General features: G+C 60.3%; 1 protein-coding gene and 1 long non-coding RNA gene across 3 annotated transcripts; one reads left to right on the top strand and one right to left on the bottom strand.

Annotated features, from left to right (window-relative positions):
• Positions 1-30,383: 30,383 nt before the first annotated feature.
• Positions 30,384-33,069, bottom strand: LOC137762113 (uncharacterized). Of its 2 annotated transcripts, none has more exons than XR_011073495.1 (3): positions 33,050-33,069; positions 31,718-31,889; positions 30,384-30,654 (listed from the first exon to the last, which is right to left on the bottom strand). It is a non-coding gene; the product is annotated as an uncharacterized lncRNA (long non-coding RNA). The 2 variants fall into 2 exon arrangements; XR_011073494.1 differs by lacking the exon at positions 33,050-33,069 and adding an exon at positions 32,362-32,452.
• A 664-nt stretch (positions 33,070-33,733) lies between these two features.
• CEP170B (centrosomal protein 170B) lies at positions 33,734-59,878 on the top strand. The gene is made up of 19 exons (XM_068539537.1): positions 33,734-33,803; positions 36,663-36,794; positions 43,892-43,981; positions 45,456-45,536; positions 46,377-46,433; positions 47,588-47,726; positions 48,345-48,449; positions 48,599-49,081; positions 49,324-50,048; positions 50,131-50,301; positions 50,767-50,857; positions 51,009-52,724; positions 53,972-54,215; positions 56,347-56,506; positions 56,752-56,895; positions 57,010-57,098; positions 57,537-57,630; positions 57,774-57,825; positions 58,032-59,878. Exons 2-19 carry the CDS (start codon positions 36,690-36,692, stop codon positions 58,265-58,267), a joined length of 4,782 nt encoding a protein of 1,593 aa, XP_068395638.1. The 5' UTR covers positions 33,734-33,803; positions 36,663-36,689; the 3' UTR covers positions 58,268-59,878.
• The last annotated feature ends 4,807 nt before the right edge of the window (positions 59,879-64,685 follow it).

The following is a 64,685-nucleotide window of genomic DNA, read 5'->3' as shown; positions in this document are numbered from 1 at the left end:
GTCACAGCCCAGGCCCAGGTCCCAACCGTGCTGGGTGCTTTCCTGCCAGGCTGGGGTTTTCTCTGGCGGGGATGGCTGTCCTAGCAGCAGCTCACGGGGTGGCCGCGGAGGGGGCTGGGGTCCGCGGTCTGGGATCCAGGGTCCGAGGACTGGGATTCGGGACCCGGGGCCTGGGGTCCAGGGTCTGGGATCCGGGGTCCGGGGGCTGGGGCCTGGGGTTCGAGGGCCCGCGGGCCACGCTCCTTCTCGCCCCCCAGGTCCCACGTTACCCGCCGCCTCCTCACTATTACGAACGACCTGCCTGTCCCCTGATGCCACCTGCGGAGGTTCGAGAGGGGACAACTCGCCACGCCCCCCTCCCCGAGTTGACCCTGCAGCCAGACGGGTGGCGACGAAAGGCGGGCATCTGGAGAAGCCGCCCTGACACGTCCAAATGAAAACAGCAGGGCGCAGCTGGGGCGGGCGGGGCGGGCAGGGGGCCTGGCGGGCCCCGGGAGGCCCCGGGAGGCAGCGACCCGGCGCCCCCGCCCGCAGCCCGCCCGGAAGTGACCGGCGCAGGCCGCGCATGCTCGCTCCCTCCCACTGCGCGCTCGCGCGTCACGGGGGACGGCGCGCGGGTCGCACCGGGAAGTTCCCCCGGAAACGCGAGCCGCTGGGCGGCGGGTTCCGGCCGGCGGCGGTGGGCGGTGGGTCACGTGTCGTTCATGGCTCGTCCACGGTGCAGTGTGCCGCGGTGTGTGGTCTGAGCGCCACCGTCCGCCGGGCTCCCGCCGTGCCCCACACGTCCTGCAAGCTAAGTGTGGGCGACTGCAGGAGTGAAGGCTCAGTCGTTCGCTGGCCGACTGACCGGGCGGTGGCCGGCCTTGTCCGGTCTGCCCATCCGTGTCCGGCACGGTCGCTTCATGTTGGAGGCGTGAATAAGGGGGCATGGTAGATGGGCCATCCCTACGCACGCTGCGGCCACCCCATGGGACAGCAGGACAGAAAGGGACAGGCCAATGCCTGTCCTGGGTGACTGGAGGAGAGACCGGAAGCCTACCCACGGGTGGGGTCTGCTGAGTCTAGGGCTTTGTTCAGGCCTCGCACCCCCTGTTGAGCCGTCCTGCTTCCCGTGTGCAGCTCCAACCCTACAGATGAGTAGCGACCCTATGGTCCTGCTGGTCCTTGCTCAACCCTGGGGCACAGGGACAGGGCAGCTCTGTCCTGACCCTCAGCAAGGCCGTCTGCATTTCTTACTTCCAAGTCCAAGTCTGTAAATGGGAATCCTTCCACGGCCTGACTGGGCCCGGCTTTGGGGAGACACCTTGGTTTTGTCCCCAGCTGGGCTCACCGAGAGCTCACCAGGGGGGATGGGTGATGGAACCAGCTTGCAGGAAGCTGCGGTGGAGCGTGGATTTCTCTCCAAGGGGCAGAAGAATGTTAGAGGCCTCAATGGGATGGAGGGGAATTCTGACCCATCTCCAAAGCCTGAGATAAGTGAGCTCTAGGAGAAAAACCTCCACTACTTTAGAGGGCTATAGTGCAAGTGGTATCCCCATTGGAAAGCTTGGTTTTGTACAAATCTAGGAATTCTTCAAAACTTTCCATTTCCCTAATCTTACTTCTAACAGTAAACAACTTGCTACAGAGGCCTTCCCTGGCATGAACTCCTACTCCATGCCCACTTCTAACTTCCGGTTGGTTTCTATGCCTCCTGTCTCCTCCAAGTCTCTCAAGTAAATTTAAGCAGATGTCCCTTATTCCTTAAAACCACTGTTAACTCTAGGTGGATGGATGGATGGTTGGCTATGTTAATCAAAACCAATAAAGTAGCCAGTTATCTTTACCAGCAAAACAAGTTTATTGTGGAGCAGTAAAGAGTTGAAATTCAGGACTTGCAACTATGGCAAACCACACGAAAGTCTGGCAAGGCAAAGGAGAGGACACTCTCTTCTAGAGAAGGGGACGTTGGGAAGGGCTACTAGAAAAAAAAAAAAAGTCTGTTGGAGGAAATTGGGAGATCAGAGTATAGTGGGTTTTCACTGGCCAAATTGTGACTGTCTCTCATTGGCTGAGCTGTTGCCAGGCAAGTAGAAAATCTTCCTTCCTCTGCTGGTGGTGAAGCAGTGTCACTTCCTGCTGAGGATGAAGGTACCGCTCTTCCTGTCCCAATCTGTGTTGATGTGGTACATGTATTGAGTGGTACATGTGTGTGAGCTCCTCTTTCTGGCCTCCTGATGCCATTTGAGTGAGGCTTCCCATTATTAATTTTCACAGATACATAGATGGATTGTGGGATGAGTGGATGGCTAGTATATCAGTTAGAAGCACCTTTAGCTTCAAGTAGCAGAGATTATGACAAGTGCAGTGGTTTGAACCAATAGGGATTTATTTTTCTCCCATAACAAGAATCCTGGAGACAGGCAAGTCTGCGTTAGTTCAGCAGCCCGGTCATGTCAGACCAGCATCTCTGCAATCATACCAGGCTTCCCTTGTGCTCACAGGGGGTTGCCACAGCTCCAGACACCGCATCCATGTCCCAGGCTGGACAAAGAGGGGAAAGGATAGTGAAAGCGATGTCTATCTCTTTTATCATGGAAACAAAATTCCGCTTCCGGCGGTGACATCTCACTGGCCAGAACTGTGTCACATGACCAGCGCTACTGCAGCACAGCTTGGGGAGTGGGCACTAAGCTTTTCCGGTGTCTACAGTGGAAGAGAGAAGGGGAGAAGAGCGTGGAGTTATGACTGTGGCGGATGTCTGGCACTGCGACCGCCCAGCATCTTTTGAATATCCTCTCTGAAATTTGGTAGTTCCCACATCGTGAATTCTTTCTCTCCCGCTTAGAATCCAGAAGGATTACGTTGGTCAGCCTCCCCTCACCACTAGGGGCAGATGTCTGACTTGACCTGGGAGAGGGCGGCTGCACCAGGACCCCAGTGGGCTGCTGGGGCGACCGTTTTGCTGGACTGGTCCCAGCAAAGGCAGCTTATTTCTGGGGCCGGGGGTGGTGTCAGCTTCTTGCTGCTGCCGACACAGCAGCTCTGGGTGTGGTGGGGGCAGCAGAGCCTGAACCCAGACCAGTCCTGGCAGGGGTTTTGGGTACTGTTCCTGGAAGCTTAGCTAGATCCTCGAGCCCTCTCACAGCCCCTTATAAATCCATATCTGCTTAAACAAGCTAGAGTGGATTCCTTTATACACAACTGTTAGGGGTTGGATTGTGTCTCCCCAAACGCTATGCTGAAGTCCTAATCCCCGGTACCTGCGAATGGGACCTTATTTGGAAATAGGGTCTTTACAGATGTAGTCAAGTTACAAAGACGTTATTAGGGTGGACCTCAATCCGATATGCTGGTGTCCTTATAAGAAGAGGGAAATTTGGACACAGACCCCCAGGGGAGAAGGCCGTGTGACTGCAGAGGCAGACATGGAGGGGCTGCAGCTTCGAGCCCTGGAAGGCCAGGCTGACAGCTGCCCCAGAAGCTGGAGGAGGCGGGGAGGACCCTCCCCTAGAGCCTTCAGAGGGAGCACGGCGCTGCCCACACCTTGATGTTGGACTTCTGGCCTCCAGAGTGTGAGAGAATAAACTTCTGTTAAGCCCCCCGATTTGTGGTGCTTTGTTACTGCAGCCCCAGGACACGCATACAGCAGGTAAGGACCCCAGCCCATCGTCCGAGCAGCAGTGACCGGGTGAGTGGAGCGGGGCCAGCGGATGGACGTGTAACCAGGTATGAGTGGTGGGGTCTGCTGTGCGTGGGGAGGCCCCCGCACCCTGAGGACAGCTGGAGCAGCTGGCCCAGACTCCCCTCCCTGTGCTTTCAAAGCAAGTTCTGTTGAGAGCTGCCAGCCAGGGCAGCCGGCCTCCTGCCACGCCCCCACCCCTGACCTGTCCTGCCTGAGCCCGGAGGGGACTTGGGGGAGCCGCGCAGCGTTCAGGCAGAGGCAGTGCCCCTGCATCCCATCACCCCTGGAGCAAGGCGAGGGCTCCACAGTCCAAAATGCCTGCACGACAGAGACGGGCATCTCGCTCCAGTGGCAGAGTCCACCGGCACCCACCCCGTCGGAGCAGAGCCAGCCGCAGGGGCTGGGTTTACCCTCCCTGAAGGCGGGCCGCACTCCGGGACACGGTGCCCACTCCCCGGGGTATTTCTGAGAGCGGGAGGCCCCTTAGAGCAGCGGGCACCCAACGGGTGGGAGGTGGGCCTGGCCACGGGGCGCCCCGGGGGCCGCAGAAAGCAGCCCACTCTGCAGGTTCAGACGCAGAGGCGGCCGTCGGGGTGCTGTTCATAGAGGTGCAGGGAAGGGTGGGGGGCGCCTCTGTGGAGGGGCCGGGGGAGCTGGGCTGCTGTGCTCTGAGGGCAGTGGGCTTCCAGCCTCAGGGGCCTCACCCCCACCAGCCCTTCCACGGCTTTGGGAGGGACCCCAGAAATGCATTCTCATAGTCACATGTATTTGAAAATTTGTAAAAGCTGTATAAAAGATGAATATAAGTATATATGAAAGATATATATGTGTGTGTATATATACATATAGATATATACATTATATATTATGTATATATATGTGCGCTTGGGCTGCCAAAACAAAGTGCCACAGACTAGGTGGTTTAAACAACAGAAATCCATTGTCTCCCTGTTCCAGAGGCTGGAAGTCTGAGCTCAAGGTGTCAGCAGGCATGGCGTCTCCTGAGGCCTCTCTCCATGGCATGTAGACGGCCGTCTCCTCCCTGTGTCCTCACGTGGTCGTCCCTCTGTGTGTGTCTGTGTCCTCATCTCCTCCTCCTATAAGGACACCAGTCTTGGGACTTCCCTGGCCGTCCACTGGTTAGGACTCCGCGTTTTCACTGCTGAGGGCCCAGGTTCCATCCCTGGTTGGGAAACTAAGACCCCACAAGGCACGTGGTGTGGCCAAAAAAAAAAAAATAAAGGACACCAGTCAGACTGGAGTAGGGCCCACCTTAGTGACCCCATTTTAACTTGATTACCTGTGTAAAGACCCTATTTCCAAATGCAGTCACATTCAGAGGTGCTCAGAGTTAGGGCTCCAGCAATGAATTTTTAAATTTGGGGGACACACAATTCAGCCCATAGCTATAACTGTATCTTTATATATTCTTTATATATATATTAAAAAGATTTTTTTTCTTAAAGAAGAGCTCGGAAACGTGTGCTCGTCAGGCCCACTGGCCACACCCGCAGGAATCCAGCGGCCAGGGAGCCAGGCGGGCAGCAGGCAGCACGCGGCGGTCGGGGGGCGGCAGGGAGGGACAGAGCCCCAGCAAGGCCCAGCCCTGTGTGGCCATTCCCGCCCCTTGCCGGGCTGAAGTCCCCCCACTGAACAGGAGGAAGCGAAGTCACCAGACGAGGCCAGCGAGGCCACACGCGCAACTGAGTCCTCAGCTGAGTGCTGGCCTCCACTGCCTGCTCCTTGGGAAGTGGGGGGAAAGAGGGCGTCAAAAGAAACAGCAGATTAACCTTAAAGCCTGCGTCCCGCCAGGCTCAGCCCTAAGGTTTGCTGAGTTCAGGACCAGGCACAGATGGGAGGTCCCACTGCGTGTACCCTCGCCTTGTCCCAACCTGCACCCTGAGGTCCCCCAAGAAGAGTGTCAGCACCCCAGCCTGTCACCGCCTGCACACACCAGAGCACCCCCCGCCCTGGGCCGGACCCCAAGAAGGGCCTGGCAACCGGGGGAGCAGCTCGGGCCGTCTGGGCCGGAGTTCTGGGGCCCAGGTACCAGTGCCTGGTCGGGCAGCAAGGGGGATGGGCTGTGAGGGACACATCCCCCGGCTGCAGGCAACTCTGGTGAGCGGCCCCGGACGGGCCGCAGCTTCTGGGCCCAAGGGCTGCACTGTCCACTGCTGTCCACCCGTCAGAAGCTGGTCGTGAGGCCACCGTTGGCCACAGGCTCTGTGTTGGGTCGCTAGGCCTGTCGTAACAAAGTGCCATACACTGGGTGGCTTACAGCTTCGGTTTTTTCTCTCGTGGTCCCGGAGGCCAGAAGTTTGAGGTCAGGCTGTCGGCAGGGCTGGTTCCTTCTGAGGCTGCGTGGGAGACTCTGTCCCGTGCGTCCCTCTGACCTTCTGGTGGTTGTGGCATCTTTGGTTTTCCTTGGCTTGTAGAAGCACCACCCTGGTCTCTGCCTCAGTCTTCACGTGGCTTCTCCCTGTGCGTGTCTTTGTCTGATGTCCCCTTTTGTAAGGACACAGTCATGTGGGATGAGGGCCGCCCGCTCCAGTAGGACCTTGTCTTAACCGATCTCATCTGCAGGGACCCTATTCCCAAGCAAGGCAACATGCCGAGGTGCCGGGGTCAGCACTGCAGCCTATGAATTGGGGGCACAATTCACCCCATCACAGCCTCTTTCCTCTCCCCCAGGTGCCACACGCTTCTCTCTCTCTGCCAGCACTTAGCCGGCTGGGGTTTTTACCAGATGGTGGGACCCGAACCCTCATTCGTGAAGCTCCGAGCCCTCAGTGGTTCATCTCTGCGTCCCACAGTTTTCTACGGCCCTTTACCACCATCCGGGAGGCTGTCATGTGGCCCCCGAGTCCCTGGGTCCCTGACGTGGGGCTCTCTCCCACCCCACGTCCCCCTAGCGATGAGGACCGACCCCCTGGCTGGCACACTAGCCCCCTTCTCCAGCCGTTGGTCCGGCAGCAGGAGGAGCCCAGCGGCCAAGGGCAGTCTCTGCTTCACGTGCAGGAACAGTCCACGTTCCCTGGACGACTGGGGACCGGGACCTCCCGTCCTGTGGATCCCGCGTGGCCAGGATGGAAGGAAGGGATCCTCTGCTAGATTATGAGACGTCACAGTAAGTGGTCGTGCTGCCTCTACCCCGTGGTTCCCAGACACGTCGTGCATTGGTCCCGGGTGTGAGACTGTACCCCGTCCTGCTGGACGCACCTCAGCGTCACTGGGCCCCCAGGAGGCCAGGCCACCTGCGTCTGGGTGAGGGGCGTGGGACGAGCCCAGAGAAGCTCGTGGACACGAGGCCACTGCCACACGTCCTTCCTCTGAAATGAATCCCTTGATTAGAGGTGCCGTGTGTAGAATGCAAGTGTCTTAGTCCATTTGGGCTGCTGTAACAAAATGCCATAGACTGCGTGGCTTACGGAGAACAGGAATTGATGTCTCGCCGTTCAAGGCTGGAAGTCCCACATCAAGGCGCTGGCGGGGGAGAACCTGCCTCCTGGTTCACGACTTCTTGTTGTGTCTTCTTGCTGTGCCCTCGAGTGGTGGGGGGAGCCAGGGAGCCCTGCAGGGGCTCTTTTATGAGGGCACTAATCCCACTCCCGGGGGCTCCACCCCCCAGACCTAATCACCTCTCTAATGCATCACCTCGGGGGCTGAGGTTTCAACATCTGGGTGTGGGGGACACAGATGTTCAGTCCTCCTCACCAGGAGAGCGAATGAGGCACCCTGCACGTCCGCGATGGCAGCGCTGGCGGGAGCCGTCCAGGCAGGAAACGCACAATCCTGGGGCACAGCCAGCCCTGACCCCTCCCCGATGGGAGGGCCCGCGGCACTCTCCCTGCTTCCAGGAAGCTAGGCGGTCCCTGGGGATGGAGCCACAGCAGTGGCTGAGAACCTGTCTCTGCTGGTGAGACGGGCACCTGGCAGTGAGGGCCGCTGCAGGGGTATGGCGCGGGCCGGCCGGGTGCCTGCTGTGTGTACCGGGCTGCTGCCCTGAGCCCGCTGTGCGAGGGTGAGGAGGTGACCGACACCGCGGAAGGGGCCATTCTGTTGACCTGATCTTCGAGCGTCTCCTGGGCAGGGGATGCTTCGGGGGGCATTTCCACAGAACACAGGTGTCGCCAGGCTCTGCCCACTTCAAGCGGCTCCTTAGAACACCCCTCGCCGGCCCTCCGCGCCGCCTGCCACCCCACCTGTGAGCCACGCCTCGTGAAGCAGGGCAGTCGTGCCCCAGGCTGTCCTTGTGACCTGTCTGGTAATGGCTTCACCGCTGTCCTCCGGGGCCTCCCTGGGGGCTGCGGCGCTGTGGGGACAGCTGCCCGCTCAGACCCCACGTCAGCTCGTTCCCTTCTTCTCTCTTCTGTTAACCCATCAACTGGGCGCCGCGTGAGGCCACAGACACACTCGGAGGCAGGAGTCTGAGCGGCGGCCTCAGTGTCGCCTCAGGAGGTGCAGCCGCCTCAGGAGGTGCAGCCGTCTCAGGAGGTGCAGCCGCCTCAGGCAAACCCTCGCCTTCTGGATCGGGCGGCCTGGGCTCACGTCCACGGTCTTCAGTTAGGGATGGGCGTGCTGCGAGGCGTGTTCAGTTTTACGTCTGTGTGGATGGACGGTCAGCGCGGGTGCGAGGGCAGCGCGGGCAGTCACCCCAGGGCCCACGGGCAGTCACCCCAGGGCCCACCGTCTCGTCTCCCGGGCCCAGCAGCCCAGCCGGGAGCTGCCTCTCGCACGGAGAGCTGTGAGCTGAAGGGAGCACGACCTCACTCCAGACATCTCGGGGTCTTGCCTGTGATTCTCCTGTTAGAGCCACCAGAGGCTCCCCACAGAACTCCACCTTCTGCGGGCCCCTCAGCAGCGCTAACCCCAAGGAGTCATAAGCCCCAGATGGCAGGACAGCCTGGACCATGCCTCGCCCCAGGCAAGAGCTCTCTCTCCCGCTCTGAGCCCCACCCAAACCTGGAAGCCCACGTGTCACTCAGTAAATACGTTGGGGAAACATATCCAAACAGGGTACATGCTGCCTCCAAAATCCAAAATGACTCGCCATGGGACTTCCCTGGCGGTCCAGTGGTTAGGACTCCACGCTTCCACTGCAGGGGGCACGGGTTCCATCCCTGGTCGGGGAACTAAGATCCTGCAAGCCGCCAGGCGCGGCTGGCCAAGCACGGCGCCCCATTTTTCGAGGTGAGCGGCACAAATTACAGCGACTCATCTTTCACTTTGCAGGGAGGGCTGACCACCACGCTCCAGATCACCAGACCCTGGAAATATCACAACCTGAACTTCCATGAGGCTCACCTCCCACCCTCTGACACACGTCTTACCAAGGCATCTGGTGTCCTTACCACTTCCTAATAACTGGATCCAGTTAGCGTTATACAGTCAATACAGGGGCACAGGGCAATGTATCAATTGTGGCATGTCAATGTGACCAAGTTCCCCGGGAGCCACGCTGTGACAAATGCGGGGGGGGGGGGACATTGCCATGAGGAGACCAGCAGGGTTTACTGGTACCCCTGCCAAGTGAAAGCAGACGGCTTCTGATTTTCTAGACTAGTCGGGATTGAGGGAAAAGCAAAACAAAACACCAGACAGGTCACTAGCCGCGCGCTGGGTGCAAAGGGTGCAGTGGTTTGCTCCATGAACACACAACATCTGGAAAAGCTGCAGATGTCGCCACCTGATTAAAAGTATCACAATATCCCGTGGTTCTTCACGCCCAACCTGCAAATGCAGAGGGGAAATAAACACACGGAATGGGATGTGTGTTAGTTTCCTGTCACGGCTGTAGCAAATCACCACAAACTCAGGGGCTTCAAATAACCCACGTTTATTCTCTCACGGTTCTGGTGGGCAGAAGTCTAACATCAAGGCATTGGCAGGGCTGTATTCCTTCCACAGCCTCTGAGGGAAAGATCCATCCCCTTCTCTTTTCCAGTTTCTCGAGGCACCTGCATCCTCTGGCTCAAGGCCCTTTTTCCATCCTCAAGGCACTGCCTAACCTCTGGTCCCTTTCACTCTGAGCCCCCCCCCCCCGCCTCCCTTTTGTAAGGACCCTTGTGATTACTATGGATCACCTGGATAACCCAGAAGCATCTCCCCATTTTAAGATCCTTGCGTTAATCACCGCTGCAAAGTCCCTTTTACCATGTGAGGTCCCATATCCTCAGGTTCCAGGGTTTCAGAGATTAGGGCATGGACGTCTTTGGGGGGACCATTATTCAAAGAATCACCACCCCTGTGTTTTTCAAGACTTTCAGGTGACATTAATTTCATTTCCCTCAGGGATATGCCGTGGGTTTGCATTACAGTTTTGGCGAGGCTGGAGTGCAGCCTCGGATGTTCTGCTCGGCCCTTTCTACCCGTGGTCTAATAAAAAATGTATTTGGTCTTTGTCCCCGTTCCCGGCCCAGAGCTCCTAAAACCCTTGGAATTTTCTGAGTGATAAGAGTGTCTTTTATTCTTCATAAGGAGCCCTTTTTGATAACCTGGATTTATGCTAATGAGGTGGTTTGGGTTGAGGCCCCTAGATGGCTTCAGGATGGAGCCGGTCACCAGAAAGGCCCAGTGGTAGAGGGTTGGAACGCTCAGCCCCACCCACTGACCTCCTGGGAAGGGGGAGGGGTGCTTCAGATTAAGCTCTATGAAAACTCTCCAACAACAAGATGCGATGGACTTCTGGGTTGGGAACACATCCAGGTGCCAGGAGGGTGGCGCACCCCAGTTCCATGGGGATGGAAGCTCCTGTGCCCAAGACACTTCTGGACCTCACCCTATGGACCTCTTCATCTGGCTTTTCTCCTGTATCCTTTACAATAAACTGGTAAATGTAAGTAAGCGTTTCCCTGAGCTTTGTGAGCCATTCTACAAATTATTGAACCTGAGGAGGGCATCATGGGACCCCCGACTTACAGCCTTTGAGTCAGAAGCACAGGTGACAACGTGGACTTGTGACTGGTACGGTAAGGGGCAGCCTTGTGGGACTGAGTCCTTAACCTGTGGGATCTGTGCTATTTCCAGGCAGATAGTTTCAGAATTGAGTTGAACTGTAGGATACCCAGTGGGTGTCCGCTGAGAACTGGAAGGGTGCTTGGTGTGGGAAAACCCCACACCTGGGGTCCAGAGTGTTGTGAGAAGAAATGAGTTTCCCTTAAACTAGTTTCTTAGCTCTTATTCCATAGGTCAGGGAGCCAATATGGAAATCACTCCCGTGCCACGTCTGTCTAAGTTCAATACATCCAGGAGCGGGGAAATGACCGGGACCGTCCACGGCCCACTGGCCTCACTATGAGATGGACTTGGGTCAAACTTCTTCTATCACTTGACCTCCCTAAGCCTCCCCTCTGACATGGTCGCACTTGGAGGCCCAAGGGGCTAGTTCGGAGCCAGTATGTGGCCACTCCCAGAGGGTGTGGCTGTCCTCCCTCCCCAGCTCACGTGGTTGGTGGCCACGGTCCTCTGGGACAGGCCTGGAGAAGGGTTTGAGGCAGACACACGTGACCTCACAGCAGCACCCTTCCTCAGGGCGACCCGGCCTCCTTTCCATCACGGAGCTTGGGGTCTATGGCCCGACGCAGGTTGGGGAGCTGGGCGAGGGTCTTGGATCCCCAGCCTGTTCTGCTTCAACCAGCAACGAAGCGAACCCTTAGTGCTTCTCCCAGCAACTCAGCCACAACGGCAAATCCCAGTTCTGCCTGCGTGCACCCACATGAGCACCCCCGGGGCCCCACCCAGTCTCGCATGCCACCTTCCCTGGCCTCATCCCTTTGGTCTCATCCTTCCATGGACAGAATGATTCCGGAGTTCCTGCCGATGTGAGTTAGGGAGCTCTGGTAACTCACTTGGTGTCCCATTAGCTCCTCCTGGACCACATCTGCAGTGGTCCCCTGGGCCGTGCTGGGACGGCAGTGACAGCGGTGGGGCAGGGAAGTAGGTGACTGTCCACCCCAGGGACGTTACTGAAGGATGGTCAGGAGGCCAGGCCCGTTTCTCCAGAAAGGCAGCTGCATCTTACCCACCTCTGGCGATGACCTGCGTAACTGAGGTCACTGCAGGCATGGAGTCTCGGCGCCCCACGGCCCCTTCATGGGAGCCCGGGCTTTCACCAGTCCCGAGATCCATTTGGTGAAAGCGCCGAATCCTAGCCACTCGACCACCAGGGAACCATCCGAGATCCATTTGGAAGGTCTCTTTCCTGGGGACACTCCTGTAACCAGCACCGGTTACAGGATCAGTCAGGAAGCCGTCTTCATCCCAGACAGTTTGAATGCAGAAACGTTACAAAAGGTGCTACTTGTGGAGGTGTGGGCGTGCCTTGGGAAGCAAAGGCGAGGTGGAGGCACTGGAGCCTCTCAAAGTCGGGAAACCATCACCATCTTTCGAGCTGAATGGATAAGGGTAGCAGCTAATGTTTCCAGAGCCCACGAGGAGCTGGGCCCATGGAGGAGGGCTGCCCAGGGGCTGTTGTCATGGAGGGGCGTGGCTGCTGCCGGAGACCTGGCACTAACGCTGGGCAGAAGCTCAGAGAGATTACCTAAACTACCAAAGAATTCCCTCCCCGGTCACTTGCTCGCGTCCCCCTCGGGCTGAACCAGCCAGAAGCCGGCTGGCATGGGAGCCCGCATTGATGCAGTCCACAGGGGCCAGCCTCCCAGGGCACACAGAGCAGGGTAGAGGCTCCAGTGAGGGGTTAAAGGGAGGCCAGGAAATGAGACACCAGGCGGTCGGCTGGCTGGGGGCTGCCACCTTGGAGAAGGGCCTGGAGCCAGGGACTGCTGCTGGGGCCCATGGGACACGCAGCTGCCCTCTGGGGGCTCAGCCACGGAGGGGCCCGGCTGAAGCTGACTACTGCCCCAGGACGACCACAGATGACCCCCACTACTGCGGAGACATCACATTGTAGGGATAATAAGACCGGGCCAGGGCAAGAGCAGGGACGTGTCCCCACTGCGATGGCCCTTGCCTCCCCACCACACCTCCTTGCCCCGAAACAAGAAGGCCCAAAACCCAGGAGAGGGAGGTAAAGGCCTGTCCCAGGGGCAGATCCATTGCACTCCTCCTCAGTCCCAAGGTTCTAGAGCAAGTGAGCTGACCCCGCCCCACCCTAATTCAGATCCAGTGAGTCACAGGTGTGGCCAGCGGTGAGGGATTAGGGAGGGAAGCGGGGCTGAAATTGGGTATGAGATGGGTATTTTAAACTAACTGGGCTGTTTTGATGCCTGAATGTTGTGGCCCCTGCCTGAGCCTGAGATGTAATTATGGGAGGGAAAGGGGGGATTGGCAGAGACAGCTTATTACGCCTTAATGAGCTGAGATGCCTCGAAAGAACTGGTCCAGGTGGATGACTGGATGGATGGATGGATGTTTGGGATGGATGGAGGATCAGCAGGGCTGCTGCCTGCGAGCTCCGGGAGGTTTGGAAACCTGGATCATGGCCTCCAGTGGTTACTTTGCTACCCTGGCTGCTCCCCCCTACCCTCTGCTCACGCCTGACTCAGGGACCTGTTGATGGGCTGAGAAGGCAGGAGGGGGGCAGCTTTCTCCTGGGCCAGGTTGGGGGCAGAGGTGAGGCACAGATAAGAAAGAGGTGCAGGTATACTCTGGGGCATGGTCTGGGCTCACCTGGGGACTCCAGGCGATTCTAGAATGCCCCCAGGGCCCTTCTGGGTGGGAGTCATGAAGGCAGGTGGCAGAATCCCGTGGCCCAATAAGCAGATAGAAAAGTAAATATTTGGGATGCCAGATTGGCATATTGGTGGGAGGTGCAGGGCTGGCTGGCTGACCGCGGACGTTTGAGCAGAGGCGGGAAGATACAGGCAGAGACTGTTGGTGTGTTGCGGGCGCAGCAAGGAGGCCAGCGTGTCTGGAGCCGAGGCGGGGAGAGGAGGGGGGACCGGGAAGGGCACAGAGGCCTCGCGGCCATCGTAGGGATTTCGATTTTTACTTTGAGTGGGAGCCTCTGGAGGGTTCAATCCGCTGAGTGACAGGATCGGACTTGGATTCTGACTGCATCAGCTGCTGTGTGGACAGCACACAGGGCAAAGACGGAAGGAGCAGGGGACAGCGAGGGGGCCGCTGCGATAGAGCAGGACAGCAGTACAGGGGCGACGCCGGAGGGAGGGCTGGGCGCGGGGGTCGGCGAGGCTGGAGGATCTCGGTTCTTACGCTCCGGCCAAGGCGGGCACCGCCCCGAGGGCTCACTCAGCCAAGCCCTGCAGGGCAAACTGAGGGCTTTAAAGTTTCCAAATGAGGGCTCCTGAGCGAAAGATTTGGTCTATTTGGGAAGCTGTGCGGACTGAGAAAGTTGGGCGGTGCGTCCCAAGTCATCCTCAGGCCACAGAGTGGCCAGCCCTGCGCTCTTGCTCTGCGCAGAGGAGCGCCAGCCTGGAACCAGGTGTCTGCATGGAGAGGCCCCTTTCCGGCGGCGCTCGGGCGCCCTCAGCATCCCGGAGGGAGGGCTCCCAGCATCGGGGGGCGCTGTCAGCATCCCGCGGCGCTTCGCGAGGCAGCCCCGCCTGGTTCCCGCAACCAGCGCGCCACCTGGCGGCGTCGCTCCGCCATAGCGCCCCGCGCGGGCCTCCCCTCTTTCCCTGCCGCTAACGCGCTTCTCCGCGGAACCCCTCACCCGCGGCCCCCGGAGCGCAGAACTGTGAGCAAACGCAGCCCTTTGAACACAGCTGACGCCGGTGGCATCTGGGTTCCCGCCCCGCGGGGGGGGGGGAGTGTCGCAGGGTCCGGGGGTGGAGACCCGGGGCGCCCGGGGTCCACCCGCGCTGGGCCAGAGGGGTGGGAGAGGGCGGCGAGGGTCCGCGGCGGCGGGGGGCGCTCACGGGGGGAGCTGGAAGGCTGCGCCCAGTTCTCCGGGAAGGGGCGGGGCGTCGCGGGGGCGGGGGCCGGGGGCCGCACCTGCCGAGACACCGGCAGCCCCGACGCTCGGTCCCGCCTGACCCGGGCGCAGCAGCTGTCCTGGGGCTGCAGGTGACCAGAGAGGAGCGGGCTAAACGGGGGCTAAACTGTGGGGGGGGGGGGGGTCCTAGGAGAAATGGGGGAGCACGGGGGATTTAAGCAGGCGCGACCCGGTCGGGTTTGCGCGCGGGAGGGCTGCCCTGTGCACTCAGCGGAGAATGGTTGGGAGAGTTGAGGCGGGGGCTGTCCTGGACGCCCCCACGAGTGCTGAAGGCCTTGGCGGTCGGTGGAGGGAGGGAAGGAGGGTGCCCGAGGCTGGGTAGCAGCTGGACGGAGAAGGATAGAGGGCACCCGGGGGCACCTCAGCTCTGGCACTTCGATGGAACCCGAGGGGCAGAGAGAGGCCTGGGTGGTGACCAGGGTCTGGGAGCGGCCAGCACGGGCCTGTGGTGAATCCTTGGGCCGGCCGCCCACCCCAGCCCGCCGGTGGGTGGAGGCAGGGCTGGAGGAGCGCCAGGGGGCACCCGGAGAGCTAGCCCCCGGCCAGGTGCGGGTGGGGACCTGGCAACGGTCTCGTGTGCCGGGGGAGGGGGCGGGGTGGTGTCCTCAAGGCAGCTCCGGTGCCCACACCCAGCCTGCCCTCTGCCCCTTCCTCCTCTGCTGCCCGCCGGGAGCCCGGGCAGCCCGGGGCTGAGGCCTGGTGGTGCGGGGACACACCAGCGCCCGGGCTCCCCCATCTGCTCGATTCTCTCCGAAGCCATCACCAAAGCCGCTCCCTCTGGGGTCTCTGGGCCCGCCGGCGCCTCCGCGTGCCCCAGGCCCTGTCTCGGGTGGCCCCAGGTGCGGTGGGAATCCCTCGTTGGGGGGGAAACTGCCCGCAGCTTCTCGCGGTGTCGGGTCCTCCGAGAGGGGACGGGGGGCGGGGGCTGTGGCGCGGTGGCCTGGACGGCGGGGCGGGGACCGCGCGGATCACTGCCCGCTACCTGCGCAGGAGCGAGCGGGCTGGGGACCCAGGGAGGCCAGAGGAGAGTTCAGGGCCCCAGGGCCCCGGTGAGTTTGGAGAGAAAGAGGGATGGCCGGGTAGGTTAGCGGGGCCAGGTCAGGGGTGGCAGAGGCGGTGACCCGGCCTCAGTGGCTGCAGGGCTAGGGCAGCGCCCCGGGTGCCCAACGCTGCCACCTCCTCCATTGTTTTCCTCGGCCTCTCCCGGAGTCCCTCCCGGCCTCGGCCGCTCCCAGGATAAAGTGTTCATGTTGGTTTAAAAGAGTGTTTAATTTTGTTTCCTGTGTGATTTTCAAACTTACAAGAGTAGCAACGTGCTAAAAAGCATGCTGTTTCTTTCTTCATGTAACGCATTTTTTATTGCGGTATCCTGTACACGCAGTACCCGCCCAAACCTTAAGTGGACAGTTAGATAATTTTTACTTGTGTAGACATCCGTGTAAACATCCGCGCTCTCCGTGCCCCCACTGGACACCCCTGTGTCCACTCAGCGCGGTCCCAAGGGGACCACTTCTCTGGCCTTCACACCACACCAGCTTTGCCTGTTTTTGAACTTCCTCTAAGTGGACTCAGGGTACATTCTCTTCTGCATCCTACTTTTTTTTTTCACCAATAACATGTCCATGAGATTCATCCACGATGTACGAGGAACAGTAGTTGGTTTTTCATGGTTCAGCAGCTGATGGCCCGTCTACTGACATTTGGATTTTTCCAGTTTGGGGTTCTTAGGAATAAAGCCACTCTGATGGTTCTTGTACATTCTTTTGGTGGATACAAACATGTGCTTATTGTACTTTTTTTTTTTTTTAACTTAACTCACTCATTTTTACTGCAAATCTCTCCATTTTTGTTCATTCATTCATGAAAATTTTATTGAGAAAGTTTACAATGCACCATGGAAAGAGGAGGGCATAGCACAAAATCCTGGGCCTCCAGAAGCTCACAGCCTAATAGGCAAAACAGACTGGAGAGAAACAAGTGTCCTGACCTCCCAGGGACTGGAAATGCAAACAGTGTTCCACTTAAAAATGCAATCTGGTTTTCATAAGGTTTGGGAAATAGACTTTCAAACAGCAGACCCTCCAATATTCTAGGTATGCAATGCGAAGCTCATACAGCTTGAGACAGTGTATTCTGGATCATCTGGGTCATTTCGACGAGCTCCTCCTATTTGAAACCAAATTATATCTATTGACCTTAAACTCCATAATTTCCTTATCAAGCTTCCTCACATGTTTTGGAAAAAACTTGCAGGACTTTCGCTTGCTTAAAACTGATTTGTCAGTTAGATGGAGACTTTCCTGTGCTTTGATCACAGTTCAATGTAGGATTTTATGTTTGCATTGGAAGACCATTTACAGTGGATGTTTCCTTAACATTTCTTCTTAACGACAGCCATTTTGTCACTTATTCTTTCGTGATCTTGCGATTCTCACACCTGGAGTCCCTTATGCTTCTACCTTACCTGCCACGTTGGTATATTTCCCTAGCCCCCAATTTAAGAGCTCCCCATAAATGGAGTAATCTTTCCTCAAATGTCGACTCTCACTTTTCTGCTTAGTCTTCATCTGTTTTCCCTTTGAGACTTGATCTTTATCCGGATACAGGTTCCATTAAGGTGCTAAAGTAATTTCCAAGCTTTCTGTGTTTCAAAAGGTAACTCTACCCTAACTCTTTTTCTTGCCACATCTTTATTTTGTTGTATGGGTTGGCCAAAACGTTCGTTCGGGTTTTTCCATTACATGTTATGGAAAAAACCAAATGAATGTTTTGGCCAACCCAATAGTTCTAATTTCCTGTTGATTGATCATAGGTTCGATTTTAAAATTTTCCCTTTCATAGGTTACTATTTGTTTTTAATATTTATTTATTTATTTATTTATTTATTTATTTGGCTGCACCAGGTCTTAGTTTCGGCACGCGGGATCTTCCTTGCAGCATGTGGGATCTTTAGTTGCGGCATGTGGGCTCTAGTTCCCTGACCAGGGATCGAACCCGGGTCCCCTGCATTGGGAGCGTCCTTTTGCTGTTATTATGTTTTATTCCTTTATTTTTTGTTGACATATAATTCAGTATAATTTACAATGACAGGCGCAGATCTCTGTTGAAAAATGCCTGTAGAATATTGGCTATAACACAACGTCTCTGATGCCTCTTTTCAGTCTCTTTCTTTTTAAGAACTTTGAACTGAGATATAATTCACAGACTGTAAAATTCACCCATTTAAAGTGTATAATTCAGTGGTTTTCAGTATATTCAGAGTTGTGCAAGCATCACCCATCACCAAGACCTAATTCCAGAACATTTCCCCTCTGCACCTATGAAGCACTGCTCATTGGCCATTTGTGTGTCTTCACTGGAGAATGTCTATTCAAATCCTTCACTCATGTTTTAATTAGGTTTCTTGTCATTTTTTTATTGCCAAGTTGTAAGAGTTCTTTATATATTCTGGTTATTAGACTTATCAGATATAAGATTTGCAGATATTTTCTCTCATTTTTTGGGTTGTCTTTTAACTTTCTTGATAGCGTCCTTTGAAGCATAGAAGTTTTTAATTTTTTGAAAAGTTAAATTTATCTATTTTTTCTTTTGTGGCTTGTGCTTTTGGTGTCCTATTTAAGAAAACTCTGGCTAATCTAAGGTCATGGATATTTACCTCTATGTTTTCTTCTTAGAGATTTATAGCTCTAGCTCTTACATTTAGGTCTTTGATGCATTCTGAGTTAATTTTTGTATACAGTGTATGGTAAGGGTCCAACCTCATTCATTTGCATGTAGATATCCAAACTTCCCAGCACCATTTGTTGAAAAGACCGTCCTTTCCCCTAGTTAAAGGGTCTGGGCACCTTTGCGAAAAATCACTTGACCATATATGTGAGGGTTTGTTTCTCGGCTCTCTGTGCTCTTCCATTGGTGTATATATCTGTCCTATGCCAGTACCATACTGTTTTAATTACTGTAACTTTGTGGTAAGTTTTGAAATCAGGAAGTGTGGGTCCTCCAACTTTATTCTTTTTCAAGACTGTTTTGGCTATCTGGGGCCCCTTGCAATTCCATATGAATTTGAGAATTGGCTTTTCTACTTCTGTGGGAAAAGGCTGTTGGACTTTTCACAGAGATTGTGCTGAATCTGTAGATCCCTTTGGTCAGTGTTGACATCTTAACAATGTTGAGTCTTCCTGTCCATGAACACGGGATGTCTTCCCATTTATTTCGTTTTTCTTTAATTTCTTTCAGCAGTGTTTTGTAGTTTTCAGCATACAAGGCTTTCACCAAGTAGGTTAGATTTATTCCTAAGTATTTAATTCTTTTAGATGCTATTTTAGATGGAATTGCTTTCTTAATTTCCTTTTATCTCCTGAATTATTTGTGGTCTTAGGTACTTTCCACTACCTAACATTTTAAGTATATATATTTGGGGCTTCCCTGGTGGCGCAGTGGTTGAGAATCTGCCTGCCAATGCAGGGGACACGGGTTTGAGTCCTGGTCTGAGAAGATCCCACATGCCGCAGAGCAACTAGGCCCGTGAGCCACAACTACTGACACGGGTTTGAGTCCTGGTCTGGGAAGATCCCACATGCCGCGGAGCAACTAGGCCCGTGAGTCACAACTACTGAGCCTGCGCATCTGGAGTCTGTGCTCCACAACAAGAGAGGCCGTGATAGTGAGAGGCCCGCGCACCGCGATGAAGAGTGGCCCCCGCTTGCCACAACTAGAGAAAGCCCTAGCACAGAAACAAAGACCCAACACAGCCAAAAATAAAAAATAAATAAATAAATAAAAATAAGTATATATATTTGCTTATCTTCTGTCTCCTTTACATGAATAAACTTCCATAAGGGCTGAAGTTTGGATTTGTTTATTGCCATGGTATCTTAAGTGTCAGGCACATAGTTCAGTACGTAACTGTTGAGAGCATTAATAATGACAGAACCATTTACCTATATCGGCATTCACTTCATTTACCGTAGCTTTTATCTTGCGCCACGACAAAGAATGCTGCACTGGATAGCTGTGAACATATATTTCCTGCAACGGAGGTTTTTTATTTTTATGGCAGAAATTCTCCATCAGGGGATTGATGTCCACTTGTCTTTTTAATCATATCTGCAGTTTTCAGACTGCTTTCCAAGGTGTGGTAATGATTCTCATTTCTGCCATCAGCATACAACGGTCCCTGATCCCTTATACTCTCAGGACCACTAGGCCCGTTTTCAGTGTCTGGCAGCCTGAGGGTGGAGCCCCGTATCAGTGGTGCTTTAATTGGCATTTCCCTGATGGCTCGTGACTTTGAACGTCTTCTCCTGTTTCCCAACAGATTGTCAATGAATTGCTCTTCTGTGAATTGCTTACTTATATCCTTTGTCCATCTTTCTACTGGTTCCTAAAAATCTTTTTCTTGTCAATTTCCAACAGCCTTCGGTCTATTATAGGTATTCATCATTTGTCTATCGTCTGCTTTACAAATATGTATTTTTCCAAATTTATCATTTTTATATTGTTTATGGCTTCTTTTTCCACACAAAATTTAATATTCCTACAAAGTCAAATATATCTACCTTTCTCGTATAGCTTTAGGGTACCTGGATTGAGGTAGGATGTTCTTCTTGACCCTAGATTACATGTGTGCTGATTACGTATGTGTTTTTTCCAGTTCTTTTGGTTTCTGCATTTATTACTTAATCAATCTGGCTCTAAAGTTCACACACTATGTAAATTTTTCTTACAGATGGTTATCTATTGTGCCAGCACATGGTTAGTAGATAACCCATCCTTTCCCACTGAATTTACCTTCCTCTTCTGTCATGAATGAAATTCTGCTGGAAAATGGTGACTATTTCTAGCATTTCTATTCTGGTGCATGGGTCTATTTATTTATTCCTAGATCAATACCGTATTTATCAGATTAGTAGCTTTAGAGACTGGCCTCATATTTGGGACAGCAGATCCTCCCTTGCTCTTTTTCAGTCTTTTCTTGCCTGTTATTGGGCATTTATTCTTACATATAAATTTTAAGATTATTTTAGCCATTGAAAAGACCTTCTTGGGCTCTGCATGGTACTCCTTTCTTTTGTTCAGATCTTGCTTTATATAGCTCTATAAGATTTTATAGCTTTCTTCATATAGATACTGTGCCCTCCTTAGTGGACTTCTTAAGGTTGTTTGTTTGTTTGTTTTGTCACTGTAGGGAATGGAATAGATTCATTTCTAAAGGCTCATTATCGGAATAGAAAAAATGATGGATTATTCTATATTCTTCTCTTCCTGACTATTCACCAAATTATTTTATTCATGCCAGTAGTTTTTACTAGAGCCTCTTAGATTGTCCGGTGTTCAAGCATATCATCCTCAACAAGAGGTGGCTTTTCACTCTTCTTTTTCATTGCTTACGCTAATTCTCCCACCTCCATCTGTATTCATAAGTGGGATGGCTATCGTTTTGCACCATCTGTCCTCAGCTGCGGGGGAGGGGTCCCGCCTTTCCCTGTGGAATGGAATAGAGTCAGCGCTCAGACTGTCTGTTCTCTGAAGGCGACCAGAGGCCTCCAAGTCCTGCAGCTCCGCTCAGCCCCCAGCCGTCACCGCCCGGCCTGGGCTCCTGCAGGGCAAACCAGCTGCCCCCACCAGCTCCCGGGTGGCCCGCCTCGCTCACCACGGGAGGCCTTGATGACCGGTTCCTGCCCACCTGGAGCCAGGGGTCCTTTAGCTGATGGCTCCTCTCAGCCTGGGGTGTAACTGTGAGCCTCCAACCTGTAGGTCTGGGGGCTGAGGAGGAGGACCCCAGAGCCTGCCCCCCACCCCAGGGCGGGGCATGGAGGAGACAGGCCAGCCCCGCTGCTGAGCGTGTCACCCATGCTGTCACCCATCAGGGTCACAGAGACTTCCTGGCTGGCCCACCTGTAAGTGGAGGTGGTGTGTGAGGCCCTCAGGGATGAGGCCAGGCCAGGCCTCCAGGGACCCCGCATACGGCATAGGCATACGGCAGTGCTCAGTCCTGGGGGTGCCCCTCCCTCACGCCTGGGGCCCGTGCTTTCTCCACCCCAGGCCCCAGGGCCCCTCCTACCGAGTCTGGGCTCCCTCTCCCGACAGCTGCACTCTCTGCACGGAAGCCCTTCACCGCCCTTCCCGTCCCCGAGAAGGAAATGGGACTGAGCACATCCCTGCCCGCAACCCCAGCCTCCTCATCTCAGCGGCCTCCATCCTCTCCTCCCCCGCTCCCTGTGGATCAACACCTTCCCGCTTCCTCTGGCCCATGCTCTTCCCCAGGTGGGGTGGGGGGCCGGTAGGGGATTGGGGGGGGGTCTCACGTACTTGACACCCTGGCAGGCGGAGCTGAGCTTGGACCGGTTTCGGGGTCCTGGGCTCAGGTCCTCCAGCCCCGAGGAGTTCTGCGGGAACACAGTGGCCACCAGCTTAGCAGAGAGCTTCCCGGCCGCCTCGTGACTCCCCTGTCCTCTCCTCCCCGCAGTGACCCCAGGGCCTCTCGGGGTGGCAGGACACTAGCTGTCCATGCCCCAGCCCCCTGCCCCCTCCCCGCAGGCTAGTCCAGGGCCTGCCCCTGAAAAGCAGAGCCACGTTGTGGCTCAGATTTCAGAAACCCCTTCTCCATGAGCACCTGCTGCTGAAAAGGAGAAGTGGGTTGGCTTTGAGACTAGGGTCTTGGCTGGGGATCTGGCCACTCGGAAGGAACAGAGGGACCATCTCCCCAGGTCCCTCCACTGCGTGCGGAGGTGTCTCAAAGTCCGGTTCTGCCACCTTCTCCCAGATTGGAAAAGAGCACACGTTTAAAACCTTCTCGGGCTTCCCTGGTGGCACAGTGGTTAAGAATCTGCCTGCCAATTCAGGGGACATGGGTTCAAGCCCTGGTCCGGGAAGGTCCCACATGCCGCAGAGCAACGAAGCCCGTGCACCACAACTACTGAGCCTGCGCTCTAGAGCCTGCGAGCCACAACTACTGAGCCCACATGCTGCAAATACTGAAGACCGTGTGCCTAGAGCCTGTGCTCCACAATAAGAGAAGCCACGACAATGAGAAGCCCGTGCACCGCAACGAAGAGTAGCCCCCGCTCGCCACAACTAGAGAAAGCCCGCGCGCAGCAACGAAGACCCAACGCAGCTAAAAATAAATAAATAAAATAAATTTAAATAAATAAATAAGTAAAACCTTCTCATCTGTCTCCACTTCCTGGCCAGGCTTCCACACCTTGCCCCTGGAACGGGGTCTCCCAGCTCCCCTTGATGCTCAGTGGCTCCTGGCCCTGTAGCCCCAGGCCGCCCCTCCTCTGCCGGGCCAGCGCCTGGCCCAGTGGTTCCAGGCCCGTTCCCCGGGCCGTGGCTGTGCTGCCACATTCCCCTTGGCCTCCAGGCTCAGCAGCATCCATGAATCAGCAAGCTCCCCCAAGGAGGAGAGTGGCCGCGAATGACAGCTCACCTCAAGGTGATTCCCTCTGGTCAGGGTCTCAGCCCCTCAAGTCCTGGCTGCCTCGGCTGCTCGCCGATGCCTTCAAACAGCTGTTTGTTTGTTTTTTAATGTTTATTTATTTATTTTGGCTGCGCCAGGTCTTAGTTGCAGCATATGGGATCTTCGTTGCGGCACGCGGGATCTAGTTCCCTGACCAGGGTCGAACCCGGTCCCCCTGCATTGGGAGCACGGAGTTAACCACCAGACCACCAGGGAAGTCCCCAGCTGTGTATTTTTTATTTATTTATTTATTTTTGGCTGCGTTGGGTCTTCTCTGCTGCGCACGGGCTTTCTCTAGTTGCGGCGAGCGGGGGCTGCTCTTCATTGCGGTGTGCGGGCTTCTCACTGCAGTGGCTTCTCTTTGTTGTGGAGCACGGGCTCTAGGCGCACGGGCTCAGTAGTTGTGGCTCACGGGCTTAGATGCTCCGCAGCATGTGGGATCTTCCCAGACCAGGGCTCGAACCTGTGTTCCCTGAATTGGCAGGCAGATTCTTAACTACTGCATCACCAGGGAAGTACCCCCAGCTATGTATTTTTAAATATGGCTTTTAGAGTTGCCTTTGGTACAAGGTTTTGTCTGATATTTGCTATCCGTCATATCTGGAAGCACGATTAAACACTACGTGGTCTTATAAACTATAATGAGTGCCATGGACTTGCTTGGTACGTGGTAAAATAATCTACTTGATTTACTTGACGTAAGAAATTATCAAAATTGTGTGTGTGTGTGTGTGTGTGTGTGGCCGCACCCATGTGGCATGCAGGATCTTAGTTCCCCGACCAGGATCGAACCATGCCCCGCCCCCCACATTGGGAGCACAGAGTCTTAACCACTGGACCGCCAGGGAAGTCCCTGTGTGTTTTAAATTTTATTAACAGTAATAAGAGAAATCAAGTTGCATTTATTTTAGTAAGAACCATATTAGAAAGGAAACATATCAAGATAGAGTATTTATTTTTCTTTTCTTTTCCTGCTCATGAAACTTCACCTGAGAGAGCACAAGAATCTTAAGCCTGTGTGACTCCCCGGGCCAGTGGTTTCTGTGTGGGAATCTTACACCTAACTCAGCCCTAGTCCCATTCCAGAATAGTCTGAAAGCCGTTTATGGACCACAAAGGGAAGCAGCAATGCTAGCCACATGCAATGTCTTGTTCTGATACCTGGGAGTTCGTTCATCAGGCCTTTCCTGCCTCAGGGAGGCTGCAACCACTTATCTTTACTTGGAAGAATTCTGGTTTCTGCTTATTTGATTTGGGTCCAGTCTGAGACCATAAGATCTTGCTGCGTTTTAATACTTTCCCGTTTGAGCCATGGAAGCAGGAGAAACGAGTCTGCACAGTGTTTTGTGTTTGGGGTGCAACAAACATTGACGGGCATCATGATATGGGCTGAAATTGTAAAGCAAGGTACCTGGCTTGGAGCAACAAGCAGACAGGGCCATGGGCGCTGCCAGGGGACAGAGCGGACGCCGGGCGCCGGCCAGTGTGCACGTGGGACTCCAAGGTAGGTTGTGCGTAACAACGTCTATAAATGCTGATGTAATGCAGTTAAAAAAATACGTTGATTTTTATTAAAATTTTACAACTGTACAAAGAGTACATGTGCGTGACTTAAAATACACAAAGGGAGTAAATGTCGAGTTAAAAAAATAATATAAATCCGAGACATAAAGCAAAAAATTCCATTCTGTGCATCAAAATAAAAAGGCATTTTGCTTAATAAAAAGGGGCATTTCAATATATTAAGCAGTCTTTGGTTAGGGCTATTGCAGAAGATTTTTTGTGCCACGACTCATTAAAGACCAGATTCAGTCTCACTGACTGCAGAGGGACCATGGCGTTACCTCGGCAGCCTCGCAGGCTGCCACACGCATGTGCACGTGGAACCACGTTGGAGGGTTGTACACTGAATCCATTCTTATTAGCTGTTCAACAAATCACCCGTGGATGTCACCATTCACCTTCCAACGGGGAGACCTTACCTCCAGCCACTGTCTTCCTCCAGTGACCCTCAGCGCCTGGAGTTCTAGTGGCAGTTTTTCACTGTCCCACCTCAGATGCAGGAGGAGAATCCAAGTGGCCACGAGGAAGGCCACCAGGCTGTCCAAGTGCCACTCTCTCAAGCGTCCTGACCTGTCGGGAGTCTGATTTCTTCTGCTGCTTCCTGAGGTAACTCTCGGAGATCCACAGGCAGGTCTCAGCCCGGGGAAGGATGGCTGATAAGATGGCAGCACCTGGCCAACCACCACCCCGCTGGGAGAAGAGCTTCGAGAGGGTCGCCTCTGCTACTACAATGGCAGTGGTCACCATTGTCACCAGCGGTGGGTGGCACAGGGCATTTGCAAGAATTAACATCTGACAGAAAACTGCCAAACGAGTCTATCGCAACAGGAAGGGAGGGGAAGGGATGCCGCCCACCTTTCCTCCGACATGTTCACGACGCCTCCACTCACGTCTAACGTCCAACAGCGATGCTGCAAATTCGAGGTCAAAGGCTCTGGAGAAGCAGCACGTCTCGCAGGTGTCAACGTGCTCTTCGCCTTCCGTCCTAGCATGTGCTCCTGCCCTGAGGTGTGTGGGCTGATGGAATGGACGACACCCAGATTCTCAAAAGCTCGGCCCAGCGGGGTTCTCCAGGTCTTCTGGCACATGCTTCATCCTGGAGGAGGGCTAACGGAGCCTATCTCCAATGTCACCTTCCCTAGAGAGAAGGGACCTCATCGGAGGTTTCCAGGTGGTCATGCTTGAGGGCGGGGACGGGTAACACATTTTTATTTTAAAAAATAAATATCACCAAAATGGACTTTTCTTTCATAGATATAGTGATTACTAACATTCCAAGGAACAGTTTGGAGAAAGCCAATCTGAACATATTATGCTACATAGATGGCTGGGCCGCAATTAACACAACATTCAACCCAAAGTAGCTTAAAAGACAACGAGGGCGGGCTTCCCTGGTGGCGCAGTGGTTGAGAATCTGCCTGCCAATGCAGGGGACACGGGTTCGAGCCCTGGTCTGGGAAGATCCCACATGCCGCGGAGCAACTGGGCCCGTGAGCCACAACTACTGAGCCTGCGCATCTGGAGCCTGTGCTCCGCAACAAGAGAGGCCGCGATAGTGAGAGGCCCACGCACCGCAATGAAGAGTGGCCCCTGCTTGCCGCAACTAGAGAAAGCCCTCGCACAGAAATGAAGACCCAACACAGCCATAAATAAATAAATAAATAAATAAAACATCTGATTGTCTTTAAAAAAAAGACAATGAGGGCTTTTTTGTCTGTTTGACTTAATAAGAATAAGGTGTTTATTCTGGGTCCAGTTCAGCAGCAAAGGCAGGGATCTGGACTGGCTTTGCTGCTCAGCTCCTGGTCTTCTCCTCTTGGTCATATTATGGCTGCTGGAGCTCCAAGCATCACAACCTCAGCCAGCAAAGGCAGTGAGCAGATGGCAGTGTCTTACCTCACCTCATCTCTTAAATGGGAGGAACAGCATTCCCAGAAGCACCCTTCTCCACTCCCTGGCCGACAGCAGAAGTCACCTCACTTGGGCAAAAACTGGGCCTGTGCCCACACCCAGCTTTGGGTCTGGCGCATCCTCCCTGAGATCAAGAGCTCTGCACTGATGGCTGAAAGCACCTGGTTCTGTTGGAAGGAACAGGGCGGGAGGCTTTGGAGTGGGTCCCCTCAGGATTGCCGTGGTGGAGGGAGGGCTGAGGCGGTGCTGCAGATGTGAGCAAAGACATTCCTAGTTCCCTGGGGGATCCCTGAGAAAGGGTCACCCCGAGTGGGGAGGAGGTGACTCCTGCAGCCCTTCCTCACCCGCCTTGTCCGTCCCGGGAGCTGCAGGGTTATGGGGGGGTGTGTGTGCGGGGGGAGTATGAGAGCCTAGACCCCGAGCAGAGATGGACTCTGCCCTCCAGCCTGAGGGCGCGCGAGCGAGAGGACACCCACAGCACAGGAGCACAATGCTCACAGCCCGTGGCCAGGATGTGAATGGGGGAGGGGGCAAGGGCGGCGTGAATGGGGGGAGGGGGAAAGAATGGGGGCATGAAGCCGGCGGGGCGTGTGGGGCGTGGCCACTGCCCTGCCCACCCTTGGGTCCCCTTTGAGGGGTGACTTCTGCGTGGGGTGCAGGCCAACACTGTGCCCTTCAGGAGGGAGGCTCAGGGGTTATGGGGACACAGCCCGGCAGCCCCTCCCACCTGCCCTCAGGTTTAGGGGTGCAGGGGCCAATGACTGTCCTGCCACAGCCCAGCACCCGCTGCTCCCATGCTAGACCCTGGCAGGACTGGTGTCCCCCACCCCCCGGCACGGAGCCTGACCCTTCAGCTGCGGGGCTCAGCTGGGCCGAATAATGAAACATGGACATAGTGAGGCCCAGGCTTTAGGACTGGTCCTCCTGCCGTCTGTGGATAATTAGGATAATTACCTCAGCCCTGAGGCTGAGCCAGGAGGACAGGGACAGTGGCCAGGGGCCCTCCCGCCTCCACCGGGCCACCTGCCTCCCTGCCCCAGCTGCCTGGCCCAGACCAGCCCCGCAAGACTCTCCTAGGTGCGGGCCGGCGGGGCCCAGGCCTGCAGGCGATCCCTGTCGTGTCCTGGGCCGGGCAGCTCCAACAGGCCTGGGCAGCCACGCAGCAGACACACGAGTGGGAAGCCGGCCCCTCACGAAGGCCCAGCTCCTGGCTGCAGCTGACCTTGGTGTCTGGTCAGCAAGGCCGGACAGACAATCGGGATGGAAAGAACGGGCCCTGGGCCTGACTCTGGGAAGGTGCAGGGGCTGGGCCCGTCACCTCTGTGTCAGCACTGAGGTTTCTTTCTCCCACTAGCAGCAAATGCACGTGAAACTAGGGACTAAATGCAAAAATCCAAAGGCAAAGGGACAGCCAGGGTTCCATGGTTCTCGACCACAGAGGACAGAGCCGCTAGGCTGGCAGATGCTCAGGTTATATGAGTTCAACCAGAGAACCCCGGTGAAATCCTGGAGAGCGGGGTATGGGGTTGAGGAGGAGGCCAAAGGAACGTGGGCTGGCCTGAGGCCGCTGAGTCCAGTGGCTTCAAAGGGCAGCAAGGCCCTAGGGCTGGGGATCGGCTGGGAGGGGGATGGGAGGCCTGCTTTTATCTTTTCTCTGCATCCCCTGGCTCCACTCCCACCCCCAAGGGGGTCTGCAGCTCTACGTCAAGCCCCAGGCACCACCTCAGAGCCCTGCCCAGCCCTGGAGCCACGTGTCCACAGGATGTGCTGGCCGCTCCCTTGCCTCTTTCTGCATGGGGACCGTGCCCCCTCCTGACTATCCCCTAAAGAAAACAGCAAATCTTGTCATTGTTAATACAGCTTCCTGGTTTAAAAAATTCAGGCAGAGCCAAGGGCCAAGGGTGGAAATGAGGTCTCCCCATCCCCAGTTCCCGCGTGCAGGGGCCACCCCGTGACCAGACCGTGCAGAGGAGGGAGAGGGGTCTGTGGGTTCTCTGAGAACACTGAGGAGATGGTTCTGTGCCCCCCAGGGAGCCACCGAGTGGTGCCCACAGCTGCACGGCATCTGGCGGCCCTCAGCGGTGCCCTTGGGTGGACCGAGGCTGAGCCGTTTCTAGCTCTGCTTTAGGGGCAAAGCAGCGATGAAAATCTCGACTAGGCCTGGTGCACACGCGCGAGTATTCCTGCAGGACAGATCCCGGGAAGCAGACAGGCGGGCTGGACAAGGGCTTTTGTAAGGTGATGGGCACTGTCGCCCCACCTTCAACCTCAGACTCACACCCTAGCTGGGGGCCCGTCTCCCCACCGCTCCCGTCCCTCCCTCTTCAAAACCTCCAAAGTTTGAAGGTCACGTGCATTTGCATTTCTCTGATCATGGGTGAAGTTAAGCATCTTTCAGCTAACAGCCACGCGGGTTTCCTTCTGCATGCGTCTGGGCTGCTTGCCCAACTTCCGGTGAGACGCTCGGCCCCCATCCTTACTAATTCATAGGCCCACTCTGCTGGGGAGTTGGCCCTTCCGTTGAGATATGAGTTAGCAACAAGCTTTTCCCAGTTTGTGGCACATCCTAGGACTTAAAAGGTTAGATCTATGCAAAATGTTGCAATTTGTAATTTACTTAAATTTATCAAAAAAATTTTTTATGATTTCTGCTTTTGTCACGCTGGGAAAAGCCTTCCTCATGGTGAGATCATTAAACTGTCTCCAGTCTCCTGTGTTTTCTTCAAATGCTTTTGTGGGTTTGTTGTTGGCATGTGTATTTCTGGTCCATGTGGAATTTATTTTGGAGTGAGATAGGAGTCCAATGTCATGTTTCCTTCCGATGGCTGCTCAGTTGTCCCAACACCCTTTATTAAAGAACGCCCTTTTCCTCGCAGATTTTAAATGCCAAATAATCGTATGCTAAATGATCACACGGACCTCTGATCTGTGTGTCCAGTCAACCACCTATAACAGAATGTTCTAGTCGGTTCTGTGACAGATTCTACCCTGTGGCAAGACTGGCGCCTTCTTTTTTAGAATTATACAGGCTGTTTTTGTTTTTGTTTTTCTTTACTTTTTAAAATTGTGGGAACTTCCCTGGTGGCGCAGTGGTTAAGAATCCGCCTGCCAATGCAGGGGACACGGGTTCGATCCCTGGTCCGGGAAGATCCCACATGCCGTGGAGCAACTAAGCCCACGAGCCGCAACTACTGAAGCCCGCACGCCTAAATCCTATGCTCCACAACAAGAGAAGCCACCCCAATGAGAAGCCCGCGTGCAGCAACGAAAGCCCAATGCAGCCAAAAATAAATAAATAGAAATAATCTATAAAATTGTGGTAAAACACATAAAAAACATAAAATTTACCTTTTTTCAAGAAATGTGAGCTTTCTTTTTTTTATGTTTATTTATTTATTTTTGGCTGCGTTGGGTCTTTGTTGCTGCACTCAGGCTTTCTCTAGTTGCGGCAAGTGGGGGCTACTCTTTGTTGTGGTGCGCGGGCTTCTCTCATTGCGGTGGCTTCTCTTGTTGCGGAGCATGGGCTCTAGGCGCGTGGGCTTCAGTAGTGGTGGCATGTGGGCTCAGTGGTTGTGGCTCGCGGGCTCTAGAGCGCAGGCTCAGTAGTTGTGGCCCACGGGCTTAGTTGCTCCGCACGTGGGATCTTCCCGGACCAGGGCTTGAACCCGTGTCCCCTAAATTGGCGGGAGGATTCTCAACCACTGCGCCACCAGGGAAGCCCTAAAATTTACCATTACAACCATTTTTAAAGGTGCAGTTCAGTGGCACTAAGTACATTCATGTCATCATACAACCATCATCACCATCCACTTCCTGAACTTTTTAAAATAAATTCATTTATTATTTATTTATTTATTTATTTATTTATTGGCTGCGTTGGCTCTTCGTTGCTGCTCGCGGGTTTTCTCTAGTTGTGGCGAGCAGGGGCTACTCTTTGTTGTCGTGCGCGGGCTTCCTATTGCAGAGGCTTCTCTTGTTGCGGAGCATGGGCTCTAGGCGCGCAGGCTTCAGTAGTTGTGGCACGCAGGCTCAGTGGTTGTGGCTCGCGGGCTCTAGAGCGCAGGCTCAGTAGTTGTGGCGCATGGGCTTTGTTGCTCCGTGGCATGTGGGATCTTCCCGGACCAGGGCTCGAACCCATGTCCCCTGCATTGGCAGGCGGATTCTTAACCACTGTGCCACCAGGGAAGTCCCCTGAACTTTTTTTTTTCATCTTCCTAAATCTGAAACTATGTCTCCATTAAACACTCACTCCCCATCCCCATCCCCCAGCCCCTGGCAACCAACATCCTTTCTGTCTCTAAGAATTTCATTACTCTAGGGACCTCGTAGAAGTGGAATCATAAAGAATTTGCTTTTTTGCGACTGGCTTAATTCACTTGGCACAATGTCCTAAAGGCTCATCCATGTTCTTTCCTTTTTAAGGCTGAATAATATTCCATTGTAAGGATGGACCACATTTCTCTTATCCATTTATCCACTGAAGGACATTTGGGGTGCAGCCGCCTTTTGGCTACTGTAAAAAGCGTTGCCATGAACACAGGTGTACAAATATCTATTCGAGTCCCTGCTTTCAATTCTTTTGGGCATATATTCAGAAGTGGAATAGCTGGATTGTATGGTAGTTCTATTTTTAATTTTTTGAGGAACTGCCATGTTGTTTGCCATAGAGGCTGCACCATTGTACATTCCCACCAACAATGCCTAGGGTTCAATTCTCCACAGACATTCTCACGAACACTGATTATTATTATTATTATTTTTTGATAGTAGTCATGCTAACAGGTGTGAAGTGGTATCTCGCTGTGGTTTGGATTTGCATCTCTTTAATGACTAATGATGTTGAGCATCTTTCCATGTTCTTGTTGACCATCTGGTTATCTTCTTTGGAGACATGTCTGTTCAAGTACTTGCAGGCTAATTATTCTTGCACCTTTATTTTCCTCATGGATTTCAGGATAGGTTCACATAGTTATAAAAAAAAAAAAAATCCTGTAGCTACTCCTACAAGTTACATTGAATGCAACTTGCATTCAATGCAACCTTGGGGAGACTGTGGCCTCACCCCTCCTTGGGTTTCCTTTCCAGTCCTCACTGTAGATTCCTGGCTAGTCTACCTTGTTCTTTCTACCCCCTCCCTCTGGCTCCAAGTATCACCCACACGTGATGAGGCCTCCAGCTGCCCCTAGCTCTGTCCCGAACAGCTCACCTGAGTGTCCCCAGGTCTCTCCATCCTTCTGCATCAAACTCTCAACAGCTGACCCCTGCACACCTGCTCTCCTGGCCTGTTCACCTGTTTCCCAGTGACAGTAGGGGGTCCAGGTGACCACTGGGCTCCGTCTTTGCCTTCTCTCTTCCTCACCTTGGAGGAAGTCAGGGTCCTGGCAGGAGAAAGATGCAAAGAGAGAAAAGGACTTTTACAAAGGTCCATTTACCAAGGTGCAGGCAAGGGGTAGGCGAAACCAACAGGGTGGCGAAGACCTGGGTGGGGGCTGGTCTCAAAGCCCTAAGAGGGTAGAAAGGGCCTCAGGGCAGGGACTGGGGCCTCAGGGAGAGGACCTCAGGGAGAGCAGAGGTCTGTGCCCAGCCGGGAGGGAGCTGGGGAAATTCCCCAACCTCTGGGCTGGCTTCCAAACTCACCGGAAGCCAGGGGAGAGTGGGGGATGGGGCCACCGATGCGGCCCAGAGGACAGGCCATGGGGAGGGAGGAAGGTGGGTCTGGGGGCAAACCGGGAACGCCCAGGCCACTTCTCTGCCCCCACCTCTTCCATTCCAGAACTAGGATTGGACACCTGACCATTCCCCACCCCCCAGTCCTGTTCTTCTTTCTTCCATGCCCTTTGGCACCCAGACCTCTCTGAAAGCCTCATCTGAGCAGGTCTCAGCCAGCAGCAAACGCTCCTTGGGCGCCACGTTGTCCTTGGGACGAAGTCCAAGCTCCTTGATCACCTGGCTACAGGTCCCTCCCCTGGCCTGCCCCTCCCCCCACCACCCCAACCCCTAGCAGTCCGCGCTCCCAACTCAGGTTCTTCCGGTGAGTCCCGCACAGGTGGCACCGCCCACCGTCCGGCACACTCCCTGCACCCTCATAGCTCTTCCCTCTGCAGGTGGGTTTCCACCTGCGTAGTGGGTATGGGGCTCCCCTCTGTACTCGAGGGTGTGGGACCCCCTCCGCACTCCAACCCCCAGGCCTGGCTCTGTCGGGGGCTGGTGACCATGGGGCGGTGCTCCCGGTGCAGGGCAGGGAGCCCGTGAACGCTCAGAGGCGCCAGCCGCCCAGGCCACGAAGCCCAGACTCGCCGGCACACGCTTCCTCAACCCCAGCTCCCAGGACTTCCCTGGCTTCGCTGCGCACCTCCTCCCTCGGTCAAGGTCAGTCCCCACCAGTAAAGCAGGAATGCCTGCAGGGCAAACCCCCACCAAGGCGTCTCCCACAGCGCCCCCGCCCGCAGCGTTAATCCCTTTCCCCCTCTCGCTCTCGGGACACCGGACACCTCTATTGTAGCGCCCACCGCGGAGCGAGCGGCGCGTGAGAACTCACCCTGGGATCCACGCCCCGCCCCTGGGCGGGGCCCGGCCCGCAGTCAGCAGCGGGTAGGACTGCGTCGACGCCCGCGACCCACCTCACCCAGCCCGGCCGAAATCCCGGGTTGGGGCGCGTGGAACACGAGAGGGCGGGGCGGGCCTCTGGGGCTCACCACACCTCCTTCGCCCTCCACCCCTCATTTGGGCGGGCGGGGCCAAAGGTTAGGGCTCAGGGGTGCGGTTCGAGTTTCGGGCTCCCAGAGCTTGGCTAAGCGTTAACCGCGGGCTCAGAGCCAAGACGCGGGGCTGCTGCGGGCACCGGGTTGCGCCCGGCACGCAGGGGCGGGTCCCCAAGCCGAGGCGGTACGCAGACCGTGAGGGGAGGGGTCTGGGGACCGACCGGTGGGGGCGAGTGGGGGAGGGGGCTGGGCCCGGGCGGCGGGGGTTGGGGGGGTGGGCGCGGGGGCGGGGCCCGCTGAGCCGCCGGGGGCGGGAGCCACGCTCACCTGGCGCTCCGGGCCCGCCCCAACCTGGATTTCCGGGGGGCGGGGCGGGCAGGGGCGGGGCTTGGCCGGGCGGGGCGGGGCGCCCGCAGACGTCAGGGACCCGCCGCGCGAGGCCGGGCCGCCGCTCTGCCCGTGGGCTCGCCGGGCTGCCGCGAGCGTGCGGGCCGCGCCGGGCATGTCCTAGGCGGCGGCCCCGCCCAGCGCTCGGCCGGCCGGGCGGGAGGGCCGGGGCCGAGCCGGGGCCGAGTCGGGACCGAGCCGCAGGTAAGACGCGCCGCTCTGCGCCCACGGCCGCCGGGCCTCCCTGGTCCCGCACCTGCGCGCCGACGGGGCCGCGCGGGCAGCGGGCAGGGGGCGGGGGAGCGGAGCCCGGTGGGCCGGACAAAGGCGCGGGGGTGGGGGCTGCCGGCGCACCTGGCCAGGTCGGTCCCCGCCGCCGCGGAGGCGGCCCAGGTCTGCGTCAGGCCGGGAGGGGCCGCCGGGCGCGCGTCTACGCGGCCTGGAGAGGGGGGCGCTGGCCCGGGCGCCGGGGTCCCCGCCCAGGCACCGGCTGGGCCCTGGCCGCCCCCGGCGAGCGCTGATTCAGGAGAAGGCGTCGCTCCCTCCTCCTCCGGGCCCGGCGCTCCCGCCCGGCCTCCTCCGGGCCTGGTCTCCCCTCCCGCGGTCCCTCCCTCCGTCTTCCTCCACCTCCCTCTCTCCTCATTTCCCTTCGCCGCCGCCGCCTCTCCGCTGTCCGGGCCTCCGTTCAGTCTGCGCTTTCCAGCCGCCCGCCGCCGCCCCTGCCCCTGGGCGACTCCACCTCCTCCCCTCCCCTCCAGGCGGGTGGCCCTTCTGGGGGGACAAGTTTGGGGTGTTTAGTATTCTCCCTCCTAGCAACGATGGCCAGCCTAGCCCTGAACCGGCCGCAGGCTGTTTGGGAGCCTCCTCGACTCCAGGCCTGGGCCTTTTCGAGATGGGCTGGCAGCGGCAGGGGCGGCCTGCCCGCCACAGCCGCATAACCCGGCTCTGGGGGGGTTGGCCTCCCTTTGCCATAAGCAGAGGCTGTGGCCTCCTCTGGGCGGGGTCCCCTTCCCAACTGCCCATCACGACCTGGTGGCAGGTGATGGCAGAGTGTGGGAGCTGGGCTGGGCTGGGGGCTGGGTGGGGACTCGCCTAGAGAGAGCACTGTCATCTCCGGCTGTGCTGATGAGGCCTCCGGAGGCTGCAGGGGCTTGGAAGTCCCCGCCCCTTCGGCTTCCAGAGCTTGCCCCGCTGGCTGGACCCTGAGGAAGGGCAGGGGTCCCAGGATGAGGGGCTCTAGCCGGCTGGGGCTGGCTTTTGGGTGGATTTTTCGACATCTTCCCACCTGCTTGCCCGAGGTGACCTGAGGGTTTGCCCTGGGTTACGTGGTCACTTGGGCCTTCACCGATGGGTGGGGCCTGGTGTTGAGACCTGGCTCTTAGGAGCCTCAGGCTGAGGCTCTGGGTGTGGGCTTTGCAGGGACAGGGCCTGGGGATACTCCCTGCGTCCTGTGCTCCCGCCAGGTGCCAGCACCATCTTCTCTCTCCCTGGTTATTGTCTCACGTCTTAACTAGTCTCTTGCTTGACCTGCCATCTGTTCTGCACACTGTGAGTCAGATCCTGGACCCAGGACCTCCAGGGCTGGCCTCACGGGTGTGTGACACACGCTCTCGCATGGGCCCCGCACTCAGACCCTGCGCTGGGTTTAGCACTCTGCTCTCGCTGTTTTGAAATCCTTCATAATTTTGGAACAGGCCTACTGCATTTGCAGTCTGCACTTAGGGATGCAGCATGTCCTGGGCCCTCCAGGGCCTCCCCCCTCGCTTCCGGACAAGCCACAGCACTCCTGGGAGCATGCGGCCCAGCGTCTCGGCCCTGCCTGTTCCCTCTGCCTGGAGCACGGCCCCCAGATGTTCACATGCCTGCCTCCGCCCGCTCCCAGTGAGCCTTCCCTGACCACCCTCCTTAGATGGACCCCTCGCGGGTGCTGCTGTCCCCACCCCGCACCTTGTCACAAGCTGTTTCCCTTCTTGCTGCCCCCCCTCCTGGCTGGAGGGGAGCCCCGTGATGCGGGGACAGTGTGTGTCTCTCAGAGCCCAGGACACCACCTGGCGCATGGCAGTGCTCAGGACACGTTTTACCCAGTGCGTCTGTGTGTGTGTGTGTGTGTGTGTGTGTGCGCGCGCGCGTGTGAGCTTCCACAGGAGAGCGGCCAGGGCGCTTGTAGGCGGTGCTCCGGGTGTGTGTGGAAGCTGTGTGCACATGTGGGGGGTGCAGGTGTGTCTGCACATTCTGGTACCTGAGCCCCTGTGACATGGCTCTGGGCAACTGGCATCTGTGTGAGAGCACGTGCACACTGGCTGCGTGGGGCCTCAGGCTGCCCCAGGGCCTGGTCTCGGGTGACACTGGCCCTTGTCGTCACTCCGGCTGCCCCCACTGTGCCCCTCAAGGCACCGTGATACTCCCTTGTCTATCCTGACCATATCAGCCCCCAAAGCAGCACCTCCCTCCTGGGCACTGCTGCCCTGACCACCCGGTACTGTCCTGGCCTGGGGGCGTCTGCAGGGCGGCCACGGTGGCCACCAAGGGACGTTCAGCCCCCTCTCAGTGGCAGGCGTATTGATGGCTCAGGGCTCTTCAGCCATCTCCTCCCAGCCCCCTGCCTGGGCCCACCCCAGAGTGTCCAGCAGTGGGAGGCAGAGCCTCTGGTTCAGAGTCTGTCCTGGGTGTGGACCTAGCCTTGTGGGGACCCTGAAGGGCCACGCTGAGTCCCGCCTGGGAGCAGCTCGTGCAGGTCACAGGGACACGTGTGGGTCCACACGCAGGCAGTGTGGCTAGCGCCCCATGCACCCAGTCTCTGGCACCCAGAGAGAGAGAAGAGGCTATGTGTGGGCCTAGAGTGTAAGGGAGGACCGGGCGACCTTAGCCTGGGAGGGGTCCACAGGGGACAGGCACACTCGGCGAGGGGCTGGCCCGGAGCCCAGCGTTTCTGGAAGCGGCCACTGCTGTGGTGCCGTGGAGGTGCTTGAACCTCACCGGGGCAGGATCTGTGCTGGCCTTTGGGGTGTCCGGGGGCCCGGGCCCGGGCAGGGGAGCCCTGCTCTGACGACGCCTCCCCCCCAGGGCCGGACAGGCCTCGCCAGTGCCAAGATGAGCGTCACCTCCTGGTTCCTGGTGAGCAGCAGTGGCACTCGCCACCGGCTGCCCCGAGAGCTCATCTTCGTGGGGCGCGACGAGTGTGAGCTCGTGCTGCAGGTGAGTGCGGGCACCTGGGCCGGGGCGGGGCGCTGGGCAGGAGGGCGCCACCCCGCTTGCTGCGGGACCCCTGGGGAGGAGGCCCGGGCGTTTCCACCTGGGCTCGGGGGCCTCGGGTGGCTGTGTGCACTCGTGGGTGAGGGTCCCTGCCTCTGCGTATTGGACCGTTTCTGATGGGAAGGTGCTATCGGATTCTGAAGGTGTCGGGGCCCACCTTGGGAGGGTGCCTGAAAGCAGATCTGTCCATATCCTTGTCCGGGGGCCCCCACAGGGCCGTGAATCAGGGGGCCACAGGGTCAGCTCTGACCATCAGAGCTGTCCAGTGGAAGGCTAGTGCCCTGGGGGGGAGGGTGGGGGCCTTTCTCAGGCTCGAGAGGCTGGCAGGGCACTAAGAGCCAGGACACCAGGCATTCGGCAATCGGGAATTTCTCCGTCCCTGAGTTTGAGTTGAGCCAACCTTGGCTTCCATGGGGTGCACGTGTCCGGCTCCTAGGAATGAGGAGGGGAGGGGGCGGGGGACTTGACCCTGTAGGGTCCACAGGGTTTCCCCATCCTCATGGGGTGATTGAGTCGGGTTCCTTGCAGCCCTGACCCCTCCCCAGCGTGGCACCTGGGTCCCTGTCCCCAAGCCCTCCAAGCTCCACACTCCCACTATGGGACTCTCAGGAGGTGTCCTAGGTGGGCTGCACTGCCCGGTCCAACCAAGTGGCCCACTTGGGTGCAGGGTGAGACCCCCTCCCCTGTTCCATGTGCAGCCCTGGCTGCTGCTGCCCACTCACTCCCTGGGATGCATGGGGCTTGGGCTGCAGCCGGGGGTCCCAACCATGTGCATGTCCACTTGGGCAGCAAATGCAAGGCCTGTCCATGTCCAAACACCCTGACTTCTCCCCAAACGTCCTCTAATTTGCCTGACTCCAGACCCAGCAGGACCCGCCCTTGCTTGTTCGGTCTTTTCAGTATCTTTGATCTAGAGCAGTCTCTCTCTTTTTCTCTTTGCTTCTTGCCTTTGGAAGTCGGTGGGTCTGTGCAGGGCTGGGTGAATGTTTTCTGTAAAGGGCTGGGTATACATTTGAGGCCTTGCGGGCCACACGCCTCCATCACAGCCACTCAGCTTTGCTATTGTTGAGAAGACAAACGGGCTGCGCCAGTCAAACTTTGTGGATGTTGATATGTCAATTTCATATCATTTTCACCTGTCCTGAAAGAGTTTTTTTTTTTTTTGACCACGTAAAGTGTAAAGACTGTTCTCAGGCCACGTAAAGCAAGCAGAGGCCGTAGGTCGCCCCCCCCCGGCCTCCTGGGGTGGCCGATGCCGAGGTCTTGATGTGGCCGGTGGCCCCCTGATGGTGTCACGTGACATGACCTCTGTTGTCTGTCCATTGGCGAGAGATCCGCAGGGGTCACCACGTTTGGCCCTGACCCCTGGCAGGGAGTTGTGTGTTCCCTGCTGTGACTGTGTGGCTTGTCGATGGCCCTGCCCTTCCACCGGGGTGGCTGGGAGGGCCTCTCATAGGAGGTGGCACTTGATGGGAGCCTGTGAGTGCTGGGGGCCCAGCGTGCTTGCGCCTCCTGCCTCCCGCCCGCCGCTCTGTGCCCTGCACCAGGCCCTCACTCTGCCTGCTTCTCTTCCCAGGGGTTGGGGGAGAGGCTGCCGGGACAGGGGGTGGACAGGGTGCTCAGCGTGAGTTTGGGGTCCAATTCCTAGTTTCTGGACCAATCATTGTGGAGCCCTGAGCAGGGTGGAGGGAGGGGGGATCCTCAGCCCTCCATGCTGGGCTGGCCCTGGCCTGGGTGCACCTGCATTTCTGCCCCAGGCTGTCCTGGGCAGCGTGGCCGTGTCTCCATCACACGGGGAGACTGAGGCTCAGGGAGGTCACGTAGCTGTAGAGTAGGTGTGGGAATGCCGCCCCCTCCCAACGCCTCCCCCCTCCAGCCCACCTGCCCCTTGCTCAGGACGCCCATCCTCTTGCTGTGCTGTCCTGCCAGCCCCTTTCACCCTGTACTCTTCTGTGGAGCCCCTGCTAGGGAGTTCCTCCTGCACACCACGGCCTCAGTCCCCACGCCACCGCCCGGATGGCCACTGCACACGCCGTCCCCCCCGACAGCTTCTCCCTAGGATGGCAGCTCCAGGCTCCCGGGCCTCTTGGCTCCCGCCTGGCGGCCCCTGCGGCTTTCCCCCTTGGCCTGGGCTCTGGGTGTACGAGACCCCTCCCTGGAGGTCCTGTCCACACCCACAGCCTCGGTTTCCACCTCTGCTCACGTGATGCAAATGGTGTCTGTCACCGTGCTGTCCCCAGTCTCCTGCGTCATCAGCTCCTGGACATCTCAGAGGCAGCCCGAGCCTGGTGCTGCTGAACAAACCCCCTTCTCCTCTGACGCCGCCGGGTGTCCAGGGGCAAACCCCGACCTTCCCTCTCCCCACCTCGTGCCTCAGGCACCCCCGAGTACTGCTCCCACCCCCACCTGGGTGCAGGGACGGGTACCCCCGGCCGCTAGGCCGCCTCGGGGCCACAGCCTCTCCCCGCCTGCCTGGCTTTCCGGGATCCTCCACGCCCGCCCCATCCTCACCCTCTCCCTGCCACGTGCTCCCGGAGCACCCGGGCCTGCCCTCTGTGTGTCCTCGCGTCCATTCCCACATTTGTCACTCGATGGTCACTGACCCCACGCTGGAGCCTGGGGTCTCCACTCCAGGGCTGGGCCGCCCACAAGCACATAAGCCGGAGCCAGGTGACCCCCCAGGAGACAAACCCAAAGGCAGCACCGGGTTTGGGACAGGGAGCTAGGGGGCCGACTGGACACGGCGATGTTGTACTGAGAGCTGAGGAGTGGGAGCATGGGGGACGGTGCTGGCAGAGGGCGCTGGCGGAGGCGGGGGGGGGGGGGCCCTCTGTCCGGCGGGGAGGGGGAGGCAGCGTGGCGGGAGGAGACGAGGCTGGGGAAGAGGGGCCGTCCAGGAGGCTGTACCACAACCCAGGCAGGAGTGCCCACGTGTGGACCTCGGAGGGGCGGGGGCAGGGGCGCTGTGTCCCAGCGGCAGAGTCGCCAGCCTGGCCTCGTGCCGCCATGCTCTTCAGCCGGGCCACCCGCTCGCCAGGGTCCTGACCCCCAGGGCGAGCCTGGCACAAGCTGGGCCAGTGAGGACGTGAGCGGGGACACGGGCCCAGGTCTGCCTGGTGCCCGAGCCCAGGCTGCCTGCTGTGGTTCCTGCCCCTGTGTCCCTGGGCTCTGGTGCAGGGCGTGTGTGTATGTACGTGTGTGGATGTGCACGGGCGAGTACCTGTGCGTCGGCACACGTCTGTGCACACATGTGCGCACACAAACACGTATGCGCACATGTGCATGTGTGCACACGTGTGTGGATGTTGTACATGTCTGTGTGTGTGTGAGAGAGAGAGCCTGTGCGTGTTTGTGGCAAGGTGTCTTCTCTGCCTTCGCCTGGTTTGCCACGTGGGACGGGTGACAGCTGGGATTCATCTGCACGCGTCCTTACCCGGAAACCACGGCCCGAGAGACCCAGCTCGGGATCCCCCTGCACACACACAGGCCATGGGCGCTGTGGCCCCGCTGGGGTGGCGCTGGGCGTGAGCTGGCAGGAGGGTGTGCCCAGAGCCTGGGGTTTGGGCCGCTGCCAGGGCCTGGGCGGGGCTTTCACCCATGGAGGGCGTCAGACCCAAATTTTGGAAGCACATCTTTATTCCATTTTAAAGTGACTACAAACAATTAGGTCCTTTTCCAAAAGGAGCCTCTTAAGGCTATTTTACGTGTCTGTGCCCCATTCACTCCATTTGCCACGTGGCCTGCTTTGTGTCCTTTTAAGTCTTGAGTCCTGCCTGGGCCAAGGGACCACCTCCCCCTCTGGCATGGGCTTCCAGCCTCTGGGCACCTGGACTTGGGGCGGGGGTGGGGTCTGCCTCGGGCCGGGAGGGAGGGAGGTCTCTGGATGCGGGACCCTCTCTGCCTGTGCTCAGGGGTCCTGGCGCTCCCCGCAGTCTGGGGAGGGGGTGGGGCAGCCCAGGCTCTGGGTACAAGCGTTGGGGAGCCCAGGGCTGAGCGGGGGTGGGGCAGGGTGGGGCGTCTTGCTGGGAAAGGGAAGGTGGGCACCGGGAGAGCGTGGCTCAGGAGAGGGCATGGCACCTGCAGAGGCAAAGCGTCTGGCCAGCAGGCAGGCGGGGGCAGAGCGGCGAGAGGGAGGTCTGGGGAGGGCTGCGGGGATGCAGGCGGGGGGCAGATTGAGGGGTGCTGACCAGGAAGGCCAGCGGGGGTCGCTGCCTGGGGCTGAGGGGGTGTGGCCGGAGCAGTCGGGTGGGCGCTTGGTTGGCGGCCTTCCTCGGGGAGGCTGAAGGGCCAGGCGGGCAGGGAGGAGGAATTGGGTTTGGCCAGGCTGGGCTTGAGTTGGGGGTCTGAAGCTTGGAGGTGGGGGGAGGTGTTCAGGCCAGAAAGGTCGGCCCAGAAGCCCCTCTAGGGGGCTACACCTCGGCAAAGGTAGCGGCCAAGCCTGAGGCACAGAGTGCCCTCCCGCTGTCGTCCTCCACGTCTGCCTCAGGCCGAGCAGAGCCCCCGTCCCGCCACGTCCCGGTGTGCAGGCACCAGCAGCCCCTCTCAGGCCCGCGGTCCCCGGGAGCCCGATACCCGGCCACGTGGAGGGCAGAGTCCGGCCCCAGTGGCATCCAGGTGTTGGGCAGGGCTGAGGTGGGCAGGTGGCTGGGCACGGAGGGGGCGCAGGAGGAGGGGAGCCCCCAGCCCCTCAGTGAGCCCCAGGCCTTCCAGCTGCCAGGCTGGACTCTAAGGAATGCCTGACCCACGGGGCCACCCAGCGGGGCAGCTCCCTGGCCTGAGGTGGGGCGAGCCCAAGCACGCAGGCCCCTGGGACAGCTGCTGGTCCTTGTCTAGGCCGCCCGGGGACTGGGTCCTGGGGAAGCTCTGCCAGCACCTGCAGCCGGGAGACCGAGGCCCAGAGGAGGGCGTGTGGGGCCCCCCAGTGTGCCCTGCCCCCACCCCTGCCTGGGCCAGGCCAGTGGGAGGGGCTGCCTCGGGGACCAGCGGGGGAGTCCAGTGGAGGAGGTGGTGCCCACGTCCGGGGCACAGGCTGCGGCCAGGGTGGCCCAGAGCTGTCTAGCTGTGGGTGCCGACTTTGAGGAATTCGGGACGGGGGAAGAGATGAGGCCGGGGGCGCGGGGCAGGGGGTCTCAAGGTCATACTCTCCTCGCCAGAGACCCGTTGCTTTGGGAGGCAGGTGAGTTGGCACTGGAGCCCCGCCAGGATCAGCCCTGGGGGCTTCCGGGGGAGGGAGGCCCGTGCTTCCCCTGGCTCACGGGGATGGTGCTGGTGCAGGCGGCTCCGGGCTGGCCTCTGTGTCCAGGAGGCCCCGGCTGGCCCCGCAGACTCTGCGCCCCCCCTTGAAACCTCCCCTGCACCCCTGCTCCCTTCTGGAGGACCCAGGGTCCGTGGCAGCATGAGGTGTGGGCCTGCAAGCCCCTGCTGGGCCCCCGCTGCAGCAGCAGCATTGTGCATTAAGCCAGCCACCTCAGGCCTCTGAGCCCAGGAGAGGCTGGAGCCTCACAGCCCTGCCTGCTGCAGTCTCCTTGCCAGGCCCTGCCCTGGCACCTCGGCCAAGCGGCGTGACCTTGGGTGGGGGCGGGGCTGGACCAGAGCCCACGTCCACCCCACCCCACCCTGCTGTGCGCTCCTGTGTCTGGGTGAGGGAGGCCCAGCCCTGGGAGCTCCAGTCCTCGGGGGAGGGTGTTGGGCCCCCCCCCCCCGAAACTGGCCATTTCTGGATGGTGCCGGAGGGGCTGGGTAGGTGGAGAGAATCAGAGAGAAAGTGGCCCCGTGGAGGTGGCCGCTGGCTGGGGGAAGGGGTCTGGGCACTCACCTGGGAGAGCTGAGAAGCCTGGAGGGTGGTGATGCAGGGACTCAGGTGCTGGGGTACCCTCCCAAGGGCCGGCCATCCTGTCCCAGGCGGTGGGGAGTGAGTGTGTGGGTCTCGTCGTTCCCGTGACATACTCTGGAAGTGGGGGCCCTGGGTGTCTCGTGGGAGCCCTGCCGGGCAGGTACTGTCATCTGCCCAGGGCTGGGCCCCAGCACCCCACGGTTGGCCGGTCCTGCCGGTGTTTCCTGGGGCTGCCCCAGGCCTGGGCTCCTCAGGTGGTGGGGGAGGGATGCAGCTGCCACCCAGACACACGGGACCTCCAGCAGTGAGGTGTGGGCAGCGGGCTGGGCGGTGGTGATGCGCTCTGTGTCAAGACCGCCGGCCCCCTGGCTGGGCAAGGCAGCTCGTGCTGGCGGTGCCTGATCCAGCAGAATGTGACCCTGTGGCCCTGTCCCTGCCTCTGTGTCCCTGGAGTGGAGGGGCTGTGGCCCTCCAGCTTGACTGTGTGAGGGAGCTGGGTGACGGTCCTTGGGGAGGGGTCCTGGGTCGGCTGGTGGCCAGGGCAGAGCTGGCAGTGCTCGGGGCGGAGCTACCTGCATGTGTTCACGCGCTTGTGGCATCTGGGTGGAGGGTGTGCTCAGGACGTGTGAGCCTGTGCACGCGAGCAGAGGCAGTGGGGCCTGAGGCACGTCACGCGTGTGTGCACGTGTCCGTCACTCCGAGAGGTGTGCGCTGTGGGCCAGGCTGGGCGGGGGCGGGCTCCCCCTGAGCGCCCATAGCCCTTTGATCCTGCCGCCCCCGGCCAGCCTGCCCTGCCCTTGGGAGTGAACGGCGTGTCCCAGATCTTCCGAGCGTTCCCAGCCCCTCCCACGCTGACCCGGGAGCAGTGGCTGGGATGGCAGGGGGCACTGGCCTCCCGGTGCCTTGGAGGACTGATCACAACGGGAGGGGCCCGGGTGGCAGGCTGGGGCAGGAGGAACCCCGCGGCCTGCTCCGTGGCCAGGACGGCTGGCCGGGTCAGGCCTGGGTGGGCTTTCTGGGGCACACGCGCTTGAGGTGTGGAGGCGTGGGTGGGACCTCGTGGGCTGCGTGGCCAGGGGCCTGGTGGTGGTATTGTGGTCGGGTGGGGGAGGGTTGGAGAGTGGGGAGTGGGGCCTTCTGCGGGGTGCCTCCGCCTCCTGGGCCACCTGGCCCGGACGGCCGCCCGAGGGTTTCTGTGTCTCCCCAGTCCCGCAGTGTGGACAAGCAACATGCTGTCATCAACTACGACCACGACAGGGACGAGCACTGGGTCAAGGACCTGGGCAGCCTCAATGGGGTGAGTGCAGGGCCTTTGTGCTGGCCCCGCCCCCTGCCCCTCTCCAGGACCCGCCCCCTGTGCTGGCCCCGCCCCTCTTCCCAGCCCAGTTCTGCCCACACCCTGGCTCCACCCCTCATCGTGGCCCCACCCCCTGCCCCTCTCCAGGACCCGCCCCCTGTGCTGGCCCCACCCCCTCCATGACCCCTCCCACCGTGCTGGCACCACCCCCTCATGGCCACACCCCTCTGCATTGGTTCCCCACTCCAGCTGGGCCCCCCATGGCCACACCCCCTCCATGACCCTCCCCCTGTGACGACCCCACCCCCATTCATGACCCCTCCCTCAGTGCTGGCACCACCCCAGCTCCATCCTCACCCTGGCTCTGCCCCCTCATCATGGCCCCACCCCTCTGCTTTGTCCCCACCTGGCTCCCACCAGGACCTCCTGCCCTGGTGGCCTCCTTGGGAGGGCTCCCACTGGGTAGGGCCTCTGGGAGGTGGGGCTGCCTGCTGGGTGAGGAGGAAAGTGGGCCCTCAGGTGGGCAGGGGAGGCATTGGGACCTCCTGCAGGCTGGGAAATGGGGCTCCTGTGATGGATAGGGCTGTGCTGGGGTATCCTGTCCTAAGGGGTATATGTGAGCTCTTTTGTGAGTTGGGGGCAACAGGGACAAGGAGGTGACCAAGAAGAAGTCCCTGGCTGCAGGAGCAGAGAGGGGTTCAGGTGGAGACAGGGCGGGAGGGACAGGGAGGGGCTCTCTCCAAGGTCCAACACCTGTCTGGGTGCCTTGTTCTTTCTGTGTTTGGTCTCCTGCCCTGCGAGGCTGTTTCAGTAAGAAAACAAACCACCAGCCTCCACCCCCGTATACCAGCTGAGGAGGGCCCTTCCTCCCTCCCTCCCAGCCTGTGAAGTCTGGTCCCCTGCATCCTGAGCTGGGGGTCCCGCAGCAGCCTCAGGCTGGCCCTGCCTCTGCCATGTGAGCACTCCAGCAAGTGCTGCGTGCCACCCCCCGGTCTGCCTCAGAGTGCCCCCCGCCGAGGGTCTCAGGCTCTGCTGGGATCTGCCCCCTGAGCCCCTCCTCCCTCAGCACCCCATCGGATGAAGCATCCCTGCCTGAATGGGCCGCACAGTCTGAGCGGCCTCGCCCCGGGGCCACCCTGTGGGTGTGCCTCGGTGCTCCCGAGGGCTTTGGGGGCTGGGGCCGGCACGAGGCTCTGTGTGGATGAGAGACGGGGCCGTCTCACAGGGGTGTCCACGGGTTCTGTGCTTGAGGGGCTGTGTCAGGGTCCCTGGGTGCTGGGTGGGGCCTGGCGCCTCGGCCCCCTCGGCCGGTCCTCCTGCGGCCATCTGTCCTGTGGTCCCGTTGGGCTGTGAGGCTGGTGCGCCCCTGCTGGGAGGGCGGCGGCACAGGAGGGCCTGGTGATCCGCTTCTGGGGGCTCCAGAGTCGTCGGCCCGCCGGCCCCGGCTCACCTCCGCCACCTGCCTACTCCGCAGACATTCGTGAACGACGTGCGCATCCCGGACCAGAAATACGTCACGCTGAAGCTCAGCGATGTCATCCGATTCGGCTACGATATCCTTCCGGGGCGCTCACCCCTCCTGGCCTCTCCCTCTGTCCCCAGGGCCTCAGTCGCCCTGTTATGCCGGAAATGGGTGGGGGCCTCAGGGGGTTAGAGGCAAGAGGGTGAAGCCCGGGCCAGGCTCCGGCCTGAACTCCAGCCCCTGCCACCTGCCCCCCAGCCAAGGCCCCAGCCACGGACACCTTCTGCCCGCCCTCTGGGCTGAGCTCACACAGGGCCCGGGGAACGGGAGAACTTTCCCGGGACCCGGAGTCCTGGTGTTCCTGGGGGCCGCCCAGGCATGGCTTTCTGTGCTCAGGACGTGGGTGAGTGGGGGCCGTGCCTCCGCCCCGGGCAGCCGGGGACCCGTACATGTGGCAGGAATGCATCCTCTCCTCCATCTGCATTCACCTGGGCACACCCGCTGGCGGGTGTGGACCCAGCGGCTGGCTGAGGCCCTCCGCACCCCTGAAGCCTCAGGAGGCCCAGGGCTGAGGGGTGGTCTGGGATGGGAGCTGGGGCTGGATGCATGTGGCATGGCCTCTGGGGCCCCGCTGGGTTCCTGGGCTGAAAGTGGGGTGGAGAGCATCCCCGCGGACCTAGGGCACATGTGTGCGGTGACCTGGAACAGCCTCTGTCCTGTCCCCTGACCGGGGACAGCACGGCCTGCAGGCTGTCCCTGCGGTGTGGACGCGTGGCCAGTGCACACGCGTTGGGGGGCAAGCTTGCAGGCATCTGCACCAGCCCTGCCCCCACCCCGCGTTCCCTCTTCATCCACCACGCCTGGGAGCAGAGGACGCCGTCCGAGGGCCCCGGCCTCTTCCTGCTTCCCGTTCTCCTTAACGCGCTGTCACATTCCAACATGTACGTGCTGGAGCGGGTGCAGCACCGCGTCCCTGAGGAGGCGCTCAGGGTCAGTGCTGGTGCTGGGCCTGGGGCCCCTGCATCCCTGTGTCCCCACAGCCCTCCACTTCCCACTGCCCATCTCCCCCAGGCCTCTGGGCCGCCCTGGCCCGATACGGTGCCGTGAGTCAGCCTGGTTTGGCCTGCCCTGCCGGATGGCCCAGTCTGGCAGGTGGGGAAGATAGTCATGCCCCCCCCCCCCCCCCCCGCCCCGCCCCGCCCCCGGCTGATGCAGCCACAGACTGCGGGTGTGGCTGGAGCCCCAGAGGAGGCTGCTTTGCCCAGCGGGAGGGGGTGGTTGGGGGGGGGGAGGGAGGGCCCAGGGCCCACCCGGCATCTTGGGTACCATGGGTGGGGGTGGCCAGGAGCAGGCCGGAGGCGAGCAGGGGGGCAGCTTAGGGGACGGCCTCGTGGGAGGTCCTGGGCGAGGGGCACCGTCGAGCACCCTTCCTTCAGCTGGGGCTCGAAGGTCCCAGTGTCGGCCCACGGCAGGTGGAGCCTCTCCCTCCCCCTTGCTCGGTTGTGCAGGAGTCATGGAGCAGGACTCGGGGGACCCTGCCCAGAGCCTCACCCGGGAGCCCCATGGCGGGGGGTTGGGGGGAGGCTTAGTCCCATCTTCCAAAGTAACCGTGGGCAGCACAGGGAGCGTGGGTGGCCTGCCTGGAGTCACACGGCCAGTGAGGGGCAGGGCCGGTGTGAGCCCGGCGCCGATGACCATCGAGCTCAGCCAGCTGGGGCCCGGCGTGCACACACGCACCCGTGCGTGCACGCACGCGCACACACGCACCCGTGCACGCACGCACACGTGCACGCACACATGCGCACACACGCAAGCGCGGACAGGCTGCTGCTCCCCACCCCCCACTGCTCCTGAGGGCTGTCCCACCCCTCCCTCTGGAGGGGCCTGTGGGTGGCAGTCTCCCCTCCGGCGGCTGCTGTCCACTCCCTCCTGGAAGCTTGTGGACCTGAGGACGCCCCCAGCCTTGGGTGCGGACCCCCAGCTTCGAGCCTCGTGACGCGGGCAGGTCTTGGGCTGTCTGCTCCGCGGGGGCTGTGAGGGAGACCTCATGCCGCTGTGGGGCCGAGGAGCGGCCAGGCAGGTGCCCTGGGCGGGGGCGTCCTCCCGAGGCAGCCCCCGCCCCTCACCCCGGCCGCTGCCCACAGCACGAGAAGTACACCAGCCAGCTGCAGGTGAGCGCCACGAGCCCGGCGCCCAAGAGGGGCGAGGCCGTGCCGGAGCAGGCGCCTTACTGCGAGGCCGCGAGCCCCAGACCGGAGAGGGGGGACCGGAGGCCGGGGCCAGGTAGGATGGTGTGCAGGGGGGTGCGGGAGGGGCCTCGATCCACCTCATCCAGGAGCTGACCTTTCACCCCCGCACCCCGACATACACACGTTCCCCTCCCCGCACGGCCCCCCAGCACGTGTGCCTGCATTCCTGCACCCCTGTAGCCACACTCACTGTGCACTCCCGCACCCCTGCCCCATGTGGTTCAGTCAGACTGCAGTGGCTCTCAGCCCCCAGGTCACCTGTTAGTGGCCCGAACCACTTAACGGGCCCTGGGGCAGAGACCAGCCCTGGGTGGGGCTCGCCGCTGTGGGGCAGGTCCTGGGGGCGGAGGGCCCAGGCTGGGCTCAAGGGATTGCCTGCCCCAGGACCGGAATGCTGAGGACAGTGCCACCCCAGGGACAAGCCTCCCCTGGAACAGCCGCCCCCTGGGGAGGTTGTCACTGCCGTTGTCACCCGCCAGGGTTGCAGAAATGGGGCTCAGGGTGGCTGGCCAAGGTTCTGGGCAGCTGCAGATCCGAGCTGGGAGGTGGTGCCGGGGCCCCCTGCAGACCCCAGCATCTTCCCCGGCTCCGGGTCTCCGCCTCTGTCTGTGTTGGGGCCACAGGGACCCAGGGTCAAACTCTCCCTCTGCAGAGGCGGCGGCCTACCGCACACCCCTGTACGGGCAGCCCTCCTGGTGGGGTGAGGACGATGGTAGCAGCCCGCCCGAGGAACGGCGCCAGGACGAGCCCGACACGGGTAAGTCCTGGAGGGCAGCCTGCTCTGGAGGTGCCCTCTCGGCGGGGCCGTGGGCGGGAGAGACGGAGCTGATGGTACTCACGGAGGTGGGTGGGGTGAGGCTGCCACCCGTGAGCACGTGCCTGGCCTGAGCACGTGTTTCCCCACAGAGCGGCCCAAGGAGCTGGCTCAGCGGGACAGTGACCTCGCGGGGACGCCGGCCGCCTTCCGGGCCCCCGCGGAGCCGCAGGGCTACCCGTTCCGCCGGGAGCCCAGCTACTTCGAGATCCCCACCAAGGAGGCCCCCCCGCCGCGGGCCCCAGAGGTGCCGGCACACGAGGCGCCCACCAGGGATGCAGAGGCGGGCGGGGGCGGGGTGGCCCCCGTGGTGCAGAGCCACGCCTGCTTCACCATCGAGTTTGACGACTGCAGCCCCGGCAAGGTGAAGATCAAGGACCACGTCACCAAGTTCTCTCTGCGCCAGCGCCGGCCCCCTGGCAAGGAGCCCACACCCATCGAGGTGGTCTCTGCGGAGACCAAGGTGGCCGACTGGCTGGTGCAGAACGACCCCAGCCTGCTGCACCGGGCCGGCCCCGCCGACGACCGGCACAGCACCAAGAGCGACCTGCCGGTGCACACGCGCACCCTGAAGGGTGAGTGCGCGGCTGCCTGCCCTCGCCTCAGCGGCCTCGTCCCCCTGGTCCGTTTACGTTGCCCGAGAGCCGCCTGCCCCATCGGGGGCCGTCCAGTGTGGTCCTGTTGCTCCTCTGGGCCACGTGTGCTGGGTTCACGGCGGGGCAGCGTGTCCCCGACCACGCGACAGCGGTGGTTGTGTGTCGACCCCCGGGCGTTTCCTTTCCCTCGGCCTCATGAGTTGGGCCCCCGCCCCCTCCAGGCCACAAGCACGAGGACGGCACGCAGAGCGACTCGGAGGACCCCATGGCCAAGGCGGCCGGGGCAGCTGGGGTCCCCTCGGAGGCCGGCGGGGAGCAGGTGCGGCTACAGAGGCAGCTCAAGCGGGACCCCCAGGAGCTGCTGCACAGCCAGCAGGCCTTCGTCATCGAGTTCTTCGATGAGGACACGCCGCGCAAGAAGCGCTCTCAGTCCTTCACGCACACGCCACCCGGGGACCCCAGGCCCGACAGGCGCCGCGGCCCTGGGCCAGCCGACAGGGACCGCCCGGCCGCCCCCGCCCCGTCCTCGGCCCGGGGGGCGGGCAGCAGCTCGGGGCCGCAGCGGGCCGGCTCGCTCAAGCGGGAGAAGACGGAGGAGCGGCTGGGCAGCCCCTCGCCCGCCGCCCGGGCCCCTGCTCGCCCTTTCGGCAGCGTGGGGCGCCGCTCCCGCCTGGCCCAGGACTTCATGGCCCACTGCCTGCGGGATGGCTCCCCAGCTGCCCGGTCAGGCCCCGAGAAGACCCCCCCGACGCTGCCCACCCCGCCGCTACCCCGCGGGGCCAGCCCCGTGGCCCCCTCGCCCCCACCGCCACCGCCTGCTGACCCCCAAGTGACGAAGGCACGCAAACAAGAGGAGGACGACAGCCTCAGTGACGCAGGGACGTACACCATCGAGACGGAGGCGCAGGACCAGGAGGTGGAGGAGGCCCGCAAGATGATTGACCAGGTACCCGTGTTGGCGCAGGAGGCCTGGGAGTCCGGCCTCGGGCATGGGCTCTGACCTGCTGCCCGGCTGTCCCTCCTGGCAGGTCTTTGGGGTACGGGAGTCCCCTGAACTCTCCAGAGCGTCCTCGGCCACCTTCCGTCCAGTTATCAGAGGGCACAGAGACGAGCCTGGTGACGGAGTGGCCCAGCGGATGGCCTTGCTGCAGGAGTTTGCCTCCCGGCCAGTGGGCGGGACCCCTCAGGTGGAGCTCCAGGTGTGTGGGACTGAGTCCAGACACCTCCCTGGGGAGGGACTGGGCAGGGAGAGGACAGCGTCTGGGCCGGGGCCCCGGTCACTGCCTCTTGCATGCACTCGGAGGCTCTGGTCATGCCCGAGCTGTGGGCTCCGGGCCCTGGTGCCCACCTGTGCAGAGGAATCAAGGGTGCCCGGGTATATGTGCCCATGGGCGGGGCTTGGCTGAGTCTGGGGTGTGGGGACCACTGATCTCCAAGCCACTCAGCCGGGCTGAGACGTGGCTAGTTATGTCAGGGTCCTGCAAGCCAGGTGAGGCCATGGGGGCTCTCTGGCTGCTTCTCTTGGGGGGCAGGTGGCAGGCATGGGGATGGTGTGGGGGCCAGGTGTTGGGGTGGGCTGCCTCGCCCCCTCCTGCCCCCAGCACCTCCCCGTGGGGCTCCTGTCTCTCCCTGCCGTGGACACGCTCCTGCCCTCCTCTCCGTAGGGCCTCCCAGTACCGGGCTCCCCCGGGGGTCAGAAGTGGGTGTCCCGCTGGGCCAGTCTGGCCGACAGCTACTCGGACCCAGGCCTGTCAGGTAAGTGGCTCCAGTGCCGCAGCAGGGAGGGGGTAGCCTGAGGCCACCAACTAGGCAGAGGGGCGCGCACGTCACTGTGCCCGGGGGAGGGCCAGCTCCTCGTGTGGGCCCGCGGGCAGCGCTCCCTCTAACCAGCCCCCGTGTCTTCCAGACGACGGCCCCGGGCGCAGAGCCAGAGAGCTGGAGGGGGCCCTGCCTGTGCGCCAGCGACGACTGCTCCCACAGCTGCCCAGCGACAGGGCGGACAGCCCCGCCGGCCCCGAGGCCACCAGGAGGAGCGGGCCGGGGCCGCCAGAGCTGGGCGGCGAGCAGGCCGGCCTCCTCTTGGGACAGGAAGACCTGGAGCCCGACAGCCTCAGTGACGCCAGTGGGTCGGACGGAGGGCGGGGCCCTGAGCCAGGCGGGGGCCTGCAGGAAGAAAGACGCGGGAGCCCCCAGGAGGGACTGGCGTGGACGAGGGGCCGGCGCTCACCGAGGGCCCCTGGGGAGCCGGCCCCCACCTCTTTCTTCGTTGGGGACCAGAACGGGGAGGCGGCCTTCCCCAGGAAAGCGACTGTGGCTCCAGGGCAGGCGGAGGGCCCAGGGCGGGCAGCCCAGCCCAGCCCCCTGACGCGGGGCAGCGTGTACGTCAGCACCAGCGGGAGGATGGTCATCCAGCTGCGGACAGGGCGGTCCCCGGAGCCTGAGGGCCCCGCCCCGGCCCCCCCCAAGGAGGCCCCAGCTTTCGTCCGGCAGGAGAGCTTCACCAAGGAGCCGGCCAGCGGCCCCGCAGCTCCTGGCCAGCTGCCGTCCATCAGCAGCCATCCCCTCCTGCAGGACCTGGCTGCGGCCCGGGCCTCACGCATGGACCTGCGCACTCAGGACACCCACCTGATCCTCAAGGAGACGGAGACGGCGCTGGCCGCCCTGGAGGCCAGACTGCTCTCCAAGTCCGTGGAGGAGCCGGAGGGTGAGTTGGGTGGTGCCCCTGGGCCGCCAGAGGACTCCCTGTCCGGGGACTCCGACGTGGACACGGCCAGCACCGTCAGTCTGCTCAGCGGTAAGAACGGGCCCAGCCCGCAGCCCACGGGGCTGCAGAAGGAGAAGCTGCCGTCCCCGCCGGCAGCGCAGGACCTGGGGGGTGTCGGCCTGAGCAGCGCCCGCGAGCGCCTCTCAGAGAAGCAGCGTCGCCCGCTGGGCCCAGCGGACGGGGGCCGCGGAGAGCCGGCAAGGCGCCTGGCCACACGGCGTGGCCACGGGCCCCGAGGGTCCCTGGACTGGCCCGATGAGGAACGAGGCTCCAGCCTTGCCCACCTGCCCGGTGTGGACACAGTCACTTCTGACCACGAGACCTCCGGGGCCATGGGGGCAGGGCAGCGGGGGCCTCGCCGCAGACCCACGGCCCCACCGCCGTCCCCTGTTGCCCGGGAAGAACAGGGCCGCGGCTCAGCCGGCGTCCAGAAGGTGCAGCAGGCGCTGACCCGCTCCAACAGCTTGTCCACCCCACGGCCCACGCGGGCCTCCCGGCTGAGGCGGGCCCGGCTGGGGGATGCCTCAGACACAGAGGCCGCAGATGGCGAACGGGGGCCCGCGGCCAACCCGGAGCTGGCGGGGCAGCCGGCTGCCGAGCAGGCCAAGAAGCTGTCACGCCTGGACATCCTGGCGATGCCCCGGAAGCGGGCCGGCTCCTTCACAGGGCCCAGCGACTCGGAGGTGGCCCCCACCCGCGCCGGCTTCTCCGGCCGCAGCGTCGAGTTGTACTGCGCCGGTCGCAAGCCCGCTATGGCCGAGGCTCGGGCCACCGCCAGGAAGGCCACCAACACCACCACGGTCCCCCGCCAGCCCTTCAGCAGGGCCCGCCCGGGCAGCGCCCGATACTCCTCACCCAGTGAGTGCTGGGAGCGGGAGGGTGGCCCCGGGTCCGGTCGGCACGGGCAGTGTGTCTGCAGATTCCTGTGCGTCGGCCTTGCACCAGCTACGGGGCCCCCAGTCCTGGCCCTGGAGGAGCCCCTTTTCCCATCGGCGGGTGTTTCTCTCCCCACCACACACACACATACACGTGCACCCGGGTGTGCACGGGTGGCGGGCCTCCTGCAGCCCCCAGGCGGTCCTGGTGTGAGCGCAGAAAACCCCGACCATCTCCAGCCTGGAGGGACTGCCTCTGACTCGCAAGCAGGCCTGGGTGACTGCAGGCGGAGGGCTGGGCCTGGTCCTTCCTGGAGTTGCGGACCCCACGTGTGCAGCAGGGAGGGACGGCTGCCGTGGCACCGGAGCCGGCTCCTGCCGGGGTGGATGTGGGCATCCCTGCAGCCAGGCTCGCCCTGCGGGGGGACTGACCCATCCTCTGAATGAATTGGTCTAAGGTGTCAGCACTGCTGGCCCAGCCCCGTGCCGCTGCTTCCACACCTGCCCCAACCCCCAACCCCTCCCACACCCACGGCCTTGGAGTTTGGGCCCCTCCCTGCCCGCCAGGGCTGCAGGGGGCCAAGGTGGCATCTGCCCCATGGCCGAGGGGTGAGGGCCACACCTGCTTGGTGGGAACCCCCTGCCCCACCCTTCCTTGTACTGTGCACGTTTGCGGCCGCCACAGGGGCTCAGCGCAGGGGTGGGCGAGGAGTCGGGACTGAGGCCGGGCAGGTACAGGGAGGGGCTGCTGTGGGTGAGCTGGGTTCTGACCACGGGCTGTGTGCGGCCACGTGTACGGCCCAGCCCAGGGCCATGGCTGATCCACGTGGAGGGGTTTACCCCCACCCGGGTGTCTGCAGGCACCAATTCCCAGTTCCCTAACCCTAACCAAGGGTGCTGGTTCCTGCCTGATGGGCACAGACCCCTGCCCTGGAACGTGGCCCCTGCCACTGCCAACCAGCCACGACCCTGGGCTGCTCCACAAGGGCCCATGGACACGCCAGGCTGCCCGTCTGTGTACGTGCTTCTGGGCTCGCGGTGGCCTTGCAGTCCCCGGAGCCCAGCAGCTGCTGGCGCTTCAGCCAAAGGGCGTCTGGGTGCGGGGGTGCCAGCCGCAACACAGCTCGCCCTGCAGCACCGGACCCTTGCCTGGAGGGGCCCAGGGCTGCCGCAGGTGCTGAGGGCTGCTTTGTTCTGTTCTTGCTTTTGGAACCAATTCACTCACCCGAGACGTGCGTCGCCGGCAGCAGGGCTCGGATTGCACATCCACATCCGAGGAGGAGTATGGCTCCCACCACGGCTCTCCCAAACACGCACGCCCCCATGCCTCAACAGCCACGCAGACCCCACGGGCTGGCAGCTCTGGCCGGGCCCGACCCCGGGCCCCTGGCCTCCGGGACACAGATGACGAGGAAGGAGAGCCCGACCCTTATGGTTTCATCGTGCAGACAGCCGAGATTGCTGAGATTGCCAGGTGAGTGGTGCCAGTTGACAGCACAAGCTGTTGATCCACAGGGCGCCTCTCCTTGGGACTGGGCTAGGGGTTTAGTTCCTAAAAGGGCTTGGGAAATGCTTGTCAGGGGGATGGATAGATGGGTGGATGGGTGGATGATGGTTGGGTGGATAGAAAGATGCTGGACGGTTGGGTGGATGGGAAGTTGGATGGGCAGTGGGTGGTTGGGTGGATGGATGATGGACAGTTGGGTGGATGGATGTTGGATGGTTGAGTGCGTGATGAATGGATGGATGGGCAGTGGGTGGTTGGATGGATGGATGCAGATCTGCCCAGAAGTGTGGGGGAACCTCTGGTACAGGAAGGTCTTCTCCAAGAATTTTATTAAAGATGAGGTCCTTCATGCAGTCATTCAGTGGAAGCATCGCCTCCAGGTCAGGCACTGAAAAGGATGGTGCAGAGGTGGCAGGGAAAGAGAGTGGTCTTTCGCTGAGCAGTGGTCGGTGCTGTGATGGCTTGGCCCTGCAGGGCTTGTGGAGAGGGCAGGAGGTGAACGGCTGGGGCTGGTGAGTGGTGAGTTTTGGTGCCAAGGATGCTGAGCTTGAGCCGGTGAGGCACCTGGAGGGAGGTGAGCGGGGGCAGGTGGCTCCTAGGGCAGTGGCCCACGTCGGGGATGGAGGTGTGGGCATCATCAGCACGAAGACGGTGACCAAGGCTGTGGGCCGTGTGAGGATGTGCAGAGCATGAAGAGAAGAGGGCTGGGGACAGAGCTCTCGGGACACCTGGGGGGTGGTTGGAGGGAAGTTACCTGTGCAGAGTGATGCTTGCGGGGGGGGCCGAGGGGTCGGCCAAGGAGACAGGGTGTGGGGTTCTGGAGGGGGGCGCCGCACCTGGGTGAGGGGAAGGGGGTGGAGGTGGAGGGAGAGAGGAAGGGGAAGTGGGGGCCCCCAGGGGCTTCCCGAGTGGGCGAGCTTGAACACACCAGCAAGCAGGGTGCGGAGGACAGAGGGGGCGGAGGGCGGGGCTGGCTGGGGGCAGGCACGGGGGGCAGGGGCACGGGTCACTAGCAGTTCGAAGGGGGTCCTTCTGTGTTTTTTGATGTCGGAAGGGTGGGAGCAAGTCGGGGACCCCTATCTTGAGGGGGCCTGGGGCAGCCCTTGGTAGGAGGCAGAGGCCAGCCAGGGGAGTTTCTCCAGCTGTGCCCAGCACCTGTCGGGAGGGGCTGTAGTTGCCGCCGAGAGTGGACGGGCACGAGGGCTGGCTGGGGGGCGCCCTGAGCAGAGCTGGAACAGCTGCGTGCGGAGACCTGGGCCTTGGTCCTTGGTGGGTCCTGGGGTCCCGCCCCTGGAGTGACTGCAGGCGTTGGAGGGCTGAGGGAGTCAGAGGCCAGAGCCCGCACCCCCCCCCGCCCTGAGCCTAGCCAAGGGCTGGAGTAGCGCAGAGCGCACCGGCCGTGGGGCTGAGGTGCTCTGAGGGCGGGCGACGGAGGCTTTTGGCTCCAGCCCTGGGGCTTCACGGGCAGTCGGGGGCAGGGAGCTGGTCCCCAGCTGGCCTGTGTCCTTTCCTGGGTGGCCCGGGAGCCTCTCAGAGTAGCGTGTGTTACCGTCGTCAGGGCGGAGGGGACGGAGGTCTAGGCTGTCTCTGGGGCTGCAGGCTTGGCCTCCCTGCCCTGTGGAGAGTCCCTGGCCTCCGGGCCTGCCTGGCTCTGACCCTTGGCAGTGACTCTGCCTCCGTCTCCCTGCCTGTGGAGCGGGGCTCGTGTGGCCCTGGTGGCCAGAGGAGCAGTGGGTGTGGCCAGGAGCCTGTGGGTGTCTCTGCCCACCCTTCCTCCCAGGGCCCCGCCTCAGCCCCCCCCCCCCCACCTTCAGGGGGTCGGGCGCTGAGGCGCCCACTGGGAGTTCCTCTGGCACTGCTGGTGGCTGTTTGGGTGTAGTTTGGGCCGGGCTGGAGGCTGTGTACCCCTGGCCCTGCCCCTGACCCAGTGGCTGCCTCCTGGGAGGGAGTCCCTCCCCACCTGGGCGGGGCGGGGGGGGTTTCTGCCTGTGGGGGGGATGACATCATGTCCCGTCTGGCTCCTGTCCCCACACTTCCCTGCACTGAAGCCAGGCCCAGGAGGACCCCGCAGGACCTGCCTTCTCTCCTGCCGCTGCAGGCTGAGCCAGACGCTGGTGAAGGACGTGGCCACCCTGGCCCGCGAGATCCACGATGTGGCCGGCGACGGCGACTCGCCGGGCTGCCCGGGGCCTGCCCACAGCCCCTCTCGCGCCAGTGCGCCCGGCGCCCCCGCCTCCACCATCTCCGCCCGCGAGGAGGTGAGCCTGCCCTCGGCAGCCCCCTGCGCGCTCAGGTGGGGGGCCGTGGCTGTGAGCCCTCCCCGGGGCCGCACCCCGTGCCCAGCACCGTCCCCCACCGGTCACCCTGAGAGCGTGGACCCGGCACCTGCTCCACGAGGGCGGGGCGCCCAGGGACCCCGAGCGGCCGGGTGGCATCTGCTCTGTCCACCGCCTGGCGGCCGCCCCGTCCCACAGGCCACGCCCCTGCTCCCCCACCTCTGCAGCTGGTGCAGCGCATCCCCGAGGCCAGCCTCAACTTCCAGAAGGTGCCGCCCGGCTCCCTGCGCTCTCAGGACCTGGACCAGAACATGAACGACCGCTGTGAGGACCCCCTGGCCGGCAAGACGCGGCCTCGGAACCGTGAGGAGGCAGGCGCCCCTCCCCGCAGAGAGCTCGCCCTGGGCTCTGGGCCGCCTCAGGGCGTGGAGGGCACAGGGCTTCCTGGGGCGTCCAGGCGCCGGGCTGATGCCAGGTCCTCGCAGGTGATCTTCGATAACCTGATGCTGAACCCCGTGTCCCAGCTGTCCCAGGCCATCCGCGAGAACACGGAGCACCTCGCTGAGAAGATGAAGTGAGTCGGCCCGCGTGCCCGCTGGCCAGTGAGAGCCCCTGGGGGACGGGCCGGGGAGCCACCGCTGCTTAGCGGACACCCAGCCCGAGGCCCTGACACGGGTACAGACAAGTGCCTGTGCGCCAGGACTGTGCCACGTGCGCGCGCGCGCGCGGTTTGGCAACCAGACCCTGGGCCTGGGAGGGCCAGAGCCCCCAGGATGACCCGCCCCTCCCTCTCTGCCCCCTCCTTCCTCCCAGCCCTCCCCACATTAGGCCCAGAGACAGGACACTGGTACCGGCCTGCCCAGGTGCTGCTCCAAGCCTCAGTTTGCCCTTGTGCCCAGGAGGGGGTGGCATGGACCTCCCCGTGCCTGGCGGGGTGGCTTGGGAGGGCGCCATGCCTGGGTCTCTTGGTGACTGTCCTCTGCCTGTTCCCACCCCGGCCCTCGGGGCACAGGATCCTCTTTCAGAACACAGGGCGAGCCTGGGAGGACCTGGAGGCCAGGATCAACGCGGAGAACGAGGTGCCCATCCTGAAGACGTCCAACAAGGTGAGGGGCCCCTCTGCCCCGGCCGCAGGGAGACTCGGGGGAGCTGCCTGAGCCTGGGACCCCGACTCCTGCCCCCGGAACCCCAGGGAGAGGCGAGCGCTGGGTGGTCCTGCCCCATCGGCCTCTTCCCCGTCCGCCTCCAGGAAATCAGCTCCATCCTGAAGGAACTGAGGCGAGTGCAGAAGCAGCTGGAAGGTGGGTGTGGCCAAGACCCGGGGGCTGGGGGGGCTGCACTGGTGCCTCTGGCCGTGCGGGGGGTGGGGCGCAGGTGGTGGGAGGGCTGGCGGGGGCCTTGGTGGAGCCTGGCTCACACCCACAGCTAACCGGCCGGGAGGCCTCCGGGTGGGCACGGGAGGCAGGGCAGGACCCTCCGGCCGGCCTGACCCTCCCCACCCCCCCAGTCATCAACGCCATTGTGGACCCCAGTGGGAACCTCGACCTGCTGACCGGAAACCGGGGTTCTGTGGGCTCGGCCCAGCTCGGGAGAGGCCGGCCGGCCTCCCAGAGTCCGTCCTCCCCCACCTCGGCCCTGCCAGCGAGGAGCTTCCCGCAGCGGGCAAACTGCGGGACCCCCGGCCTCCCGGACCCCTCCTTCCTTCCCTCCTTCCTCCCCGACACAGAGCGGTTCCTGATCTAGGTGGTGGGGCCGGGCGGCCTCCCCGCACCCTGGGCCTGGACGGTTCACCACAAAGACTCCCACACGTGCCATAACCCCGTGGGTGCCCAGGCCCCCTCCTCAGCTCCCAGTGCCCCCCCCCCCGCCCCACTGGCCTCCTGGCCTAGCTCCCGCTGTGGCCGATGCCACAGGCCAGTGTCCGGGCGTGTGCCCAGCCTCCTCTCCATCGCTGTTACTTTGTCGTTAGCTTTCAAGGAAGGAGTAGTTTGTGCCATTGCAGCAGGCTCCCCGGCCTGGAGGGTCCCGCTCTGCCTCGTGGTCTGGGGGATGCGTGCGTACCCGCCCTGCCCCTCTGTGCTGGCCGGGACCAGGTGGGGGGAGCAGACTGGGCGATGCGGTCTTTCAGTGCCAAACACAGAGCAGGGTGGTGGGGGGACGCCTCGTGACGCCCCGGGACTTGAAGCGGCAGGGTGCGGGCTGGGCAGGGCGATGGCAGCTCCCAGCCGCCCCAGAGTCCGGTGGCCCGGGGCGGGGACGCAGCCCGTGGAAACATTTGTGGCAGGAACCCCACCGCTTTGAGCCTTTGGTGCCAACACAACTGCCAAACTCACTGAGCACGTGGGCCGGGCGCTGTGCACACAGGCACATGCACAAACCAGGCACGCCTGCGCTCACACGAGCCCAGGCTCAGCCCCCGACACGAGCCCGGCACCTGGCTTCCGATGGTTCTGGGCCAGATGGAGGGGAGCGATTAACCAAAGCGGCCAAAAACCGGGCTTCAGAAGCTCCCTGGACAACGTGCCCTCCCCCCACTCCCCTCCCCGCTGTCCTGCGGACTCTGTGGGCATTAATTGGGTGCCTCACAGGCCTCTGTGCTCCAGGTCCTGTTGGGGGGGGGGTAGGGACAGCCCCCCAGGAACAGTTTTATTTCTCAGGATTCTTTCAGCTGGGAACGTGCCAGGCGAGCAGAGCCCAGCCCCCTCCTGGGGGCTGATGTTTCCGCAGCCTCGAAGCCAAAGAGCCCACTGGCTGCGGCAGGTGGGGCTGGGGTGCCCCACACCCTGCCTGGCACCTGCGCTGATGTTGATTGCAGGACAGGGCCGACTGCGGGGGGCGGGGTCACCGAGGCTGGACCAGAGGCCAGCGGGCGCGGGTCTGGGGCCGCGGTGGGTGACGCGTGTGTCCGTGTTTACATTTAGCTGACGTGGGGCCCCATGCCCGGGCCCTGCGCCCCCTCCCCGATGTGTACGTGTGTGAGTGGCAGTGGGGTCCGCGGCCGGCCCCGTCCGCGAGCCTGCTGTGTGCACACGGAGGAGGTGCGAGTCCTGGTGCCCCGCCCCGCATGCTCCGCACAGCTGCCCACAGCCTGTCCCCCGGGCACGAGGAGTGGCCGTCCGTCCACCACACTTCCATCCGCACCCCCCGCGGTGATCGCCGTACAGTTTTTTTATTCACAAATTCATGCTCCTACCCCCTCCAGCCTTCGCCTTGGGATTGGTAACTTATTTGTCTGGCTTCTTGGAGGCACCTCTGTGCATTTTGTCCTCAGGTGGTCTTATGGATGTCTTTCAGAAAATGGTTATTTTATATGATTTGTCATGGAATTTGTTCTAATAAATCATTCTTCTATCATGTGGCAACATGCCGGCGTTTGTCGCCTTGGCCTCATTTCTCCAGTGGTGGTGTTTGGGGTGGGGAGGGGGCTCCCTGCCACCCCTGGGGGCTCAGCCCAGGGGTCTCCCTTCCTGGGCTGGAAAATCCCATTTGACCCCCAAGACCAGGGACGGTGCGATGCAGACGTGCTGCCACCAGGGGGAGACCTAGGCAAGAAAGCAAAGCAGGGAACTTTCCGGAGGTTTGCCCCTCAAAGAGAGAAAAGTTATTTTATTCAAGCCGTTCAGTGACGCAGCGTCCAAGAGCACCCTGTAAGGTAGGCCATCCCGTGTAGACGTAGCACAGGAGGGGCGCAGGCCCTGTGTGCCGGGGCCCAGCTGCTCCCGATTCCTTCTCCCTTTTTATGGCTTCAGAGGGGTCTGAGGCCTCCCTCGCTCTGGGGTGACGTCACACCACTCAGTCCCTCCAGCCCAGGGGCGATATTGTCCCCCACCTCCTGCTACAGGGCGGACCCAGAAGCAAGAGGGACAAGGCAGCAGGAGCAAGCGTCCTCGAGGCAAAGCCACCCCAGAGCCTGCTCGCAGGTCACTTGGCCAGCTGCGCGGGAGTCACTTGTACCCAAGCAGGTCCCCACGCCAGCTCTGCCCCCTTGCCTGCCCTGTCCCAACGACTGTGCTGTGCCCTCGCCTGCTCTGTCCACGCGACTGCTCTGTCCCCTCGCCTGCTCTGTCCACGCGACTGCTCTGTCCGCAGGCCTGCTCTGTTCCCTTTTCTGCTCTGCCCCTCTCCTGCTCTGTCCCCAGACCTCTGTCCCCTCCCCTTCTCTGTCCCCACGCCTGCTCTGTTCCCTCCCCTGCTCTGTCCCCACAGGGCTCTGTCCTCGCACACATTGTAAACCCCAGAGTCAGCTGTTGGTTTTAAAGTCCATTTGCCCTTTCCCTGCATGGGCCTTCGGTGTTCTACTTTGCCTCCTGGATTTCCATGTTTCCCTCCTTGATCATTTTCCAAAAGACCTCCACTGAGTTTGTTTTCAGGGGAGGTTTGCTGTGATGAGATGAACGCCAAGGATCGTACTCCGCTGGGTTTGGCCCAAGGCTGTAGTTTGATGACCTCCGGCCCAGGCCACAGGTCCACCCAAGCTGGGGGTGCTACACAAATCTGGGACATCTGTAGGGCCTACACTCTCTGTGTCAGGATAGAAAGGCAAAAATCCACCTGCCTTCAAACTTGAAGAAACCTGTCTGTCTCTGCCCCAGCTTTGGATGAAAAAAAAAAAAAAAAAACCCAACAAAAAACCCCCCAAAGCTCTCTTGTGTAGAGGAAGCCGAACAGAAAGCCTTAGGCCCTGCCTGGTATATGTGGAACATAGTGGAAAATGGGTTAAACACACAAGTGAAGGAGGAACACAGCACCCTGTCCTGTAGGTCCCCACAGACTTGCAGACGGGCAAGCTCAGGCGGGTACTGCCGGGCCGGATGCGCTAGAAACAGGCGTCAGGGAGGGTAGTAGCCACATTTCACTATCTGTCAGTTGATGCTTTATCATCCACCTGAGGGCCTATTAGCCATCGCTAAGCAAATGAAGACTCGCCTGGGGTACCTGGAGTCCTCACACAGCTTCAAACTATACGCTCGGCACACTCACAGTGAACACCAGCTTCTGGGGTGGGGTGCCCTTCAAGCATAACTGGCCCATCCTAAGCCTGCCTGCCCTGCCTCACCCCCGCTTCCCGCAGAAACCGCGACAAAGGCACTTCTGCACAGTTCGCCCCCTGCCTTGTGACCGGCCCAGCACCGCCCTGGGTGCCCCGCGGGGCAAGCTGTCCTCTCCCCGTGGAGCTGGGCACATAGGTGCAAACTACCAGGTATAAAATGAAACAGTTACAAAAATGTGATGTACAGCACAGGGAATTATAATAACTTTATATGGAGTGTAATCTATACAGATATTGAATCACTATGTCGTACACCTAAAATTAATATAACATTGTAAGTCAACTACACCGCAGCGGGGAAAAAACAGGGAGACAGACCACATCCCTGAAGATCTCTGTGCCCTCAGTGGGAGAGGGGGCAGACGCCGTCTGGGAGCTCCCACCGCAGGGCCTCCTGGCTGGGTAACAGACTCGTATTAAGAGTTTCTGGGTCCAGGACTCGATGTCAGCTTGTTCTTTCTTTAATCTAACTTGGAACTGTTGCGCCAGCATCTTCCAAACCTACAGAAAGAAAGAAGAGCCTTGAGGGCCACCCACGCGTGTCTCTTCTCAGGTTCCTTTGTGTCATGTGGGCCTGGGGCTCAAATTTATATATACAACCCCAGATGGGTGAAGAGCGTCCAGGACAAGTGATGTATTCAAAGTGGTTCTAGGTTGATCGCGATCCTAGGTTCCCACAGAAGCAAATGCAGATCATGTCTGGAGAAAGGCCTCTTCAGCCCAGGGCCCTCCACTGCCCCACAGTACGTCTCGCCCAGGACGAATTCCTGGTCAAATGTCGTAAAACACACCATGAGCGACGCCAGCATGAAAGAACAAATAAAATTGTATTGGAATTTCCCTGGCGGTCCAGTGGTTAAGACTCCGTGCTTCCAATGCAGGGGGCACGGGTCTGATCCCTGGTAGGGGAACTAAGATCCCACATGCCATGCAGAGTGGTCAAAAAAAACCCAAAAAAGATTAGAAAAGAGCAAAAGAATATAAACTGTAGCCAGAGTTGGAAAGGCATCACACTGAGAATGATAATGACTCAAAAGAAAGCTTTGTAAAAACCTCAATAAGAGAATTAGGGGCCTCCCTGGTGGCGCAGTGGTTGAGAATCTGCCTGCCAATGCAGGGGACGTGGGTTCGAGCCCTAGTCTGGGAAGATCCCACATGCTGCGGAGCAACTGGGCCCGTGAGCCACAACTACTGAGCCTGTGTGTCTGGAGCCTGTGCTCTGCAACGAGAGAGGCCGCGATAGTGAGGGGCCTGTGCACCGTGATGAAGAGCGGCCCCCGCTCGCCGCAACTAGAGAAAGCCCTCGCACAGAAACGAAGACCCAACACAGCCAAAAATAAATAAATAAATAAATTAATTTTAAAAAAAAAGAGAGAATTAAATAACAGGTTAGACACAGCTAAAATAAGGATAAGTCAGTGGGGACTTCCCTGGTGGCACAGTGGTTAAGAATCCACCTGCTAATGCAGGGGACATGGGTTCAAGTCCTGGTCTGGGAAGATCCCACATGCCATGGAACAGCTAAGCCTGCACGCCACAACTACTGAGCCTGTGCTCTAGAGCCCGTGAGCCACAACTACTGAAGCCCGCGCGCCTAGAGCCCGTGCTCAGCAACAAGAGAAGCCACCGCAATGAGAAGCCCGAGCACCACAACAAAGAGTAGTCCCCGCTCGCCGCAACTAGAGAAAGCCTGTGCACAGCAACGAAGACCCAATGCAGCCAAAAATAAATAAATAAACTTATAAGAAAAGAAAAGAATAAGTCAATGATGAGAAAGACGAGAGGAAGTTATCCAAATGCAATGCACAGGAACGTGGAAGTAGAAGCTATGAGATGGGTTGATGGCAGAGAGGACTGAGTGACAAAGTGGAACGTATCTACTTGGCGTTCCTGACAAGGGAAAGGGAAGAACAGGGGAGAGGACGTATTCACAGAGAGAACAGAGAGGAATTTTCCAGAACTGGGAAAGACATGTGCTGTGGGTTGAATTGTGTCCACCAAAACGATGTTAAAGTCCTAACACCCAGGACCTGCGAATGTGACCTTATTTGGAAATGGGGTCTTTGCAGATGATCAAATTAAGATGAGGTCATTGTGATGGACCCTAATCCAATATGACTGGTGTCCTTAGAAAAAGGGAAATGTGGACACAGAGACAGATGTGTGCAGAGGGAAGATGATGTGAAGACACAGGGAGAACGCCATAGACAGGCCAGGGAACCCCAGGGGCCACCAGAAATTAGGGGAGAGCCTGGACCAGACTCTCCCTCCTGGCCTCAGAAGGAACCAACCCTGCCGACACGCTGATTTGGGTCTCCTAGACTTCAGAACTGGGAGACGGTCAATTTCTGTTGTTTAAGCTGCCCAGTCTGTGATACTTTGCTACAACAGCCCTAGCAAACTAATACAACATGTATCCACGGCTACAGGAAGCATAATGTATGCCAGGATAAAAGGAAGAAAAGAAAACTACACCTGGTTACATCATGGTAACACTAAAGGATAGACACAGACATCGACAGTGAGAATCTGTTAAAAACAAGCAGAGCAAAGGAGTCCTTACAAAGGTGTGACAGCAGGTCTCCCAACAATGATGGAACCCTAAAGATTTTGGGGTTCCAGAGAAAATGACTGTCAATTAAGAATTCTGTACCTAGAAAAGTTCTTTCAGTAATGAAGGAGAATTAGAGACATTTTCATGTTACTAAAAACTGAGCATTTGTCAACACGCTCCCAGTTCATGGAAAATAATTGGCAACTGAGAATTTTATCCCCAGCTGAACGGTTAGTGAAGTCTGCTGACGAAAATTCAATAAACTATCAAGTTAAGAAGAAAAAAAGGGAACTTTATTCAAGCCAGCTGAGGATTCTAACTGGGGAAGCAGATTCTCAGAAGCTCTGAGGACGGTTCTGCCTGCTCGCACAGCCACGCACATTTTCGAGACAAAGGATCGTACATCACAATGACATGCGGTATTTTACATAAAGGTCACCAAGGAGGCACAGCCCAGGGAAGCACGTACAAAGTGGGCAGCGGGTCACCGTGACCCCTACGGAGCTGGGAAGGAACGTTATTCTCGCGTCAGAAGAAAGGAAAAACCCATCTTCCCG

Source organism: Eschrichtius robustus, chromosome 1, assembly GCF_028021215.1.
Source record: "Eschrichtius robustus isolate mEscRob2 chromosome 1, mEscRob2.pri, whole genome shotgun sequence".
NCBI classification, from domain to species: domain Eukaryota; kingdom Metazoa; phylum Chordata; class Mammalia; order Artiodactyla; family Eschrichtiidae; genus Eschrichtius; species Eschrichtius robustus.
The sequence above is the reverse complement of the archived record's forward strand: the minus strand, read 5'-3'. Positions and strand labels throughout refer to the sequence as shown.

What these genes read in the sequence shown, in the direction of transcription:
- CEP170B (XM_068539537.1), top strand. Translation starts at nt 36,690, where the DNA reads ATGAGCGTCACCTCCTGGTTCCTGGTGAGCAGCAGTGGCACTCGCCAC. An exon ending in TCATCCGATTCGGCTACGAT is followed by an intron (nt 45,537 to 46,376) that starts ATCCTTCCGGGG and finishes GCGCTGTCACAT; the next exon opens with TCCAACATGTACGTGCTGGA. An exon ending in CCATCTCCGCCCGCGAGGAG is followed by an intron (nt 56,507 to 56,751) that starts GTGAGCCTGCCC and finishes CCACCTCTGCAG; the next exon opens with CTGGTGCAGCGCATCCCCGA.